At 46.2% G+C, this 55543-nt stretch overlaps 3 protein-coding genes across 3 annotated transcripts; 2 read left to right on the top strand and 1 right to left on the bottom strand.

Moving 5' to 3' along the window:
- Positions 1 to 4510: 4510 nt before the first annotated feature.
- On the top strand, positions 4511 to 11455 carry LOC140221939 (protein MAIN-LIKE 1-like). Its single transcript, XM_072291898.1, has 3 exons — positions 4511 to 4648; positions 10635 to 10801; positions 10876 to 11455. The coding sequence occupies exons 1-3, from the start codon at positions 4511 to 4513 to the stop codon at positions 11453 to 11455; spliced, it is 885 nt and encodes a 294-aa protein (XP_072147999.1).
- Positions 11456 to 14669: 3214 nt separating this feature from the next.
- LOC117843059 (signal peptidase complex subunit 3B) lies at positions 14670 to 17649 on the bottom strand. Its single transcript, XM_034723621.2, has 6 exons — positions 17381 to 17649; positions 17135 to 17182; positions 16967 to 17029; positions 16459 to 16512; positions 15597 to 15683; positions 14670 to 15026 (listed from the first exon to the last, which is right to left on the bottom strand). The coding sequence occupies exons 1-6, from the start codon at positions 17504 to 17506 to the stop codon at positions 14901 to 14903; spliced, it is 504 nt and encodes a 167-aa protein (XP_034579512.1). The 5' UTR covers positions 17507 to 17649; the 3' UTR covers positions 14670 to 14900.
- A 595-nt stretch (positions 17650 to 18244) lies between these two features.
- On the top strand, positions 18245 to 23108 carry LOC117843058 (protein PHOX1). Its single transcript, XM_034723620.2, has 3 exons — positions 18245 to 20777; positions 21298 to 21513; positions 22853 to 23108. Exons 1-2 carry the CDS (start codon positions 18845 to 18847, stop codon positions 21444 to 21446), a joined length of 2082 nt encoding a protein of 693 aa, XP_034579511.1. The 5' UTR covers positions 18245 to 18844; the 3' UTR covers positions 21447 to 21513; positions 22853 to 23108.
- The last annotated feature ends 32435 nt before the right edge of the window (positions 23109 to 55543 follow it).

A 55543-nucleotide genomic window follows, 5' to 3' on the forward strand; every position in this document is an offset into this window, starting at 1 on the left:
ATAGTTTTTTTGACATGACTAATACACTATCTGCACCATGTGAGTTGCGTTGTGATGATCCAGGTCCATAGTCTTCTCCTCCGGTGCATAAATTGCTACTGTTTCCGGTTCCGGCTGCCTCTGGGAACGATTCTTCCTCTTCTAGGCTAGAAGACAACATTGGCATGACTACTGAAGCTGATCTTGACGCCAATCCCGGGGCTGATTCGCCCGTGCAAGCAACGTCATCGATAGATTCGGTGTCGCCTCTACCTTGGTGTCACCTGTCCCTCCGCCTGCGCCTCCATTTTTGCCTCTGCCTGCGTCTGACACGCTACCGGGATCTTCTACGGTGCCTTCTTTGTCGCTGCCTGGGTCACATGGATCTGATATGCTGCCATCAGGTTTTGTTGTGCCTGATGCTTCTGCTGCCTTGTCTGGTGCTCGGCGTCTTCCCCCTCCTCCACCTGGTCCAGCGAGACCAATTCATGGCTCCATCCGGGTCTCTCCGCAAAGACCTACAACTCACTTGCAAAATAATATTCGCAAGCCCAAAATCCCTATTGATGGAACTATTCGGTATGGGTTGCTTAGTGAGGTACGTGAACCGGCCTCCCTACATGATGCTCTTCAGTCTAATGATTGGAAAACCACAATGGATATAGAATTTGATGCTCTTATGTGGAATCATACTTGGCACCTTGTTCCTTCGGATTCAGCTCACAATGTTGTTGATTGCAAATGGGTCTATAAGGTTAAACGTCGTGCTTATGGTACGATTGATCGCTACAAAGCTCGCCTGGTTGCCAAATGTTTTAAACAACGGTATGGTTTGGATTATGAGGACACATTCAGTCCCGTTGTCAAGGCTGCCACCATTCGTCTTATTTTGTCTATGGCTGTGAGTAATAACTGGAGCATACGACAAGTAGACGTTCAGAACACATTTCTACATGGTGTTCTAGAGGAGGACGTTTACATGAAGCAACCACCTAGTTATACAAATAAAAACTTTCCCACTTATGTGTGCAAACTTGACAAGTCCCTTTATGGTCTAAAATAGGCTCCGAGGGCATGGTATTCTCGATTGAGCAATAAGTTGCAGGAACTTGGCTTTCATGCATCAAAGGTTGATACGTCTCTTTTGTTTTTTCACATGGCATGGGCATTGTCTTTTTTCTTGTCTACGTTGATGCCATAATTGTGGTTAGCTCCGATGATTTGGCTATTGATCGGCTCCTGAAACATCTCCGGGATGATTTTGCTCTAAAAGATCTTGGCCCTCTGCATTATTTCTTGGGCATTGAGGTGACGGCTGTGTGGCGGAACACCTCGGATTAACTCAACTAAATCACGGTTAAGTCGCTTAACACGCGAATCTCATGCCTTAATCAAGTTAACTCAACGATCCGTCGGATTTCATCCGATTTAACCACTTAACAGGATCGAGTGAGCATGGCTCACACGAAGGTGAGTGGTTCCAGAGAATACAACGGATCCACAATTAGTTTAACAATTCATTACACACACCGGTTTGAAATCAGAGTTTTACAAGATTCAAAAACAACGGAAGGCAAAACATCGTGGAAGCTAGCGCTGGGGGTCGGATGTTCCTGGTGAGGCCGAACAGGACATCAGTGATCCCACTCCCCACCGTCCGAGGAAGGATCCCACTCGACCGTCCACCCAGGAGGAAGCTGGGGCGGCCAAGTGCCAATAGCAGCAAGCTCAGAAGTTTCAACTTCACCTGAAAAGAGATGCCACAAACAAGGCTGAGCTTCTAAGCTCAACAAGACTTAACTGATCGGTGGGAAAAACTACTCCACCACTTCTAGACATGCAAGGCTCCTTGGCTGAGGGGTTTTGTTTTCCAAAAGCGACTATGTTAGGTCCTTACTTTCAAGGTTTTAGCTCAGATTCTAAGTTCATTAACCAGTCTACATTGGCAACTTATACTAAACAAGCATAGATCCAACATTATGTGTATAAACTCAACATCAAGACCATGTCATCATCAGATTCCTTCTTTACTCAGTGTAGCATAGCGATCAAGCAGTCTCAAACTGTGAGAGGCAGACAAATCGATTCGAGTTCTTTAACCATGCATGGCGAACCTAACCTCACGATATCCGCGCACCATCAAGGGTCGCTTCCTGTGTCGGCCTTCCCCATCAATTCCCTGACCCGCGTCGGGCCTACTTCTCTTGGTGCAAGGTTCCACAGACCCAGCCTGTGCCATTCCGTGACCACACTTGCCACCACATGCGGCCGCAGGGGAACTCCGTTCCAGAGACAGTGGATCGACCGCTCACGTCCAGGTTCAATCAGGTACTAGGCTTCCCCATCCCATAATGGGTATGAGATTAGTACTTTCAAATACTTGATCACGAACACCACCACTGTCGGGCCTTAAACAGATTCAATAAATAGACGGGGCGATCAGCCGACCATCAAAAGAATTCACCAAAACCCTGCCCCGTCCATCGTCCTTATAGTTGTAACCAGAAGGAGAACAAACAACTCCTATAACTCGCGAGTGACAGGAAATCACTCGATTTTTACCGAGTCCTATTAAGCATTGCAACTACTCGGACCCAACAGACTAGTGTTCAGATCAAAGGAACTAGGTCATGCATCTATGGTTTCAAACAACTCCTATACGTAAATGCACATACATAAGAAGGAAGGCATGTGCAAGTTTAGAAAGTTGGGTTCATGCTCCGGGGCTTGCCTTTAAGAGGGGTGGAGGCGAACTGATCCTCGGTGGGTTCTGCTTCAGCTCCGTCGGTCGGCAGCTCAGCTACTGCTCCGTCTTCTGGTGTCGGATGCAGTTCGTAGGTGCCGTCGGCGAGATGTAGCTCTACACGAATGTAAATGCAGGAGTTAGCACTTAGACGATTATTTCAACAACACTTGCAAGCTTTATCCCAGGACTTGTAGCAAAACTACAGGAAAGGTGGGGGAGTCCAACTTCAGTTGGGGGAGAACAAGATAAAAGGGTTGGATGGGGATTAAATTATGATCTGACCCTTAAACTTAAGGAATAACTGTACCCGGGTTTTCAGACTTAACACAGAGAAGTCCCCGAAATTTTACACAGATACCCTCGGGTCAAAGAAAAAGATACAGTCGAGCCCTCGGGCGAGGTGGATAAGGGTCGGCGAAACAGACAGGGTCGGGCGAGACGGAAAAAGGGGTCGGGCGAACCAGACAAGGTCCGCGGTTTACCTTTAGGCCTATTGGTGAAGTCTTGGGGTCGAGAAGGAACAGACTTGGACGAAAGGTCTAAGGCGCTAAGGCTTGGGCGACGGCGATGTTCAATGGTGCTCCGGTGGCTGGTGGGTTGGGGAGAAGCGGGTTTGAGCGGAGAGGGGAACTTCTCAAGAGCTCAAGCGGTAGTGCTCAAGTGTGAGCAGAGTATGGGGCGGTGGAACAGCGATGGCGAAGGAAACTCCGGTGGGGGCTCTAGTATTCCTCTATATAGCTGCGCGGAAGAGAGAGAGAGTTGAGCAGCACGAAGATCGGGAAGAAATGGATGGAGTGCGCTGCCTTGGCGGCGATGGGCGGCGGAACAGAGCTTCAGAGACAGGGTCTTTGGTCATTGGGCACTGGAGCCAAGGCCGGCGCAGGCGCGGTTTTGCCAGGATTTAGAGTTGGCGGAGGCGAGCAGGGTCTGGTCGCGTCAAGCGGCGGATGGTGGGCGGTGACTTGACTGGCGTGACACGAAGGAAGGCACTACAAGTGAGGTCACAGCAGGCGAGGTGACAGGGCGAGCGGCGACACGAGTGAGCGCAAAACAGCGGCTTGCCGGGGCACATGGTTGGCGGGGGCGGTATCATCGTGGAGCGAGCTCGTGGGCGGCGCGATTGTGGAGAGGCGGAAAAGCCGGAAGACATCGGGGCGCGCGGCCGGGGATCCGGGCGAGGTGATGGGTGCGGGATGCGATGCGGTCTGGCGCGACAACGGCAAAACTTCTGTCACGGCGGCGACGGGGTGTCTTGGCGCGGCCGGCGAGGGTGCGAGCGAGACGAGGTGAGGCAGAAAGGGTTGCAGGGGCTTCCGCTGCGATTGGGAGGAAGGCGCGCTGATCCATCCTGTCGCGGCCGGCGACTGGGCGAGGCGGCGCGCGTCGCAGAAGTTGAGCCACACGGCAAGGAAGCTCTGAAGCGGGGCGCACGCTGCTCGGGTGCGTTTGACTCAAGAGAACCGGGGGATCTGGTTGTGGGTCCACCACTCAGTATCTGGTTCTCTCACAGCTCCAAGATTTGAAGGAACACTGTCTTTGGGACTTAGAGGAGAACCAACGGTTTGGGTTGGGTTTCAGGGGTCGGGGCTGAGAACCGGACCTTAGGCGCTCAAGCTCAGGAAAGCTGGGTCAGCTGGATTAGGGACTTGTCTTAAGATTAACTCGGCTGATTAACCAAGGGCGTTACAGGCTGGTTCTGGTGAGCTCTTGTTAACACAGTCCAAGTATGCTAAAGATTTGATTTTTAAGGCTGGTCTAAAGGATTGTAAGGTGATGCATACTCCTATGGCAGTTTTCGAGAAACTTCAGGTTGATGTTGGTGATCCTCTATATTCTGAGATTGCTACTTGCTATAGAAGCATTGTTGGTGGCTTACAGTACCTTACCTTGACACGGCCAGATATCGCTTTTGCAGTTAATAAGGTTTGCCAGTATCTCCATTGTCCAACTTTAGTTCATTACTCTGCAGTCAAGCATATTCTTCGGTATATTAGTGGGACTATCAGCTATGGTTTGAAGTTTGTTTGGTCCTCCAATGTCATCAGTGCCTTCTCGGATGCTGATTGGACTGGTTGCTCTGATGATCGCAAATCTACGGGAGGTTTTGCAGTGTTCCTTGGTGCTAATCTTATATCTTGGCAAGCGAAGAAGAGGCTACTGTTTCTAGGTCTAGTACTGAGGTTGAGTACAAAGCTTTAGCCAATGCTACGGTAGAAATTATATGGGTTCAATGTCTTCTTGATGAATTAGGAATATCATAGCACAAGGTGCCTATTCTCTGGTGTGACAACATTGGTGCAACCTATTTATCCGCTAATCCGGTCTTTCATGCTCGAACTAAGCATATTGAAGTAGATTACCATTTTGTGAGGGAACGAGTTGCTAAAAAGCAATTGGATGTCCGTATTATTTCTTCCCATGATCAGGTTGCTGACGGTTTACAAAGTCCATACCTGTACGCCATCTTGTTGAGTTTCGTCGCAATCTCAATATTTCAAGTGGCTAACTTTTGCACGTTCAGATTGAGGGGATGTAGAAATAAACATGTAATAGGTTCGGATATGTTATTGTATGCATCTAGGACTTGAGTCCTATACGGTGTAATCCTTGTACTTATCCTACCTAGACATTCTTTCCAGGATATATAAAGAACATGCCGATGCCCGTTACAATCAATCTTACAGGGACACCAGCTTCTTCGGAGCCACGAAAAGGTCTTTCATCTCGTCAACGATCCTTGTCTGACAAAAACCAGTAACTGTCCATTGGTCTCTTCCCTTCGCCTCCCAATCCTAACTCTAACATTACATTCATGCTTGTAAGTATCTCGGGGTACTTATTTTCGTGCCTTTGAAACATACTACTGCTCTATATATGGCCGGCCGGGCCATGGATGCGCTGCGTAGAAGTAGTAATGCTTTAAGCTACTAGGAACAATCAACATTGTCCTCCCACTGTGGCACTGTGATTGAACGTACATTTGCAACCAGCAAACATAATTACTTCACCCACCGAATGTATCTATACCAAACAAAGAGATGTCATGAAGGCATGTCTCAGTCACCCTTCAGGCCAGGTAGACCGGCGTTGTAACAATTCTACTCATTCTTCTTAATACAAAGGTACGCAGCTCTCCTGCGTATTCTTGAAAAAAAACCCTTCAGGCCAGGGACCTACCTGGACGCATGCCAGCCCGTGCTCGGCCTGCAAGAAGAAGCTGATATCGTCTAGTACGTACTTCACAACCAAGATTAACTGCTGGTATGTCAACGCATGGGTGGTTGCTGTGGACATGAGTAAGGAGCTACTTGGAGTGGCTGCCTTCGGCGCACAAAGAGGCATCAACATCTCCTACGTGCACGCTAGCTAGGACTAGGATATCCAAGCATCTGATGAAATCCAAGGAAGGCACGAGTATGGTCTGTGAAGATCTAGATGATACGGCCATCGACTAGGGTTCTTAGAAACGGTAGGTTGTCGGGAGTAAGGGTGATGAGTTACGACTTAATCATGTCTGACTCAACCTTTTTTTTTTCCATCTCAATTCCAAACCGCTCCCTTTGTTGTTCCGGTGCAGGACTTTGTTTTTTTTTTTCCATCTCAATTCAATCGCTCCCTTTGTTGTTCCGGCCGGTGCAGGAAAAAAATAAAGGTGACAATTGCTTTCTTACATGGCTCAGTCACGTAACGAAGCTCTTTTGGTCCTGCGCGGCCGCGCACGGATATGTCGTTTCCAGGCACCGTCCGCTGCGTGACTGTGAGGTCACGGGCTCACCGACCTTTTTGTATTTTAGCCCTTTTCGTGAAAAAATCTCACAAATAGGTTCTTGGCGAAACCAATTCCGAAAATGGACCCTTAGCTTGGCGCCAGGAAAGCTATAACGTGCATCCTGGCGCCAAGGTCCCCCCACCGCGCCTCCGACGTGGCGCCGACCCCCTGACGTGGCGCCGAGGTTTGGCGCCAAGATCTACGGCGCCAAGCCTTGGCGCCAAGGCTTGGCGCCAGCCTCCCTGGCGCCAAGCCTTTTACCATAACGTTGCTCCTTCCTTTTACCAAGCATTTTGATTTCCCATCTTGAACACCCCGCGCCGGCTGCCTAGTCCGCCGCCGTAGGCGCCCTCGCCACCCGCCCCCGCCCGGCTCACCCCGCCCGGCGCCCCGCCGCGCCGTGCCCCTCCCGGCCGACGCCCCGCCGCGCCCCGCTCGGCGCCCCGCGCGCCGCCCCGCCGCGCGTCGCCCCGACCCGTCCCGCCGCGCGCCCACCCGGCCCCAGGAGGCGGCCCGCCGTGCGCCGCTCCGGCCGCCCCGGGCCGCCTCGGGCCGCCCCGCCGCGCGCCGCCCAGCCCGAGCCGCGCCTCCACACCCCGCCGGTGGCCCCCGGCGGGGCCCCAACGCCCGCCGTGGCCTGAGGCCGGCCGTCCCCCGCCCTGTGCCCGCTCCCGGCCGGGCAGGCCGCATCACCACGATCGAAGGTAGTATAATTTAGATAGATAGGTTTAGATAAAATAGTTTTATTGATAAATTAGAATAATTAGGTAAAATGTAGATAGATAGGTAGAATTGTTAGATAAAATAGGTAGATAGATAAATTGACAGATAGATAGAATTGTTAGATATCAAAACTAATATAATTTGGTAGCATATTATTACGATATTTAGTTAAGTAGTTGTATAGTTAAGTACATAGGTGACATAGTTAATATTAGGTGATATAGTTAGTTAGTATATGTGACATAGTTAGTTAGTTGTATTTAGTAGTTAGTAGTCAATTGATACTATCTGATTTCATACTAGACTTAGAATGTTTGATTTATTATGGACTAAATGAATTGTGCGTCGTTATATTGATATACTAGATGGAGAACGTAGTGAGCATATATCACGGAGGCACCGTGGAAAGGGATGAATATGGATGTGTTAAGTTTGTTGCCATGCAATGCGAGGTTGTCATATTCGATGAGAAACCATCATTTAGTGAGTTGCTTGCAAGGGCTCGGGAGGAGTTACATTGTCATGAAGATGATGAAATCACAGTCGAGGGCATACTTCACCTAGGTTCCCCTCTCAACATTCAAAGGAAGATGGTCCCAATTCGGTGTGCAGGCCAGTGGGAAAAATATGTGAGGACGGTTATGAATGGTCATTCCCCAAGTGTTGAAGTGGTTGTTCGTCGGGTGGGAGTTGATCCAAATCCTCGTCGGTTTTCCCGACCAATGGGTCAACGGGCACACTTCGATCCTCCCGTCCCAGAACCTGTTATGGACATGGATGTTGCACCTACTATTCCCGATGCTGAATCTGCCCCTAATGAAGTAGTTGGACATGGTTGTCGGATTGTTGATGATGTGGCAGACTCTCCTAATGAGTTCCTTTTCACTCAGAATGATCCGAGTAAGTGTCTTACCGGTTTCTATTGTTGAGAGATAATCCATTCGTTCCATCCACTTATTCTTTACTCATATTTGTACTTGATGGCGCAGGAGATATTCCAGAAAATGTGGATGTACCTCTAGTTGATGTGCAAGTGCAATGTGGAGATGGATTGCGTGGCTCTAATAGTGTTGAAATTTTGAATGATGAAGATGCATACGAGATGGGAGTGGATCTTGATTCTGATGATGATCGTCCTGTTGGAGAGATGATAGAGAGTGATATTGAGTTGTTCAGACGTATCTTCCCTGGACGTCGTGATCCGATAGTTCACGAGTTTAGCGACCTGACTCTTTCCGATCAGGTGTTTGCAGAAGGACGTGATGATGAGCTCCTAGAAGCTCCTGAAGCTGGTCCTAGTATGGTTATTGAGGAGGGTAGGGTATTTAGGGACCTTCCCGCATTGAAGAGATGGTTGCAAGCTTTTGCGGTGATACGGAAGAGACCGTACAAAGTGTTGCATTCATATGCGGAGCGCCGTTACACAGTTGTGTGTGACAAGGAACGGTGCCCATGAAGGATTTGTGCAAGAAAGCAAAATATCACCGGGAAGTGGAAGATCACAAAAGTTGTCGGTCCACACAATTGTGCTGACCATGAGCTTACAGTGAGACATCCGCAGCTAACATCTACCCTCATTGTGAAGTGGTTGATGGGAATATTGAAGGAACAACCCAACATGAAAGTGAGAACAATTATCAGAACTGTTGAGGAGATTTATGGAGGTTATGTGATAACTTATGGTAAAGCTTGGAGGGCTAAGCAGCGAGCGTGGAGGATGATTTATGGGGATTGGGAGTTTGGGTACGAGCAGCTGCCGGTGCTTTTTAATGCAATTAAAGCGGTGAATCCAGGCATGCATTATGAGTACATCCCAAAGCCAAATGCTTGGAAGGATGGGAGGCTGATATTCGGGCGTGCGTTCTGGTGCTTCCCTCAGTCTGTGGAAGCCTTTAGGCACTGTCGTCCTGTTTTCCCTGTTGATGGTACGTTTTTGATTGGCAAATATAGGGGCACACTTCTTATAGCCATATCTTGTGACGCGAACAATATGTTGGTTCCTTTGGCATTTGCATTGGTTGAGATGGAGAACAATGACAGTTAGGGATGGTTCTTAAGACTAGTCCGGATACATGTGGTTGGTCCTGGTAGGGAGGTTGGCGTCATATCCGATAGGCATCAGGGCATACTTCATGCTGTGTAAGAGCAGATAGAGGGTTATGCACCTTTGCATCATCGTTCGTGCACTCGGCACCTTGCGGAGAACCTTCTTCGGAAGGATGGTGTGAAGGATAATTTTGATTTGTTTCAAGTTGCAGCACGTCAGCTTGAGGACTATTATTTTCAGCGCAAATTGGAGTAGGTAAGGACCACAACAAATGCAGAAGATAGACAATGGCTCGTTGGTTTGATGAGAGATTTATATAAGTGGACTAGATCTCACGACGCCGGTGGTTGGAGGTACGAGTTTCAGTGCAGTAACATGGCCGAGTCATTCAATAAGTTATTGTTGGGGATACGTGGTATGCCTGTGAACGCAATCATTGAATTCACCTTCTACAGGCTTGTTGCGTGGTTCAATGAAAGACACGCAAAAGGAGAAGCGTTGCAGATTGCTGGGGAGAGATGGGCTGAAAAACCAAAGAGACATCTCATCATTGCAAATGAAAGGGCTTCCACACATGAGGTGCAATGTTTCGATCTCGGCTCAGGGACTTATCAGGTCGAGCATAGGGGCGGTACAACGTCCGACGGCGAGATCCGAGAGTCGAGGATACATGTGGTAGTCCTCCGAGATTTCAAGTGCACTTGTGGTAGGCCAAGGCAGTACCACTTCGTATGTTCTCATTTGGTGGCAGCAGCTAGGCATCGCAATTTTGATATTGAGAGCATGATACCTCATGAGTTCAGCGTAGACACCCTTGTGCGGACATGGAGCCCCCGCTTCATGCCTTTCCGGGATCCTAGAGAGTGGCCTCCGTATGATGGGCCAAAATATGTTGCGGATCCTGCATACCGTTGGAACAAACGTGGAACAAGGAAGCGGACGAGGCATAACATGACTATGGATCAGGTATCCGGAAGAACGAGGCGTGGTAGAGCAACACCATTTCTTGCTGATCCAGAACAGAATGAGTGCGGCAAGTGCGGTAGATTGGGTCATAATTCACGCACTTGCCATTGGCAGATTAGTGAGGTGCGACTAGTAGCTCTTTTCATTACTTGATATGCGTTTTATTCATACAGGTTGTGTTTCTACATCTCTAATTTCATGATTTATTGTTTACTAATCTTATTTATTTTTGCCTTTTTGTAGGATGGCGCACTTCCACCTTCTAGACCCGGCGTACGACCAGACCCACCGAGGTCGTCTCATAGCGGCAGGGCAGGTAATAATCTACAATTCATGATTAAAGCTTTGCAAGTGTCCACGTCTTGTGTCCTAAGAAATGTCTGACTCGGTTTATTTGCATGCAGGTCCTTCCGCTCCTTCGTTCTAGAGCCCATGATGGGGTTTTGGCGCTGCAGTACGACGACCGCTACACTCCTTTGCTAGAGATGGCTGGCCTAGATGTCATGTCGTATCAGGTTCGTCGTGGGATGCCCAAGTTCAACTCAGCGGCTATAACTGCGTTGGTTGACAGGTACTATTACCTTCGTTCATATTCATTTTATTATGTCTTTACATGTTAACAAATAATAATCCGGCAAAATGTAGGTGGCGGCCCGAGACTCACAGCTTTCACCTGTCGTTCGGAGAGATGACAGTGACCCTACAGGACTGTCAGAAGATGCTGGGTCTGTCAATTCGGGGCCAGGCAGTCACTGGACCGTGCGTCTCAGAGGGTTGGAGAGCACGAGTCGCAGCCTTCCTTGGGCGAGAGGTTGAGGAGCAGGGGACTCGCACATCTGGAGTGCTAATCTCATGGCTGCGGGAACACTTCGGCCAGTGCCCCCAGGACGCGGATGCTGAGATAGTTGGGCACTACTGCAGGGCGTGGATACTACACCTCTTTGCCTGCGTTCTTTTCCCAGACGCTACAGGTGACACTGCGTCTTGGATGTGGATCCACTGCCTCACTGACTGGCACCAGGCTGGTCTTTACAGCTGGGGATCAGCTGTGCTGTGCTTTCTATACCGGCAGCTGTGCAAGGCGTGCCATCGGACTTCGAGCTCCCTGTCAGTTGGTGGGTGTGTCTACCTATTGCAATTATGGATGTGGGCCCGTCTTCCTGTTGGTCGGCCCGAGATTATGCCGCGTCGACCGTGGTTCCCAGGTGAGCTGCCGAGACGATAGTCGACATGGGCATATATTTGGGATCAGGTTAAGGTTAGCCATACGAGGTTGGACCGCGCGTACCTGGATTACATCAACGAGATAGACACGCTCACGGCTCATAGTGTAAGTGAAATTTTTTTTAACATGCTTTGTAATCTTTTAGTATAACAACTAACGTTTTTGATTCACATTTTGCAGGTAAATTGGCAGCCTTACGACGGAGACGACCCACTTCCTTTTCCCCTTAGCTTCATGTGTGCGCCGGACGATGATCTTTATAGGATGGTGTGCCCTCTAATTTGCTTCTATGCTGTCGAGTACCACCTGCCACATCGAGTAGCACGTCAATTTGGGATGAGGCAGATTTGGCCACCACAGGCGACCTCGACTAGTATGGAGTTACACAAGTAAGTCTTTTCCTATTTCATATATTTCAATACTATTAACTAAATTTTGGCTAACAGTAACATGTAACGTGACGTGCAGCATGGATCGAAAGAAGAAACGGAAGGTCTCTGAGTAGGCCGCGTTCCACCACGCGTACATTCAGGAATGGGACCAGTTCGGGGACAACGTGGACGAGAACTACGAGCTGCACACAAACAGTGCGTACAGGCAATACCAGAGTTGGTACTAAGGTGCGACGCGTCACAGGCTGAGGGCAGCGTGGACAGAAGATGACTACGCCGATATCCACTCATCCGACGATGAAGACACGGTGTACGATCAGAGTACTCGTGCTGGAAGGCAGATGGAGGCAGGACCAATCCTGGATAGGATGGTAAGACAATTGCTTCACTTTTCTATGTTCTATGTTAAGTTACTTAGAGATTTAGTTAGTTAGATAAGGACTTAGTGATCATCTGACTTAATCATTTAGTCATTTAGTGACTTAGTGTGTAAGTAAGTTAATGACTACATCATTTATTGCTTTAGTGACTCAGTCATTTGTTGCAGGGGCGTACCCTCCAAAGCTCGGTTAGAGATATAGAGCATTTCCGTCCTAGAGTTAGGGACCCCGAGACGCGGAGCTTCCTAGAGGTAAGTCTCAAATTATTCTTTCTAATACTTTATTAATACGTTACATTCTTCTTTCGTGTAACTTGTTTTTACTATTGCAGCGACTATCAAATCGGCTTCGCCGTGCCGCTGCTCATTGTGGTTGCAGGACTGCCACGACGCGAGACGTGCACGTTCCAGCCCTACACGAAGGAGGCGTCGGTACATCTAGCCAAGGCCCCTCAGGTTCGAAATCAATTGCATCCGAGGAAGACGACGACGATGACGACGATGAGCAGAGGGCCGAGGAGCTTGGCCCGTCTCAGCTTCAGGAGGCTCCCTTGACTCAGCCTACACAGGTTGTAGGGGGCACTAGACTACGTCGTCCACGTTCTCCTTACACTCCAGGCACCGACGCCCTTGGTCACAAGGGTAAGGGTAAGACTAGGAGGCAGTGACGATTCTGATTGCGAACTTTGTATCATATGGACTATTTGTATATATATGGACTTTCATTCTCAACTATTGTGGATTCTATTATGAATGTGTCATATGCTTGTGTCATATGCTTCTATGCTTGTATGTTTGTATTTATATTCACTATTCATCTCGTAATTTTGTATGGATTGCATCAAAAAGTAGGGGAAATTCTGCCGAAATTTCGCTAACAAGTACCATTTTTATTTTCTACGGATATTTCAGTAGACTACAACTTCGAAATGCATTACATCGCAAAATGAACATATGTCGTCTACAAATTGCGTGTCCATACTTAAAGTGCATTATTACATGACAACATAATAAAAGTTTCACAGTAGAAAATATTGTTCATAAATAAAGCATAGAACTAGAACCTAAATATGGCTACTGAGTGCAACGAGGCCACTTTCCCTTCCTTAAGACATCGGGATTCTCCTCAACCGCTGCTTTCGCTCGACGTGCCCGCTCAAGCTTCTTCTCTCTCTCCTCCCTGTTCGCAGCAACCCGCCTCCTTTCCTCCTCTTCCTTGTGCTCCTTTTCTGCAGCCTCCTCTATGAGCCTCTTCTCGTACACCTCCTTCCTCTCTGCATCCCAGCGCATCATATACTTCAAAAACTCCTTGTCTTCAGGATTGATCTTAGTGTCGATCCACTGTTCAAAATCACATAGCGGTGGAGGGGTCTACAACAAATGCAATTATTATAAAATAAAAAAATTATGGACAATAATTATAAGACAACAACATTTCCTTACCAACATGTTAATGCGGCGCTGACGAAGTGTAGGTTCAAACGCAAAGTTGGAACACATCCAATACCTCTGCCTATACGTGGCATGTTCTTCGGACTTGGCTACCTTGCAAGGATCGCCGCAAAAGCACATCGGCACTGGAACACCACTAGACAGAGGCAATGGATCGAACGCATTTCCGGTCTTCTTTGCGCCATAACTACAATTTAGTTTATTTCGTTCTATGAATCAAACGCACTTAACAATAAACCTACAATTAAGGTTTTTTCAGTTGATCCACAACAAGGAGTATATAACATAACTACGTGCGTTGAGGTTACCTTAGTTTCTTAGCTTTTCCACGCCTCGGCATCCTACATTTGCATGAAACCCTAAGTTCAAAAATGCAAGAAATATATAGCGAATCGATGTGAAAAAAAGGTACGAGGGAGAGAGGATACCTTGCTCTTCAGGATCCACGGATCAAATGAAAGTTTCCTAAGCTACAATATCGATTCGTAGTCTAGGGCGAAGTGGGGAGAGTAAAAACCCGAGAGAGTGGAGAATAATGAGGAGGAACTCTCGGGTAGGAAGAAGGGGCGGTATATATGGTGTAAAGGCTTGGTGCCAGGGAGGCTGGCGCCAAGCCATACTGGCGCCAAGCCTTGGCGCCATAGATCTTGGCGCCAAGCCTTGGCGCCATAGATCTTAGCGCCAAGCCTCGGCACCACGTCAGCGGGCTAGCGCCACGTCGGAGGCGCGGTGGGAGGACCTTGGCGCCAGGCATCCCTAACGCCAAGCTAAGGGTCCATTTTCGGAATTGGTTTCGCCAGGGACCTATTTGTGAGATTTTTTCACGAAAAGGACCAAAATACAAAAAAAAAGTCGGGCACGCTCACTGCCACTGGCTTCCGGTTGCTGGTCTGCTACCAGCAACAACCCTTTCTCATCATCTTACTACTGACGGGCCATAATGGTGTGCATCAGTTCTGCAGATCGCAACCCACGGATTCAGATCAACGCGTAGCCATCAACAGGTTCAGAATCAACTTTGATAGACGAAGCAAAGTTGGAAAATACATATCTCCCCAAAGTACAACTTTGTTTCGCCTGGTTTCAGCTGAAGTAAAAGCTCATAAGATTACATGTTCAGCTTAGATTAGAATTAAAAAGGCTCAGTATCAGCTATGCCACTGCCACTAAAACTTCTTGCAGGTCTCTGCTCCCACGTCTTTGCTATTCAGCATCTATCAGACTATCTGTACTGCTCCGGGAGCCGATAACCTGTCATAACAATCTTGTCTGCAAACATCTTGCCCGTCTTTGGCATAATGTGCCAGTGCATTGTCAAGTTGAATTCCTTGCCCTTTAGATTGCTTCCCTGTATAATGAGAGAAAGAGAGGCATTAATCAATCATTCAATGCAATCTCTAAAGAATCGTGTGTAGCAGTACAAAATAGATGGGCTCATAGTTGCAATGTACAGTACGTACACATTGAAGTAATGAAGGAGACATGGAACATACTACGGCTATCCAAAAAATTAAATAAAGCAGATTGATATCAACCAAAAGATAGGATGTACAGTACACAATCAAGGGTCAATCTGTACTGATAGCTATCCATGATTAATGTCAAGACCGAAAGATGATCAGATAGAAATGGGAGTGGGTCCAGGACCAATTACTTTCTACTAGAATTTACATAGATTCAGAATTTCTATTGAATAAAGACTCAGCCATGTAAATGCATAGTTCATGCATCAGACACAGTAATAAAGACCGATGTGCAAGTGTATTATATCAATTGTCAAATAACGTATGCAGCAAAGGTAAAAGATCTTCATTCATTCAAATTTCAGAATAATCATCCCAAAATGAATGACACAGACACAGTGATAAAATTTCACACATTACATTAAATAAGCATTCAATCTATGTAACGTGCTTGCCTGGTCAATAAATCTGTACTTGTTTGTGGTATGGATCAAAAACTTGGCATGCTCCTTTGCAGGTATAATTCCATCCCAAAGGGAAACCTGTCACATAAACCAAATACAATCACTCACAGTACAGTTATAAGAGGAAAATCTGAAATATAATAGAACAGCAGGCAATAAAAATGAATCAAATCAATTGGGTAGGAATGAACATCATACTGGTACAGGTCTCTATGAAGTCATAAGATTGTATCACAGACACAGAAACATAGAGTATAGGTGCTCATCCAAAGTTCGGAAAAACAGCAGTAATCACATTTAACATCAGTGCACTGTCTATCTGGAACTAAAACGCTGACTTGGGCCAACTGTCATCAAGCTAGAACTCTTTACCAATTACTGCTGTTTGTTTTGAACATGTTTAGCTCAGCTGGCTTTAGATGGGCATGCATTAATTAGCATAACAGACTTGGGTTTCCTACTAACATAAGCTTCAACTATAGTTCATCTAGGTTTACATATACTGGTGGAAAAGTCCCATCAACATGGAAAAGTCACACAACAGGATAGGTTAAATTGTGTATAAAGATTTAGCACAACCCCACAGCAAAGTAAATCCAGTTTCCAAAACCACTCTATGCATCTGCCACAACTCCCAACATATGTTGAAGAATCGATTATTAAGTTACATATAACATCATTCCTGCAAGCCACAAGCAAATGCCAACAGCATGAGATTGCAATACTGTCCCCAGCAGAAAACTCATGCCATTGTGGGCAGTTGTTGCAGGCTAATTGTAATTGATGATAAAATGAGCACCCATAATGGCCCACAGGGAAATGAGTCACTCAGAACAACCATCGAAGGACTTACTTGATTCAAAGCATTTTGTGAAGTCTCATACTCAGCCGCCACAAAAACAAACACCTACAATCATCCAACAAAAGTACAGTTAAGCAGACAGAAGCAGGAGTACTTTCTTAAGTTTTGCTTGGACAGGATTAATAGATCAAGTGAATTAGAACTCCAGCAGCACATAGTATAATACAATGAAATTTTATTATGGCAAATTTCCATTATATTTTTCACAGGATCATTCCACGACAACCGACAACTATTATAAACTACAGTTACCCCAAAATTCAGAGGCACAAATTCTCATTACGTCACAGACACTAAAGAAATAAGTAACACTCCTATGCTTCAGAGGCACAAATTCTCAATACATCTTGGACACTAACATCATCTTCCATCTACTTTTCAGTTTTCCAGTAAATCCTATGTTTCACTACATCGGGAAATGGATAGACCTTGTACTCAAGATGATACCATACAGTGAACACTGATGGAAAGGGGATAAAGTACCAGAAATACACATTACCTGTTTTGTGTTCCATGTGAACAGAGACGAAAGGTCCGCTGAGATGTTCAGCGTCATGCTAACCTGAAAAACAACAAACAAACTAGTTGTAACAAATTCGTGGAATAAGCAATCTCTTGCTTGTTTTGGTCAATTTGCACAACACAAAAGGGCACGGAGATCGGTTACCTCGTCGTTGCCGTTGGCCTCCTTCTGGAACCAGTTTATGTTCAAGATCTGCGCAGTTCAAACGACAGGGGTCGCGTCAGCACAACAGGCGAATTCACACGAGGGCGGACGAGCTAATCGGCTAGAGCATACAGGCAGATCGAGCAGGCCACGCCCGTAGTTAACAAATCAAGCCTCGATACGGCAGGCAGGGACCGCGGGCGCACAAGGGGGCTGAAACGAAATCAAGGGAGGCGGAGTTGGTACCTTGACGGAGGCGGTCGGGGTCGGGGTGTTGAAGTTGTCGGAGAAGGAGGCGGCGAAGCACATCGCGGCCAGTATGGTGACCGCGAAGGTCGCCACCGCGTTCGCGCGGTGCCCGAACGAGTGCATCCTGCCGCGCCCCTTCGCTTCCTGTGCCTCCCTTACTGCTCCGCCGCCGAGATCGCCGGGCCCCGCTGCCTCTGCTGCTCCTGTGTCCTGTCGCGGCGGCGCCGGCGACTTCACTGCGGTTTCCTATCTCTCTCCTCTATTCTTTTCGCGTACTGTTATGGAAGAGAGAGATGGGTTCTCGTGACGAGATGGGACCCGCACGTCGGTGAGAGCGGCGAGTCCGACATGGCACGCGCCGATTGGTCGAGGCACGTCACGGAGAGCACTACTCGGAGTCGCGGTACAAGTGGGCCTATTGCAGCCCATTTGTTACACGAATCAGCCCAGAAAAGCGACGAGACGTGTGTAAATGGGGGTGCCCGGGCCTGGCCCATTCGTTACTTGGCCCGGTGGGAAAGGGGAGAGCGAACGCGACGCGACGCAACCGAGGCGGGAAACCCTAACCTAATCCGCGGGGGCGGCGGCGGCGGCGGCTTAGCGCGCGCTTAACTTTTAACCTTCATCACCAAATCAGGTGATGACGCGGGAAGACCCCGTTCGGGCGATGTCACCATCGGCGGTCCGGCGCCAACCACCGCCACCGTTGTTGCTTCCCCACCACACGCACCCGCAACCGCGAACACCCAGCGCATCGGCCGGCTGGCGGCGCCCGCGTCCTCGCTGTCACCACACGCGCCCGCCGACGCCGACCGACCAGGTCCCGTATACCCGCAGCCGTTCGCCCAAACCAACCACACACGCTAATCAAAAAAGATTAGCGGCAGTGCAGCACGGCCCGACCGTTCTTTTTCCCTTGCTTTAGCGTGAGCACCTGCTCCTCCGCGCGACCACGCCACTGAGAGGAAGAGGATTAGACCAGAAGCTTAAGCCCGGCGACGGGATAGTGCCTTCTTGTGGCTTTGCTTAAGCGCGTACTCGCAGTTTGTTCGTTTATTCCGTTCCACGCATCCCAACAATCCGTCAATTCCCCACCGCGACATAGGGAGAGATTCCCTTGCCCCGACCGCGTCTTCGTTGGCTTCCGGTTTGTCCTTCGCCAGCTTTGACTTGGGTAGTTGGGTTTCCTCTTCTTCGGTTCTTCCCCACCTCCACCCTTGTTGGGATTTCGTTGGCTCTTCTTGGGTTTTGAGGCGAGCGGCGGCGGCGGCGGCCTCGAGTTCTTGCTTTGAGTTGGTCCGTTTGGGAGGGTTTGCCGGGGGAGGGGTGGGATTTCTGTCGAATTCCGCCTTGGTTCCGTCGAATTTGGGAGTTTTCCTGAGGAATCGAGGCGGCGTGCGGTGATTGCAAGGGGGGAAAGGGAAAGGAGGAAGCTTTTTGGTTGTAGTTTTATTGCCGGAGATGGGCAAGCCGTCGCTGAAGAAGAAGAAGAGGGCCTCCAGCGGCGGCGGCGGCAAGTCCGGCGAGCACGGGGGCAAGCCGGCGCTGGAGCGCTCCGGCTCCAAGGTCCTCGACGGCGACGAGACGATCTTCACGGACATGGCGCAGGAGCACAAGGAGGAGGGCAACAAGCTCTTCCAGCGCCGGGACTACGACCGCGCGCTGCTCAACTACGACAAGGCCATCAAGCTGCTCCCCCGGGCGCACCCCGACATCGCCTACCTCCACAGCAACATCGCCGCCTGCTACATGCAGATGAGCCCGCCCGACTACTACCGCGCCATCAACGAGTGCAACATCGCGCTCGAGGCCTCGCCCAAGTACGCCAAGGCGCTGCTCAAGCGGGCGCGCTGCTTCGAGGCGCTGGGCAGGCTCGACCTCGCCTGCAGGGACGTCAACAAGGTGCTCGCCCTGGAGCCCAACAACCTCACCGCGCTGGATGTGGCCGACAGGGTCAAGAAGGCCATGGAGGAGAAGGGGATTGTCTTGGACGAGAAGGAGGTCATGCCCACGCCGGAGGAGGTGGTGGCCGCTGCGCCCAAGCAGAAGCCCCGCAAGAAGAGGGGAGGACGGAAGTTCGCCGCCAAGGCTGCGGCGGCGGCTGTGGAGGAGGCCGAGGAGCAGAAAATGGCAGAATCTGTCAAGGAGGAAGAGGTTGAGGAGCTGCCGAGGCAGGTGAAACTTGTGTTTGGGGAGGACATAAGGTGGGCTCAGGTGCCGGCGAGCTGCAGCATGGCACAGCTGCGCGAGGCCGTCCGGAGCAAGTTTCCCGGGCTGAAGGCTGTTCTTGTCAAGTACAAGGACAAGGAGGGTGATCTTGTGACAATCACCAACCAGGATGAGCTGAAATGGGCTCAGGAGTTGGCTGAGCCTGGGAGCTCACTTCGGCTGTATGTCACTGAGGCCAACCCGGAGCATGAACCTTATGTTGATGATGCAAATAGTGGGCCATTGGAGAAAAATGTGAACAGCGCGTCGGATAATGGAAGTATCAGAAGCAATAGGCAGGATGAGGATAGGAGCACGGTGACTTGTATTGATGATTGGATTGTGCAATTCGCTCGGCTTTTCAAGAACCATGTCGGGGTTAGCTCTGATGAGTATCTGGATCTCCATGAAGTTAGTATGAAGCTCTACACTGAGGCAATTGAGGACACTATTACTACTGAGGAAGCTCAAGAGGTGTTTCAACTTGCAGAGCGAAACTTCCAGGAGATGGCAGCTCTTGCATTTTTCCACTGGGGTAATGTTCATATGTCCCGGGCCAGGAAGAGGTTGTTATTGTCAGGAGATTCTCCAAGAGAATTGGTGCTTGAGCAAGTGAAGGAAGCATATGAGTGGGCAAGGGAAGAGTACAATAAGGCTGGAAAGACATATGAAGAAGCCGTGAAGGCCAAGCCGGACTTTTTCGAGGGTTTCCTTGCACTCGCGCATCAGCAGTTTGAGCAAGCAAAACTGTCATGGTACTATGCAATTGGTAGTAACATGGATCTGGAAACATGCTCAACTGAAATCTTGGAGCTCTTCAATAAAGCTGAGGATAACATTGAGAAGGGTATAGAAATGTGGGAGGAAACGGAAGAACAGCGTCTGAAGAATCGATCTAAACCTAGCCAGGAGAATGTTGTGCTAGAAAAGATGGGCCTGGAGGAGTATATCAAGGATGTATCCACTGATGACGCGGCTGAACAGGCTTCCAATTTGAGGTCTCAGATAAACATTTTATGGGGTATGCTCCTTTATGAGCGTTCAGTTGTGGAATTTAAATTAAGTCTTCCAATGTGGGAAGATTGCCTGATGGCAGCTATTGAAAAGTTTAAACTTGGGGGAGCTACAGCTACAGATATTGCTGTGCTGGTGAAAAACCACTGCGCCAATGAAACCGCCCAAGATGGTAAGGGAAATTTTCTTTTTTGGTTTATTTTCGCCATAAGAATTACACTTTTTTAAGAATTATGCAGGGATTCTGTAAAGTGTTCATTAAATTGTTCTGATTGCTATTTGCTCTGTGAAGCCATTATATTAGTCACACTGAGTTTGTTAAATTGATAATAGGAACTTGACTTTTGGGACTGCACCTATTATAATTGTTTAAAAGATTATTATCTAGCACATGCATTATGTTTTAGATCGCTTTGAACTTCTTTTCTGTACCTTTAGATGATTTTTTTAAAACATTTTTTAAAAGATTATCATCTAGTGAATCATTAACTGTTAGTGGTTGAGCGTGAGCCCAAAATTTGCATTTGTGACTCTACAACTGTGAGGCTGTTATCATCAAGTGCTGAAATTTTCATTGTATGCTATGCTGAATGCTTTCAAACCCTACCCTTATTATTCGAAGTCATTCTTAAACAATGAACAATAAAAAAAAGTGGAGAACTTGTTCTAAGATTGTGAGATTTGCTTTGTAGGTTTGGGGTTCAAGATTGATGAAATTGTTCAAGCCTGGAATGAAATGTATGACATTAAGAGGTGGCTGCGTGGTGTTCCATCCTTCCGCCTTGAGCCATTATTTAGGAGGAGAGTTCCACATTTGCATACTGCGCTGGAACATATATAGTAGAACAATATGCTCTACGGCATATTGAATTTCAAGGCTTTTTTATCAGTGCCAATTTTCTCTTTTGGTGAGTACAATAACTGTATGTTTATCTGCTAATAGATTGGATTTAAATTTCATATGCACTCATGATATTCATTGTTCTTTTCCTTTACCTGCATCCATGCACTTACTGGCGTTAAATGTTTTAGACTACGGATCCTTTCTGTGCAATGTGGTTTGGCGGACAAGTTGATGTACTTTTCTTTGAAGATAGTTGTAGTAGTGATCTGAGTGTGGTAGCACAAGTACTTACTGATTAAATCCACATGTTTTGATATATGAACTTCATTGCTTTCTGACACTGCATGATTGGTGTCCTGGGGTTTGAGCATCCCCTTTAGCCAAAATATAGTTAACCCAACATGCTGTAATGTTTTGAAAAGGTTATCAGAAAAATCATGTGTGTGGTACACACAAAGTCAAATTAAACCTGCAAAATTCAATCCTAAATTCACCTTTGATGTTGAGATTAAAAAACTCAAGTTTTACTGTCAGCAAATGGTGAACAGTGCCAGATTGATTCTTGTTTATTTTGTTTCTTGACACAATGACATCTAGGACGAATTTGAACCTGAATTGTAGCAGCATTTTTTTGTGTGTGCTAAATACAATATTTTTGACAATTTTTTAAACGGTGCAGCATGATAAATTTACTAATGGGATGCCCACACCCTAGGATATGAAAAATTGTTGGTGTCCCCTGGGGTTTGGGTGCCCCCTTTACCTAAAATATAGTTAGCCAACATGCTGCGATACTACATCGTCAACCCATAAACTGCTCAGATGGATAGGGTTGCTGTTTTGTAGAATAATTTGGTGGGGCGACTATACCAGTAGTATAGTTTTTAATGATCTGTTTGAGGGACTTCAACCTAGGCAGTAGGCAGTAGTAATTTTACCACTGGTGTAAGCTCTGGCGATAAAATTCTTTTTAAGGTGGCCTTCAAAGAAAATAAAATTCAAGCACTGTTTATTTGAAGCAGCTCAGATTGCCTTGAAAGGTTGTGGTTTTATAGAGCTTTACGCCAGTTTGATGTTCCTTCGTCTAGAACTTTGTACTGTTTTAGTACCAGACTACAAGTCATTGTTTGTGCCATGACATGAGCCCATGATCTTTGCAATTCAAGACATATGATATATATGTCCTTATGAAATGTTTTAAATTTGCATTTCCATCAAATCATGATGATATTTCAATATTGCTTTCATTTACTTCTCTGCATCCAAAGTAGCCAGCTTTCATGACTGCATTTAAATTTATGTTCATTAAAGTTACTGTATTTAATCGTTTGACCAAACCTGTGCAACTTTTATCCTCCTATGTGTTGCTCTTACTAAATTTTCTTCTTGATGTCACTCTGCAGGTCAATTGCTGCATTGGATACATTACATGGATTTGTTTGGTTTCATTTTTTTTTTTATACTTGAAAGAGTCTGCTTCCTGGTTGTGAAGCTATTCATACAAGCCTATTATTTTCACAAGGCTGGTAGCCCTTTGCGTCTTGCATACTCTAGTTCTTTGTATTGGTCAGGTTTGCTTTGTAGTGCGCAGGAAGCTGTGCCTTTGTTATGAATTATTGGTAATGCATATCTATGACATGGTAGTCCATTGTTGGAGTATGGGATTGGTGCCATCCTCCTTCTGTTTCCTTGTATTTTGTCTGTTTTGCAATTGTCAAACTCAGTTAGGCTTGTACTGTGGTTACATTTAGGATGTGCCGTCATTGAAGTATGAAAGAAAGAAAAGCATAAAAAAGAAGCATTGTAAGTGTGCCATAGCATGTTCCCCTGAGCCTGCTTTTGCTTCGAACTTTTGAATTGTTCCATCAGATATGTGCGCGCGCGCACTTCTCTGTCCCCTTGCTCTGCTCGGCATGACTACATACAAGCCGGTAAAGAGCTGTCTCTATCGGCCAGGTGGACCCGCTTTGTCAGTTACAGGACTTTGCGAAAAGCGAGTATTGACAGATTTGTGAAATTGGTACAAGAAGTCCGTGGTTTTTGCGACTGTTATAATAAGAATGTAGTGGGTTTGTGAAAATTTATTTGTATATATTTGGGTTGGTGCTCATTCCTCATTGTTGCTTTTGGTTCACACGGCATAGCAAGGAGGGTGTTGTATAAGTATGGTGAGATATGTCATGGTGCCTCCCCTCTAACTCAAAGATACTTACGAACTGGTGATCTTGATAACTACATTTGCTTTCATGAGGGGAGACAACGGCACATGTACACCGCTCAGATAAGACTCATCACATGATCTCCAGGCCAAGAAGCAGATTGTTAGGAGTGGGAGTTGGAGATGGAGTCATAGCTTTGGGTTGGGACTAGGAGGTATCAGCAAATTGCAGCGGTCACGGAAGTATGCTACACAGAGAGTATGGAGGTCATGTTCTTCGAGCTTGTGAGGGCCAAGCAGCTCCACCCGCATGACAAAGTCTTTGACCAGTCAATAAGGATCTCCAGCCGCGATGCAGCACGCTGGCCGCGAGGGGTCCAACGACGTCGAACAAGCCTGCGTTCTCAGCTCGCCTCCGTTCGGCTGTCAACTCGAAGGGAGCATTTTGATTTCTTTATTTAGTTTTGGTAACGCTGGTTGTTCGATCATTCGTTTTAAAGTTCAACTTTTTCGATCAACCATACAAAACCTTGTTCTGGCATTCCAACTAAATACTGTTCCGCCAAACCCAATTTCCATAGAACTTAAAGCACATGTTTTGATAAAATCGGCTGCGAGGTCATTTCCAGGAGAACTGGGTTTTTCTCCTCTAGATCAAGCATCCAATTTCAGGATGCATTCATCTCTCAAATTCATCTGTGATGTTGAGATTAAAAAAAAACACAAGTTTTCCTCGCAGGGTATTCACTGAAGGGTCAACACTAAATCATCAATCCATTAACTATGTTGAATGTTTTTTTTTTGGGAAAATGCTTTGAATTTCTATTTTTGTCAATTATGATGATATTTCAATATTGCTTTGAGTTACTTCTTCTCTGCGTCCAAAATAGCCAGGGTGTCCTGACTGCAAATTTTGTTCATAAAGTTATTTGCATTTAATAGTTTGACCAAACTTGTTTAGCTTTTATTCCTTTTCACAAGGCTGATTGCTCTATGTGATCCGCATACACTAGTTTTTGTATTGGTATGATTTGATTTGAAACGTGCAGGAAGCTGTGCTTTGTTATTGAACTAGGTTCTGCGTATGTTTGTGACATGGTTATTGAAGTTTTGCGAGAAGGGAGTCACACTCACAATTATTAGTAGATTTGTAAAATGCGCACTACTGATAGTTGTGTCACTATTGGAACAAGAATGTAGTGGGGTTTATGAAATTTTCTCAGGTATATATATACAGCTGACGGGTACAATATAATGGGTTGTTGCTAGTCCTCTGTTACTTTGATTCACATGGCGTAGCAAGGAGGACGGTATTGCACAAGATTAAGATATGTTACGGTGCTTGTGTTGTACCTTGGCCAGAGGTGGCTAATGAGCTAGCTTAGCTTGTAAGCCTAACAAGCTGAAAAGAGAGTTTGCTCTGTTCGTTTAAAATCCTCGAGCCGACTTGTTTCGCTCGCAAGCCAGGCATAGTTCAACATGGCCATTAAGAGCAGAGATGATAGCAATATGACATAATTTAAGTAGTTCTATATTATGTAAAATGACAATTCACAATGACACTATGTAAATCATCAAAATGAGTCAATAAATTCGAAAAATATATATTCTTGAGAATTAGAACATATTTTATCAGTATACTTTGATTGACTTGTGGGTTGAGTGACTAAATTTATTTTGACCAAATTGTAATAATACCACAATGCTAGTAAACAAAGAGTTTGAAATTGTTACATTTCGATCCCCGATGGGCCAATTTCAAACAATGCTAGTATATCCCTAACACATGATGTCATGTCCTTTATCATCTCACAAAACTGAACTTAAGACTAAACTTGCACTTTTTGGAGAAACAAAAAAAAGATGAATCTCAATATGGTATTGATTGGACCAATTGAAATATTTTGGAATAAATTGAGCCAAATTTTTGTTTAGAGAGTCAAACAACAATGTGAACTGTTCGGGTAGTGAAATGGACGTTTTTCCCATGATGGGGTATTTTCTAGCATGAGGGGAGACCAAGCAAAACCAATGGCCACATATATAGGAGAGGCAAAATACCGATAACACACATCGGCACCGCTCATATAAGGGCAAGGTACAATGGTAATTAATGGGCCATCTATAGACCTGTTTTGCTGAGTTGGATGAGAGAGAAGAGAGAGAGAGCAAGGTCGTCGTCTCGCGAGAGGACGACCCGCGGCTGGTGCTCCGACACTCGCCGACGGCTTCCGTCCCCGTTGTACGAGCCACAATTATTCTGCTTAGATTCAGCGAGAAAACCTCAAAATCGATCTCCGACAGGGCATCTTACCTCCCAAGCTAGCCTGCCGGCCTCTTCGTGCCTCGCCGGTCGCCGCACTTCACCTCGCCAGCCTCATCGCGCATATCCGTGCCTTGCGTCCTAGGCCTGCCGCACCGCACCTCGCCGCGGCTGCTCGCCTCGATACGTGGCTCTGGCCATGCTGGACCGTGCTGCACACATGCGTACGCCTTGCTTCACCGGCTGCACATCCCCTTGCTTTGCCGGCGGGGCGCAGCGCGGCATCTGATGGAAGACAGGAAGAGAGAGACGGTAGAGAGAGGGGAGAGATTTTGCGGTCAAAAGAAGCTCACGCGAAACAGAGGAGAGGTAGAATAAGGGGTACTATGGTCTTTTCATCATGTTTTTTTACTTCACCACTATTGGCCCGTTTGGCTCCCACGTGCTAAAGTTTAGCATTTGTCATATCGTATGTTTGATACTAATTAAGAGTATTAAATATAGATTAATTACAAAACTAATTGCACAGATGGAGTCTGTCGGTGTTTTAGACCGGCAACCCGCCTAGTGGGTACCCTAGGTGGTCTTTTATGCGGTAAGGATCGTCGAGAATCAAGGAATCAATGGTGACGCAAGGAACACGATTTAGACAGGTTCGGGCTGCTAGATCGCGTAATACCCTACGTCCTGTGTGTTGGTTTGTATTTGGTGAACTGGAGTTGTTCTTGTGTGACCTGGGCTTGGGTGTTGAGGTATGACCTGCCGAGCTAGGTACCCCTGCCCTCCTTTGTATACTCAGGGGGCAGAGTACTAGTCGAATTACAAGGAGGAGTCCTAGTAGGAGTACACGGGACTAGTCCTAGTCGGATTACAGGGGAATCCTAGTAGGAGTCTGACTTCTTCCTTCCTTGCGGGTATTGGGGATGTATCCCCGACAAGCCCCCGAGCGCTTCATAGTCGAATGCAGCAGTCTTCAAGTAGTCTTGAGATATTCGCCGAGTAGTCTTGGTGCTCTTCGAGTACTTTGTCAGGCTGAATCTTTCAATGCTTCTCAAAGCTGCCATGAGGCTATGGTGTGCTCAAAGTCTTGAAAAACATGATATTGTAGTCTTCATGTATGGAGGGCGGCGAAAGTCGCACTCCATATGGAGTAGCCCCCGAGCCTTAGGTTGAAACGTAGAATCAGGCTGAGGGTCAAAATCTTGAATCTTCCTCTTTCAACTTGAAAAAATCGATTGTTGGGTGTAGCTTATCAGCCCCCGAGCCTTGGATTGATTGAATAATCAACCCAAGGGTCTTGAATCTTCACTTAGGTCATCATTCGAGTAGTCTTGCTGCGTCCAGCCCCCGAGCTTGTGCGCCAGGTAAGTCGTTGGAGCCACGTCGAGTGATTTTGCAGCATCCAGCCCCCAAGCCTAGGAGCTAGCTGAGCCACTGGAGATATTCCGAGTACTGATTGGTGATTAGCCCCGAGTTCGGGAACTAGCCTGTGCCGTTGGAGGCATGCTTAGTGGGCGTTGCGACGAGCGTCGTCGCCAAAGCTTGACCTGAAAGAAAAGATGCGTACATTATGTAGCATATTTGTAGGATTTTGAAACTGCTGAAATTTATTCAGTGATCAATATGAAGTTGTGTCATGCTCTTATTTCGGTCATACTCTTCCCGAGTAGTTAGCCTATTACGATTAGGCTCTCAGTCTCCGGGTAGCCGTTGCCACTGCGTGTGTGAGATCGTTGTCTCGTATACGCGTATGGACTTAGGCGTGACAGATGCGCCTGAGGCTTTCACGAGTTAAGGCGTGTTCTGCTCGAGAAGAGTAGTGACCTTAAGAGAAGACAAAAGTGAGAGTAGTCGCTGCTGCGACAAGAAAGAGACTGCACGATTGCAAGTCAAGCTCTTGTTTCAGTCATACTCTTCCCGAGTAGTTAGCCTGTTACGCTTAGACTCTCAGTCTCTGGGTAGCCCTTGCTGCTGTGTGTGTGAGATCGTTGTCTTGTATACGCGTATGGGCTTAGGCGTGACAGATGCGCCTGAGGCTGTCACGAGTTAAGGTGTGTTCTGCTCGAGAAGAGTAGTGACCTTAAGAGAAGACAAAAGTGAATAGTCGCTATTGCGATAAAAAGAGAGCGCGGTAGCGTGAAAGAGTTTGCTGCCCTCCGGCGAATAGAGCGCGCGTTGCGCGCAAGAGTTTTTGGCGAGTAGAGCGCGTGCTACGCGCAAACGGAAAATAAGCCAGAAAATAATTTAGAAAAGTGACGAAGCCGGTGACTTAGAAAATAATTTAGAAAATAATTTCCGGCGAGTAGAGCCGTGACGGTCGTTGATGAAGCCGTAACGGTTGTTGACGAAGTCGACTAGTCGGAGGCGATTCTGACTAGTTGTCGACGACGCGAAGTTTGCCCCAACTAATTTTTTAGTCGAGACGAAGAGTTGGGGTAGTCCGCCCTCGACTATCCTTGTAGTCGAGACGAGTAGTAGTCATCAGGGGGCGTCGCGATGTGGTCGGAGTAGTCGGCGGCGAGCCGCCCGTAGTAGTCGGCAGGCGCCGCGACGTACTCGGAGAAATCGTTGGCGAGCGTCATGATGTAGTAGTCATCAGCGTGTTGCCGAGCGAAGTAGTCGAGGGGAGTAGTCGAAGTTGTTGCTGAGCCGCCCGTAGTCGCCGGCGAGCTCGCAACGTAGTTAAAGTTGTCGACGAGCTGCTCGTAGTTGACGGAGTGGTCGGCAAGCTGATTGTGGTTGTCTTGACGCGGGCGAGGAGTAGTTCATTCCGTCTCGCCCGACCCAAAGTCCCGGGGTCAGACATGCCCGACCTTTGAGGACGGAACTCCGCCTCGCCCGACCCTGAGTCCTGGGGTCCGCCTCGTTCGACCCCGAGGGGGGAAACTCTGCCTCGCCCGACCCCGAGTCCTGGGGTCGGGTGCGCCCGACCCCTGAGCAGAGGGTCGGAGTAGTCCGAGGCAAAGTCGAATCTGACGCGTAGTCGAACTCGAACTCATCGATTTTGAAATCTTGGTTTTTTCCGATCAGATCTTCTGGTTTCTTCTCCTGGTCGTTGACGATCTGGTGCCGGAACGAATCCGGGCCGTCGGCGATGCAAAGCCAGGATCCGAAAACGAAGGTGGTGCCGGCTTCGATGAAGAAAACGGGCTTGATGATGATCTTTGCCATTGAGTTCGCGCTGAGAAAACTCGACGAGTTCCCCTACCTGGCGCGCCAGCTGTCGGTGTTTTAGATCGGCAACCCGCCTAGGGGGTACCCTAGGTGGTCTTTTATGCGGTAAGGATCGTCGAGAATCAAGGAATCAATGGTGACGCAAGGAACACGATTTAGACAGGTTCGGGCTGCTAGATCGCGTAATACCCTACGTCCTGTGTGTTGGTTTGTATTTGGTGAACTGGAGTTGTTCTTGTGTGACCTGGGCTTGGGTGTTGAGGTATGACCTGCCGAGCTAGGTACCCCTGCCCTCCTTTGTATACTCCAGGGGGCAGAGTACTAGTCGGATTACAAGGAGGAATCCTAGTAGGAGTACACGGGACTAGTCCTAGTCGGATTACAGGGGAATCCTAGTAGGAGTCTGACTTCTTCCTTCCTTGCGGGTATTGGGGATGTATCCCCGACAGAGTCTAATTCACGAGACGAATCTATTAAGCCTAATTAGTACATAATTTGACAATGTGGTGCTACAGTAACCATTTGCTAATGATAGATTAATTAGCCTTAATAGATTCATCTCCCAAATTAGCCTAGGGGTTCTGCAATTAGTTTTATAATTAGCTCACGTTTAGTCCTCATGATTAGCATCCGAACATCCAATGTGACACGGCTAAAGTTTAGCACTTGGTATCCAAGCACCCCCTTATTTGATTTGGGTAAACTAGTATTTTATCAATTAATAGGTAAAAAATTACATATTATCTATTCTAGAAGACAAGTAACAAAATGATACATAAATATCGAATATACAGTTGATCACCATGATTCATCTACCTATACATCAATTTAATAGCACATAGATAACTTAATACCACTGTATAAGTTGTCTGTTTTGCCATCTGCATGTGATATTCAAAGTACTTGCAGGCAACAACCGTCTACACTGTTGAACATACCTTAAGACTCATCACGTGGTCAGCAAACCAAGAAGCACACTGACCTTGGAAGTCCAGAGTTAGAGCTTAGGTTGTCTGGTTGGAGGTTGGAACTAGGAGGCGTGTTGCATCCAGCTCACAGGCACAGCTTTCTTTATTGCGAATCTTCGGTTGAAGCACCATTTGGTTTGATGGGTGTATCTTGGGTTGTTGCGGTGCGTGACATAACTACTGTCGCTCGTGTGTAACTGCAACACATGTGCTTCTTCTATTGCACTGAAGAATCGCATGCATGGGAAGGCCGGATATATAGAGAGGTCGCAGTGGCTGGATATATATGCATCATGGTCGTCTAAGATGCTACGATCAGGTTAAACAAACAAAGCAAGGATCGGATTCACTATAAAGAAGCAAACCCTTGAATAATGGCCAGTTGGAGCTTGGCCGCATGGGTGAGTAGACTTAGAAGTGTGTTAGATCGTGATACTAATACAGTAGAAACCCTGCACGTTGAGACCCTCGATCCATGATAAGAGTTAGGATTGGGAGGAAAAAAGGGAATAGCTCGCCGAGGATGTGCGCAGCTTGAGGTGTCTCGACTGATGTTGATGCTACTTGCTGCTCGTGAAGTGGAAACGGTTGGGACTAAAAAGCCCCGCTTGACTCCTCTCCTGGGCAGCGACTTGCTAGAAAAAAGCAAGACAAAAGCGGAGGAGGCACAAAGCATGCGCTCTACTCTGATTGGAGGTAACCGGAATAGCTTACGGTGATGCTCAGTTTAATTTGGCATGTCAGGTTTTGGCAGGGGATTGATTAGGATCTAATCCAATCCATTGTGATTTCCATTCAATCAAGGGCACCAAAAGCTAACGATCAGCCCACTTGTGATTGGTCGAGGTTTGAGCGAACTTCATGGCAAATAGAGGCCTCTACCTAGTTGATCTGTACCTTGTCATGAACGCCTGTAGGGGTTGTTTGATACGTAGCCTGTGCACGAGGAATTGAGCAATCGAAAATAAAATTTATCAACTATTCTACTTTACATGGGACGGTGGCTTAGCCATTCCTGAAGCAAGACAAAGGAAAACAAAAGAAATAAAAGAAAAATAATAATAAGAAGGGAGCATCGATCCCAACGATTCAAATATTTTGGGATTTGGGATCAGAATTAAAAGGCAAAATCAAATGGAAGCGCACTCCTTATTTCAATGAAGCTAACAACGAAAAGCTTTTGCAGAGCATCCATAAGTGCCTGGCAAGTCTAAATCCTTATTTCAGCCGCCCACAAATGAATGCAACAATAATATATACCACAAACCAGCAGATCTCGATAGACGATTTGAATTTCCTGCCACTTTTCGCGTAGTGGCCTATGCCCTATGGTCACCAAGCTTGGGATTGACGTTCTTTCTGGGGATATTGACGGTTGGGGTTGGGAGGTATCAGCAAATGGTAGCGATGCTCAAAGAAGCCAAACCGGTTTATGGGCACCATCCAAATATGTGGCTGTTGAAGAAAGGGAGGACTCAGTTCTCCCTCATGCTGCGGTGAGACAAGGAGCTCTGACCAGCAGGCAGTAGCGAGGTTGTGCGTGTGCCTCTGCCTGTCCTTGATGGCGCATTGGCAGTGAAGGGCCCTAAGGATCACGCCTAATCCTCAGCCTCTCTTTGGAAATAAACACCGGGCAGAATTTTTTTACCAAATCCTTTTAGAATATCACAAAGTTTAAGTCACATATTCCACAACTACCTCTCCTAAATTCGATTTTTCACAATGGAGAACCGGTCTTTAGTACTCTTCTTGATCAAGCATCCAATGGAACACACTATTTTTACCAATGCGTTCATCTCTCAAATTCATTTTCGATGCTGAGATTCAAAAACACAAGTTTTTCTCGCATGATAATTATTTCAATGTTGCTTTGAGTTACTTCTTCTCTGAGCCCAAAATAGCCAGGGTATGTTGACTGCAAATTTTGCTCATAAAGTTATTTGTATTTATTAGTTTGACATAACTTAATTAGCTTTTACTAGTCCACCAACCCGTGCTCCCGCATAGGCTAATGTTTTTAGAAGTTATTGTATTTAAAAATTATTTAGAAATTAAACTCCTAGCTAATAATCAAAATTGTTTAGAAATTATTTAGCTAATGATCTAAATGGTGGGATTCATCATGTGTATTTACTTTAACTTAGTATTTTTATATTAACAATGACATAAATAGGTAATTTAGAATCATATATTAATTTACTTTTGGACGTATGATGCACATGTTTACTTTATTAGGTTATTTTTAATAACAACGTACGTGGTTAACATAGATAAAATTTTAGAATGACATTTTAAGTTATGTTTTATAATGATTTATAATGATAAGTATTAGTAAATTGGATGAAGATTATGGGGTTACTTTAGATTATTTTTTATAATAGCTGAGCTCGGTAATTTAGATATAGGTTTAGAGCTCATTTTTTAATATTTTCACAATGATAGTGGTGGGTAATTTTTTAGAAAATATAATAGGTCAATGGTTATGATTATTAGAGTTTACAGGATTGGTGTTTGATGTTTTTAATTTTTATGAGAATTTGTATTTTTTTTTAGCTTGTCTCATGGGAACTAATGGGGAGCCTCCAATGGAAAAAAAAATGAGACTACATTGCTACAAAACTATTACCATGAACTACCTCTCGTTTGTTAAATATTTGAACACAATACTTATATAGATATATACTTAATATCTTCATCCAATTGTGATAGATTTTAGTTAGTAATTACTCTATAATATTTTCATCCACATTTATAATCTTTAACTTTTCACTTTGCATCGTAGGTATGCGCTTGAATTTGTTTAATGAACCCTAAGTTTGAGATACAATTTTAACATAGAAATCTATATTCACATCACTTTAGATCTTTATAAATGGTGACACACATCATGCGTATAGACCTTAATTATTATATTGTATACCAATAGTGCAAGATATAGATGATTTAGAATCATATATTGATGTATATTTTTAATTAAGGTTATTTGATTCAAACGTAGGGTTACCTTATGTTATTTTTAATAATAGCATGCGTGGGTAATATAGATGCAAATTTAAGGGGTTACTTTAAGTTTTTAAAGTAATAGTGGTGGGCAATTCAGTTCCAAATTAGGGGATTATTTTAAATATTATTTATAATGGTATAAGTGGGTAATTTTGATGAAGATTAGGGGTTGCTTTAGTTTATTTTATATAATGGCATAGGTGGGTAATTTATATATAGATTTAGGAGGTTACTTTAGGCTATTTTCATAATGGCATAGGTGGGTAATTTTTTAGAAAATATAATAGATCCAATGGCTATGATGATTTGAATCTATCGATCGATGGTTGGATGTTTTGCTTTTTTGTGAGAATTTCTAGGATTTTTCTCTTTTTCTAGAGTGTCCACCTAGGAATCCTAGATGGCTTCACCTGGAGGCTTCAAAAGGAGCCTCCAATTATTAATAGTAAGATTCTTTATCACAAGATCAGTAGCCCTCTGCGATCTTCATACACTAGTTCTTGTATTGGTCTGATTTGATTTGTATTAGCAGGAAGCTGTGCTTTGTTATTGAACTAGGTTCTGGCGTATGTTTGTGACATGGTTGTAGTCCATTGTTTCAGGGATGGGATTGGTGGACCTTTTGCTTCCTGGTATTTTATCTGTCCTGCAATGTGCCAACTCAGTTAATTAGGCTTGTACTGCAGTTACATTAGAATTCATTATCATTTAGTTTGAAAGAAACAAAAAGTAAAAAACATTGCAAGTGTTCTGTTGAGCTGCTTTTGCTTGAAACTTTTGGATCGTCCCATCAGCAGGGATCTCATGAACAGAGTATCCAAGAGGATACATGTACGTACAGCCACTATGGTCCGGACGAGATTTACTTCAATGGGTGTGGTTAGTTTGGTTGTTGCTGGTGTTACTGCAACACTGAGTTTGAGTTCACAACTTCACATGACAGCAGGGAGGACGGTATTGCATAAATATTTGCTAGATGAAGGGGAGGCAGCCAAGGCCACTTAGCATGCGTTTGGATTTGGGAAGATGTGGGTTGGGTTGGAGCCGACCTACTTTTGTGGGTTGGAACCTACCCATCCCGTGTTTGGATGGGTGGGTTGGAGCCGACCCAGTCTTTTGTTTGGTTGGAGAAATTGAGAGGGTCGGATGGATGTCCTTTTAACACCGTTAGTTGTGGGATCCACCTGTCAGTCATGGGGCCCACCTGTCAGCCTCTTATTTTCCCCCTCCCTTCCATCTTCTTCCTCCTCTCCTCCCGCAACCCATCCTCCTCCAGTCCCCGGCCACCGGCGCCCCCCCTGCCCTGCTCCCTGCGCCGCCGCCCCTGCCTCCCTAGACCCTCACGAGCCACCGCCCCTGCCTCCCCAGACCCCGCGCCATCGCCCCATGCCTGAGCCCCCTCTCCGCGCCGGCCCGAGCGGCCCCACCGCTAGCCAGAACCCGCCCCCGCCGCCGGCCTCAGCTCCCTCCCCGCGCCGGCCTGAGGGGCCGCGGCCATGGGGCGCCGCGGAGGAGCTGCGCCGGCGGCTGCGGGAGGGCACCGGGCGGGCGAAAGGTGGGTCGGTGGTGGGCAAGCGGCGGCGGGGTCGAGCGGACAGCAGCGGCATCGGGCAAGCGGCGGGCGAGCGTGAGAAACGGACGACCACGCCGTCCAACTGGGTCGAGACGGTCCCTTCGTTTTGGAAGAACCGGATGAACACAGGTATTGAGGGAATATTCCCCATATGGGATGACCTCAACCCACTTCTTCTCCAACCAAATATGGGTCGAAGTGGGTCGGCTCCAATCCAACCCACTTCGACCCACTAACCAAACACACGGTTATATGGGAACTGGGGCGAACACTCATTCACACACGCACAGCACAAATGCGATGCATCCCGAAGCTTGGGATTGACTGTTGGGGTTAGCAGGTATCAGAAAAAGGTAGCGACGGCACAAGTTCCCTCAACTTTTTGTGGGCGCGATCCAAATATGCAGGCGGCTGGGCGATCGTGCTTGTGCCCGTCCTCTCGATAGATAGCACTTGCAGCAAAGGGTTCAACGCTGAAGGCAGACGTCCTCAGGCTCTCTTTGGAAATAAACCCTGGGCATGAATGGTCGTTGGTGTTGTCCTTGTATATTGTGGCGTCTCATAGTGCACTCTTTGATCGGATAACATGATAGTTGGAGTGGGCTATCCTCACGGAAACGTTGCTCCATTAATCACTGCGATGCACGATGACAGAGCTCGGGTCGGTGGATCGGAGTCTGCATCTGCACCGAAGCCTACAATGTTGTCCAGGTGTTTAAATGTGATGGTTCTCGGCTAACTGGCTGGCTCTGAAGGAGTATATGTATGTGCACTGCTCTGTCCCTTTCCATTGCTCTTCTCAGCACGCATGACCGCACGCAGCCCGTTTACGAGCTGTCTCTAGCTGCCAGGTGGGCCCGCATTGTCAGTTTTGGAGTTGAGGTTTTGCAAGAACGGAGTCACAAGTATGTTAGTACCTTTGTAAAATGGGTACAAGTGATAGTTGTGTGATAATTGGAACAAGAATGTAATTGGTTTATGATTTTTTTCATGTGTATATACAGTTAATGGGTGTGCAGTACAATGAATTGTTGCTCGTTGTTACTTTGATTCACATGGCACATCAAGGAGCACGGTGTTGCATAAATTTAAGATATGTTACAATGCTTGTGGAGTACCTTGGCTAAGGGTGTTTAATGAGCTAGCTTGGCTTTTTAAGCTTTTACAAGCTGAAAAGAGAGTTTGGCGATGTTCATTTGAAAACTCAATCAAGCTTAGCTGTTTCAGTCGCAAGCCAAGCATAGTTCAACATTATTATCTAGAGCTGACATGATAGCAATATATCATAATTTAAGAAGGTTAATAATATGTAAAATAATAACTGTTGACAGCAGTTAGCGCGTCAATTCGTGAACTGCAAGCACACAGATAAGTTGTATCTTTTCCCTTAGAGTATTTCCCCAAGGTTTATCAATCCGTGGGACAGGTGGATTGCTGGCTCTCACTATATACCAATCTTGCTAATGAAACTGGGACAGGTGGATTGCTGGCTCTCACTATATACCAATCTTGCTAATGAAACTGAGCGTACGTATTACGTAGAGAGACAAACTAAACTAATAATAGAGATTGAGACAATATAGTAAAGGTTAACACAAGATAGGAGATAGAGATAGATATAAGTGTTACCTCCCTAGGATCTAGGTTCACAACAATATGCATCTACTACACAGATGGTGCTACCCTCACTAGCTATCATAGCGGTTACGTGCTCGCTCGGCCTTTTCCCCACTGCATACTATCACTACGCAGGAATACTCAACGCCTCGCTCACACACACTATATCGAAGCATCCGCAGAGTTAAGCTAATCACCACGATTACCAGAAACTCTACTAAGAACATATGTTATACAGAACAAAGAGCTCACATATGTAAATGAAGCATTGCAATGACATAGACCATGATGCATTAATAGGCATAAAGAACATGTAGCAGTTCCATATCAAGGATCATAACAACCCTAGGAATGAACAGAGGCTTTACCCATAATCCTACACATGTTGAGGAATAAACGGGGTATGGAGCACCTGGAGAACACCCTGACCGAAGACAAAGACGAGGGGAGGCACGAGGGACTTAGGCCGATCGGCCTGAGCCACCCTAGGCCGATCGGCCAAGAGGTTTCCTCCTTCCTCTGGAGGTCCCCTTCGACGACGAAGCTCCTGATCAGATCTAAATCCCTATTTCTTCTCTTGTGGTAGCAGCAGCTAGGTCTAAACTCATCAGGATCCTCCTCCTTGTTGGATATCTTAGGTATTTATAGTTGGCGGCGTCAATTGGGGTGCCTTCAAGGTCAAGTATCTGGAAAATAACCCTAGGATCGTCGAGGGCTTCCTCCTTGTGAAAGGGCGCAGCGATCGGGTCCAGAAACAGGCTAGGCCGATCGGTCTGGACCCCTCTTGGCCGATCGGCCTTGCCTGTTTTGGGCTCCAATACCCGAGTGCTTCATAGGAAAGTTGTAGATCTCGTCGAGCTATGCAATTTTCTATGTAAATTCTCCCCAATCGGAGTTTGGATGAGGAAGATATGGCCCGTGCAAGTTTCAGCTCCTCCTACGGGCCTGCTGTTCAATTTTCGTGGTTGGTCCTTCCAATACCAAAGTCCGGGCCTAATTCCAACTTGTAGAAAAACCCTTCAATTATGTCGTATTTCCTGTAATTTTGCAATATGCTCCTAAATAAAACACATATGCAATAATGGGGTTATTTCATGTGCCAAGTGGCGGGTTAGTATAAGAATATGTATGAAAACACTCCTTAAATGGTACTAGAAGTGTGTCAATAATGAGCGTCAACAATAACCCACGGTAGCACTACGTACATCATCAACAAACGTCAATACATTAGAAAAACATATATGTTTTGAGACTTAGAAAATATTTTATCAATATACTGGGATTGACATATAGTCTAAGGCCTAAGTTTATTTTGACCAAACTGTAATGATACCGCAGTACTAGTAAACAAAGAGTGAATGCCTGAATCAAACCATCCACAAGATGCTTATTAGAGCTAGCTTAATTATTAAGAAAACAAGCTGAAATGGGGACTCGGCTCAATTTGTTTATTTGAAAGACCGAGCTGACCAGAACTAAGACGAACCTACGAACAAGCCAAGCCAGCTCACAAGAGCATGAAGCTTTTTTTCTAGCTCTAACCTTGGGTACCTCCTTTCTATTATCTTGAAAAATTTGGGGAAAAGGTCTATTTTACTACCTGAACAATCTACTTTGTCCGCTTAGCCTTGTGAACAAAAGTTTGGCTCGATTTACTCATCCATCTACCCCCTAACAAGATTTACCTTTATTATTTATCCACATACCAATTGAGTTTTATGTTGAACCTTTTTTTGACAGGACATCAGACGATCTTATGTTAGACAGATACATTATTGAAATAGTTTGGGGAGGAACATGGCCAAAATTTTGGCCAGGAAGTCAAAAGGACAACATGAGTATTTGGGATGGTTATATGGACCTTTTCCTACTATTTGCTAGCATGAGGGGAGACCAAGAAGGCCACTAGCCAAATATACATAAAAGAGGAAGAATAATGCTAGTACACATCCGCACCGCTCGGATAAGAGTAGCTCATCACGTGGTCATCAAACCAAGAAGCACACTCTTAGGAGTGGAGCCGTGGAGGTATAGAGTTGGAGCTTGGGGTTGGCCGTTGGGACTTGGGACAAGGAGGTATCAGCAAATTGTTGCGGTGATGGAAGTATGCCACGCCTTTCATGGGCGTCATCTGAATATGTCTATCCCGAGGGGATGGCGCTCCTCATCTTCAAACATCTGAGGGACAAGGAGGTCCACCCGCCAACTTTGTTGCGCGCCATGACTTTGTGATGCAAGGCGCGCACGCTGGCTGCAAGGGTCCAACAGTGAAGGTGGGACACCTGTCTCTTGTGCCTCTTCGCCCATCTTCGGCTGTAAACTTGAAAGGATAATGTTGTTTTCATTGCTTTGGGGGCAACACTGGTTGCTTGTATCATGCGTTTGATAAGAACTGTTTGGCGTAAAACTCAGGTTTCGGTTCAAGTACTTGAGCCAACTCAAAACCTTGTTTGCATGAGATCAGAACAGCTCTACTCGAGAAATCAAAACTGTCATGGAGAACACACACAGCTACAGCAGTTGTCCATCCCTAAGTCTAGACAAAGTTCAATGAAATTTTCATATAAAGCTTAGCTTGATGGCCGGCATGTCTTCGGTTGTTGAATTGCATTAGTGACAGTATTTGTTGCTCGAGTTACTGCATTGGATGTACTTCAGTCATTGCGACATGGCAACAGAGAGCTAGGGGAGAACAGCATATATATGCAGGTCAAAATTTCGACGTGTTATGGCATAGTTGGCATGCACAGGAGGCCATGCATATCTAGAGTGATAGCACTGCACTGGCACATCATCACACATGCTATCCTCTCGATCGGCCGTACGCTTACATGAGTAGAGATCGGGCTGAAGAAACATGTAGTGACTCGCTAGCTTTGTTGAGTTGTTTAGCTTTGTGCGGGTGAGATTGGGAGGCATCTGGAAATTTAGCAGCGCTATATTGATCAAGCGACCATGCTCCATGTTACTCCACTGGTCGTCAGGCGCGTTCCAAAGAAGTTGAATTGGTGAGGCAAGAGCTCCCGCTTGTCGAGCTATTGAGCGACAACGGAGGAGCAGCGGCGGCATCATGACTTCGAGGGAGCGCGGCCGCGGTCGCCATGAAACTGATTCGCTCAACCATTGAAGGAGGCATATGACTTCCAGCTCGCAGTTTCTTGGTTGCTGATCTTCCATTGAAGCTAGATTTTATGGGTAGGGGCGCATCCAATGTAGAAGCACTGCTGTCACAAGACAGCAGTCGTATTTTGTCCGGCCAAGTACCCTCCAATATTGTACAGTGAGTGACAGCACTACTGGGCAGCATTAACAGCAGCAGATTACGGAAGCAGCCTTAATTGACCCAATATTTGCATCATAAGTGACTTGCTTTGGGACTCCAGAGTCCATACAAATCTGCTAGCACAAGTAGTAGCCAGGTACAGGTCGGTAAGCCAAACTGTTGCAGCCTACTCTTTGCCTGGACATACGGGTGACCCCCCGCCGTGACAGTTTATCTCCCTCCCGCACCGTTTCCTTGTGACGAGTTCGACTATGCCTTGCGAACCGACGAACGCTGCAACAACAACAACCAATCGAGGATCCTGCTGCCCTATCTCTAAACCCCTAATTTCCCTTCCGTTTTGTAAGCTTGATTTCGATCTCGCCTTGCTTGGTGCAGAACACTCCATTAAGTTGCTTACTCTCCAAAGATCTTGTAGGTCTGGGGCTTCATTTCTGGATATTTTGTCCGTTTGAGAGGTTTTCGTCTGTTTCTCTGGCTGCTAGGACTTCTAATCTTCTTGCAAAATGTCAAGTTCAACCAAGAAAATTAGTAGTGCTGCTATATACTTGTGTGCAATTTTTTTCAACAGAAGCCGGCAGGTTTACTATCGGTCTATATATTTGTAGAGGATGAAATAGAAAAAACAACAATTACAACACACAACAACCAAACGTATCCAATCACATGACGAAAGCGAGACCACGATGAACACCGCCGAAACAGAAACCACTAGCCACAAAACTAGCACCAAGAGCTGCCCACCACCACAGTAACAACATCAACCATTGGGGGTTACCAACAATGTTACTTTATATACATACGTGTGTGCATGTAAGTAACATTGTTTAGTGTTTTACAATTTGATTTTTTTTACAAGATATGAAAATAATGGAATAGTTATTGTAAAGAAAATTTGCTGGTGATGGAAGGACTTCACGTAGAGATCAAAGTGCATCAAATTAACATCAATGTTATGGCTCGAGCTTCTTTGATATTGCCATAAAAAATTAAATATAGATGAACTTCCTATTTTTTTAGAATATATAGATGAACGAACTTAAGCATAGCTCAGCTGGTAAGATTTGTTGTGTTGGAGCACTCGGGTTCGAGTTTTCAACTCGGCACAAGTGCTCGCATTTTATTGGATTTATTTAAGGATTTAACTTCGTCAGTCTCAAGGATATGCCAGCTCAGTTTTTCGGATACGCTTACAGGGGTAGGGTTGCCTACGTGTATTCATAGGGTTGAGTGTGCGTGCGTAGGTACTGTGTTTCGTAAAAAAAAAGAATGAACTTCCTTATGGCCGGGCTGGAAGATTGAGAATAGCCTTAGGCTTTGAACAATAGTTATCTTTATCTTTCTTAATGCTAACTAAGATGTCTAGATTAATATGGGAGTTCATCCAACTTTGTCACTTCAATTTATCAATAAAACTCTTAGCATTAAATTACTCTACCTTTCAATGTGTGATGTTTAGGACAAAGCTAATTAGCTCACTTTTGAACTGACTAGTTTGTCATAGACGCCATATATTTATGGACGGAGGTAGTATATTACTCCCTCCATTCCAAATCGTAGGTCGTTTTGGATTTTTTAGGTGCATATATATTATTATGCATCTAGATACAATGTATGTCTATATGCATAATAATATCTATGAACCTAGAAAGTCAAAACGATCTGCAATTTGGAACGAAGGGAGTATAACATAGAGGCACGATTAGTTTATCACAATTTGTAATTTTTTATACTAGAAGTAATGATCATAGATTTTAAGGCGACACAGTGACATCATTGACCTAAAATCCTGGATCCGGCCTTTGTTGATGGGTGTACGTATCTTAGGTTGTTGTGTAGTGCGTGACATAACCTCTGCTCGTGCCACTGCAACATTGATGTTGAGTGTATTTGGGACAGACGGGGAGGATAGGCAGTATAATTGCATAGAAAATTCGCATGCACGGGGAGGCCATATATATAGAGAGAGGGTCGCGGTGGCTGTCCATACATCATCATCAAAGATAGGATTCAGCTAGACAAATTAAAGAAGCAAGCCCTTGGAATGCCCAATTGGAGCTTGGGTGCGTGGACGCAGCGGAGTTGATCCTGATATATATGGTAGAAACCCTGCACGTTGAGATCGTAATGCGAGTAAGGATTGGGAGGCGAAGGGAAGAGCTTGCCGAGGCCGTGTTCAGGCGCCGGTGTCGAGATTAAAGTCGATGCCGCTGGTAATCTTTCTTGCAGACGCGGTTAGGGCTAAGGCCCCGCTGGTCTCTGCTTTTCTTTTGGGTGGTGTCGTGCATGGAAAGATCGGGCCGGAGCCAGCGTGCCACGAAAGCGCTCACCAATTCACTACGTGCAGGGAAGACAACAGCGTAGGGGACACGAAGCACGTAGCCACGCACACTACGCTCGTTGGAAGTCTTGCAATCGGAAGGTAACGGGATTACGGGTATACTCCGTAGCTTTGTGGCGCCTAGTGGTTGTTGTTTCTGTTTTCTTTATTATTTAAATAAATAAAGAAAGAAATAATACTACTACAAGAGACTTGCCATTTCATTCATTCATCGGCATGCATGTCAGGTACTGGCAGCTAAGTCAGGAATTGTTTCTGCGTTTCATTGTGCGTGCCGATTACTTCAAACTAGTTGGGTGAAGTAATTATGATTGCTGGTTGCAAATGTAGAGTAACTTCAATCACCCAGTGCCAACTGCCAAAGTAGGAGGACAATAATGTTGATTGTTCCTTGCAGTGCATCTCCATATGGGAAATGCTACAACTCTTACATCCAGACGCGTCGGACGCTCCACCAAAAGTATCTGGCGTGGATCCCACAAATACTTTCTTTACTCCCACATTATCCTCTCTCCCACGAGCCACGATCCATCCTTATCCTTCCAGGAGACACCAACGCCCGCACCTGTTGCCGCCGGGGCCCCCAAGCTTGACCCGCCGGCCATGGAGGCTGCCACGCCAGTTGCTCACCCCGTCCCCGTCGGCCATGAAGGCTGCCACACTTGGAGCTCACCACGCTGGCCATGGCGGGCGCCGCACTCGGACCTCGCTCTCGTCTCATCGGCCATGGAGGCCCCCGTGCCTGGAGCTCGTCATTCGCATCATCTCGGGCATGGCCCCAACCTCCTCTGCATCGCCATCTTGGAGCTCGCCGTCCGCCGCCTCTCGGCATGGCGCATGGCATGGCGGGGCTGTTAGTGAGCAAGGCTGGCAGCCATGGGCGCGTGCGGCGGGAAGCGATCTCCATGGCCGATAAGATGTTTCTGCATGTTGCAAGCGTATGTTTCACGTGTTTCGGATGTTTCAGAAGAATGTTGCAAGTATTTCATGTTGATGTTGCAAAGTAGATCTAAATATTATGATGTTGCATATGCTTCGCACACGTGTTGCAAGTGTTTAACCTATCATATGATGATTTTTTTTGTTTGGAAATGTTGCATGAAACATGTGCTTGATGTTACGGTGGGAAATTTTTTATTCAGAAATGATGTTTACATTGAACGATTTTTCGCATATTTTTTAATGTTGCAACCTCATACTTTTGATGTTGCAGATGTTATTTTTGAATGTTGTAACAGAGCGTCCGATGGAAAAGTTCCCATTGGACGTCCAGGCACTAGCAACGTCGATTCATCATTGCGTCCACAGGCCGAGCTGGCCTTATATATAGAAGGTGGAATAATGCGTGAGTCTATGGCCTCCACTCGTTCGGTAGTCGTCTCAGAGCAGCATTATTCATCTTCAGCACCACCTCCTTCACTGATGTTGCGATGTTGCAAGAGGGAGAAACCCCACCATTGAAGGTACGGGATTGAAGGTACGGGGTGTACCTATCATCCCACTCTAGAGGCTTGTGAGTGCGGGGTCGTAAAGGCTTCAACACCTACAAAAAATAATCATTGTAGGAGGTTATCAACACATCCTTAATACCCGTCATTCATGGTAAGATAAATTTAGAACTTCACGAACCTCTATACGCTCTTCAAACATCCTCTCATGGTGGTACTCGTCATAGAACATCTCAAGGAGGGGTAGCACGGGTGATGCACCATTTTACTAAATTAAACATTAAATACCATTTTAGCAATGTAATGCAAATCTTCAAGCGCTAAGTGTGTGAGAGTGTGAAAGCGTAAGAATGTAAGAACGTAAGAGTGCGTAAGTCATAGTGGTGGAGGGTCCATCTCCTTTTATAGTACAAGGGAACAGCCTTACAGGTCGGAAAGGATAAGAGAGTGAGTGTACGAGTGCTACCTAGTCTTGTCGAAGTCCACGTCATCTGGTGCAGTATGGCCTCCGTCCTTGGTCCCTGTTCTCCTCGTAAGGCCACTCCGTCGTAGCGAGTAGGTTTACGGTGGTACTGTACAGACGTGCGCTGCGTACGGCCGGCTAACCTAGGTGCTTCCTCGTTATCCGTCCCAGCTACTCCTTGGGCCCACACTGAGTGGGTGTCCCCGGTCGGTTGTCCTAGTTAGCCCCGACCGAGTCAGTCAGGACGAGCGATATGGGTGGTACGACGTATCCCCAGTCGGGAGGACTCGGTCAGGAGTACCCGGTCGGGAGAGCTCAGTCGGGAGAACTCAGTTGGGGTCGGACTGTGGTCCCACCCCTGACTGGTTCTTTCCGACCAGGCTTCCTGGTTGGAGGAGTCGGCTGGTGGCCGGATCGTGATCTCGGCCTGGCTACATGTAGCTGGGTCGACCCATATGTGTGTTGTTGCTGTGCCCTTTGTTGGGCCAAATGTCGCGGGAAGACAGTCCCGTTGGGGACCCTAGGCCTATGGACCCGTCAGGAGCCCCCGAGCCCATTTGGGGCTTTGTTGAAGCTGTGAAGGGGCTTCCGGTCAGCAGCTCACCGTTTCGTCAGGGGGAACACACAATGGTGTTGTCTGTTTTTATCTTGTTCATGAAGCGGACGAGCCGCATTATGGGTCCAGCCCCGTTTCCAAGATGATAAGGATGAACTTCCGTAGGGGGTCGTACAGGCATTCTAGCCCCCAAGTAGATATGGGCACCCAGCCCTCAAGGGGACGACTAGCAGAGGCCACAGGGGCGCGTCAGATAGATGCTGATGTCCAGCTCCCAAGGGAAGGACTGGCGTGGGCCGCAGGGGCACGCCGAGTGGCGGAGAGTGCTCGGCTCCCGAGGAAGGGACTTGTTTGTAGTCCGTCTTCTGCCGGGTTCGTGCGAGCAGACCCGTTGGGTCTAGCCCCTGAGCCTGCGACCAACTAAGGAGTCGGTCGGAGGATGAGCACTTCGGTACCCCTTTGACCAGAAGTGAGTCGAGTGGATACTAGCACCCTTCTCCCAAGGAGGGGATCTGTTGCTAGTCCGGCCTCCGCCGAGTGTGCGCAAGCGCACCCGGTGGGTGTAGCCCCCGAGCCTGCGGGCGACTGGAGAGTCGATCGGAGGCTGAGCACTTAGGTACTCTTTTATGAGGCCATGGACTTTGGTGTCCCTATCGGTCAGGATGAGGTGGTCCTTAGTGCGAATTGGGGCGCTTTCTCGTGTGTGTTTCGACCGCGACCTGTGTCGTCGGTCATGTTCCCGAGTCGGGAACTGACGGCCTAAGCCCCCGAGCCCCGTCGAGCTCGGTCGACATCGATCGAGTTTTCATGCGTCACCCTGTCCACGGTCTCTGCGAACGGAGGGGCTGAGCTAACGCCGCTTGCCTCGATGGCTCGAGTGACGCGCTCGGTGAGCTCGCTAATGGGCATGTTCGAGTGGAATCTGGGAATGTCGTTCGTAACGGGGTCGGCATAGCCCTCATGTGGCATTCCACTGCTCTTAACCCGCCTCTTGGCAGATGCCCGAGCCGTTCCGAAGATCGAATCAGGTGGCCCGCTAGCCTCCCCTCAATAGAGATTCTGTGGGCATGGCTCGAGGTCAAGATCGAACGAGAAGGTCGATGATCCTGTTTGCTTTTGAGTGGGTTGGGCAAAGGCCGCTGAGGCTCCATCTGTGTTTTCCCCTAGCTCTATTTGATGCGAGGTGGCCTCAAGCCCTTCGCGTGCCTATCTTCAAACCCTAGTCGGTTGCAGCTCATATTGAATGAACCGCTATTGCTTTGTGATGCAAAGCAATTAAGATGCAATGGTTGCACGTATGAGATGAATGTATGATGCATGAATGGATGCATGCATGCATGAGATGGGTCAATGAATGCGTGTTCATTCGCAAAGTAAGTGGGGGGCGGTAAAGTTACCTCGGTTAGGCATTCAGGCATCGCCCCATCTACGGTTTTTGCAATCGGAGGGGTTAAGATGTCGTTGCTTATCTCGACGGTTTGAGCGACAGGCTCGAGGCACCCTTAGCGGGTACGCCCGAGTGGAATCCGTATCCGTCGTTCGTGATAGGGTCAGTCGTGGTGGTGCTCGTCATAGAACATCTCAAGGAGGGGTACCACGGATGATGCGCCATTTTACTAAATTAAACATTAAACACCATTTTAGCAATGTAATGCAAATCTTCAAGCATATGGGATGTGCTATAACATAATATCAATGTTGCAAATTGAATATTTCCTCCAATTCCACTACCATTGTAATAAGAATTTCTTTAATATAAAAATATAAATAATAAGGAATAATAATCAATTCTAATTGTTGGTGTGAAATCTGGCTAACAAGTAAATATTTGTAGTTTTGCCGTGTGTTAGATCGGATATGGCCTAGCACATAATGACACAGGATGTATACTGGTTCGGGCAACGCGTCCTACGTCCAGTCGGGGTCGGTTGTTCAACTTTTTTCCTGAGCCCAGATGCTCAAAGTTTGCAATGGGGGTACAAACGAGAGGAGGATTAGAGGGGGTGCCTAAGTCCTGGCCTTGTTCTTGTCTTAGTGGAAGAGAGTGGCAGGAGCTCTGACGTGCGCTAAGTGTGTGAGAGTGTGAAAGCGTAAGAGTGTAAGACGTAAGAGTGCGTAAGTCGTAGAGGTGGAGGGTCCGTCCCCTTTTATAGTACAAGGGAAGGCCTTACAAGTCGAAAAGGATAAGAGAGTGAGCGTACGGGCATTGCCTAGTCTTGCCGAAGTCCACGTCATCTGGTGCGGTATGGCCTCCGTCCTCGGTCCCTGTTCTCCTGTCCAACCACTCCGTCGTAGCGAGTAGGTTTACGACGGTACTGTACAGGCGTGTGCAGGGCATGGTACGGTACGGTTCTGCGTACAACCAGCTGACCTAGGTGCTTCCTCGTTATCCGTCCCACATGCTCCCTGGGCCCACACTAAGCGGGCGTCCTCGGTCGGTTGTCCCAGTCAGCCCCGACCGAGTCGGTCGGGGGGAGCGGTATGGGTGGTAGGGCATATCCCCAGTCGGGAGGACTCGGTCCGTAGTACCCGGTAGGGAGAGCTCAGTCGGGAGAACTCAGTCGGGGTCGGACTGTGGTCCCACCCCTAACTGGCTCTTTCCGACCAGGAAGCCTAGTCGGAGGAGTTGGACGGTGGTCGGATCATGGTCTCAGCCTGGCTACGTGTAGCTAGGCCGGCCCATATGTGTGTTGTTGTTGTGCCCTTTGTTGGGCCAAGTGTCGTTGGAAGACAGTCCCATTGCAGGTCCAGGTCTATGGACCCATCACTAATACTCTATATCTTTATCGACAAATAAACACTTATTTATATAACTTCTACATTTCCATTAACAAGCACCAAGCATTTCTTATACTTCAACACATCCCCAATTCTACATTTAAATTATTTGTGCTAAAATTTAACACCAACATCTACACTACCAAATGTTGTCGAAATCCGAACATGCGATACAAATTAACTACATAATAGACATGTGTTATAATCGACCAATTGAACGATACAACGCATCTAGCGTGGCTTGATTCGTACTGAATCTCCCATTCTAACCCAAACCTTAGCCACTTCAAATCCTAAAAAACCACCAAATCAAGAAAAAAAATACTTGGTTATAGTGGAAGAGGTGCCTTCAAGGAGCAATTTACCCCTATTTTCCCTTGAATCCGGTGGGGGATGAAGTGGATCTAGAGGGGGAGGAGGAGAGGTGGCACCATGGGAGGAAGGGAGGAGCTCGAGAGCACCTGCCTGTATATGGCTGAGTCGTGCCACGCACTCAGTCATGCCAACACATGTGGCTTGACTTAGCTTGGCCACATCAAAATCAAGGTCGCCCTCCCCGCGCATGCTACACCAGTGTGGAGGACCGGTTGCGCCACATGCATTGGCGCTGCCGCTGTATTAGTCGCGCCACAGCTTTTGTCGCGACAAAAAGGATACTTTTTGACATTTTAGTTTGGCATGTGCTTTTTCTAAAAAATAAATTAAAAATATTAAAATAAAAAAAATCCGTAAGCTTAGTACTATCTCATTTAGGAGGTTCAAACAAGAAGACCTCTTGATTGGTCGATAAGTCCTGGGGCTCGGAGAACTGTTGCCACATTCACGCGCGCAGCTGGCGCACGCGTCCTCCTGCGCGTTCGGTTCGTCCGCCGTGCCGCGACGGGGGAGGCGGGCGGCTGGTATCATCGGCATGACAGCGCTCTGCGCCGCACGCACCAGTGGCACCACCGCTAGGGCCTCGGCTCTCCCTTCTGCCATTACTCCTGCTACACGTGGCTTTCACACTAGGCCGAGGCGAGGGCGAAACAAACACATCGACGATGAAGCAGTGCACGCTGCAACGCGCGAATCGGGCGCGAGTCGACACGCGGTGCCACAACAAGCAGTCGAATAGGGCTTTGTCCGATGCCAGCACATAACGTCGGACGTCACTCTGGTGGCCCATTTCGCTTTTGGATCGTACAATCTGGGATGTCATGAGAAGAGAGTATTCGAGAGGATGTATGTAATATATAGCCACCATGGTGGACGAGGTTTAATTCAATAGGTGTACGTAGTTCCTTGGGTTGATGGTATGCTTAAGTGAGCGGGAGAGAACACATGTGGTGTTACTCCAACATTTGAGGGTGTGTTTGGTTGCATGCACCACATGATGCATGCATGGATGATCTTGGATGGGATGGTTCAACTAATTTACTTGTACCATATGGTTCACTCTAATTAGTAGAATAATGTATTAAGTGGGATGGCCTCATCCTGGATGAGTTGGTCCAATTCACCCAACCAAATAAAATGATCATTATTATTTTGAATCATTTCATAAATCAAATGATACAACCAACCAAACACATTCTGAGTTTAGATTCACATCACAGGTCATAGCAGGGATGACGGTATTGTATAAATATTTGTTACAAACGAAGAGGAGCCTAAGGCCACATATATGCTTGAGTGAGAGGGAGAGAACACTGATACTGTGATACACATCCACATCCTCACTGCTCAGATGAGATGCGTCGTCCAGCCCAATGATCACCAAGATTTGGGTTGAGGGTTGGGGGCAGGAGGTATCAGCAAATTGCGGCGGTGACGCAACTAGCCTTTACGTTTCGTCCGCTGAGGCCGGAGCAGAGGCATCGCGACTGCAAGGGATCGGAGCGCGCCAACGGTCGCCTCGTGCTTGATTCCCACAACCGATGCGAGTTTTGCGCCCACGACAAATACATTCCATTCGGTGGTCTACTTGGGTGTTGTTGTTTCATCTGTGCCAAAAATCCTTTTTTTGATTTTTAATTTTTGGAGACCATAAAGCTTGATGCGTCGTGTGAGATGAATGCTACGTACTCGACCCATTCAGCCAGGCACATGCAGTGGTTCACTGGCAGAAAATCTTGGGATTTGCTCGGGCTTCAACTGATGGGTGGTCCTATTTCAATCCAAATTATTAAAGCATTACAATCATGTTTTAAAGCTGTCGACGCATAGGTCGGAATACCTTTAAAAATAAAATCAGAAGAAAGCTCTCACCTACCTATGTGGCCCAACACATGTGACACATGTGTCACCTCATTTGTGCTGCGATAGCAAAAAGAAACTCTTGAATCCTGGAACATACTCACGATTCTTTTAACTTCTTCAATGACAAAATAACTGGAAGAAAAATTTGGAGAAGTGAGTGCATTGACTGTTCCTACAATCTGATTCCAACCACACAGGATCTTGGAAGACAAAAAGAGTATGATGTATTCCTATCGAGGTAGCTAAACATAATCGGGGGAACATATGTTGTTTAGGAGTGCACTTGCATGTAACAAAACTTCGTCTCGTTTCATGGTCATATTATAGCAGTCATCCATGTTTACATGACTAGTCCATCAACCCGTGCTCCCGCACGGGCTAATATTTTTTAGAAGCTATTGTATTTAAAATTATTTAGAAATTAAACTCCTAGCTAATAATCAAAATTGTTTACCTACTACTCTCTTATTTTTCAATACTTCAACATAGTACTTAGATAGATATGTATCTATCTTTGTCTAGTTGTGATTGATTTTTAATTAATAATTACTCAATGCACTTTTTCATCCATATTCATATTTTTTTCCATTTTGTATCACACCTCCAATCCTCCATACAATATGTTTAGCATACAAATCAATATTTTTCATCAATTCCTCACATACATGTATAAATGGTCTAAACGGTGGCACTCATCATGTGTATATACTTTAACTTAGTATTTTTATATTAACAATGACATAAATACGTAATTTAAAATCATATATTAATTTACTTTTTAACATTTTTGTATGATGCCAATGAAGATAAATATATTAAGATTTAGGTGTTTACTTTAGGTTATTTTTAATAATGACATACGTGGATAACATAGATAAAATTTTAGAATGATATTTTAAGTTATGCTTTATAATGATGTGTATTAGTAAATTGGATGAAGGTTATGGGGTTACTTTAGATTATTTTTTATAATAGCTGAGCTCGGTAATTGAAATATAGGTTTAGAGCTCATTTTTGAATATTTTTTACAATAATAATGGTGGGTAACTTTTTAGAAAATATAATAGATCAATGGCTATGATTATTAGAGTTTATAGGATTTGTGTTTGACGTTTTTAATTTTTATGAGAATTTGTCTCTTTTTTTGGCTTGTCTCGTGGGAACTAACGCGAAGCCTCCGATGGAAAAAAAAATGAGACTACATTGCTAAAAAGCTATTACCATAAGCTAGCTCTCATTGGTTAAATATTCGAACACACAATGCTTATGTAGATATATATTTAATATCTTCATCCAATTGTGATAGATTTTAGTTAGCAATTACTCTATAATATTTTCATCCACATTTATAATCTTTAACTTTTCACTTTGCATCGCAGATATGCGCTTGAATTTGTTTAATGAACCTTAAGTTTGAGATACAATTTTAGCATAGAAATCTATATTCTCATCTCTTTATATCCTTATAAATGGTGACACACATTATACGTATAGACCTTAATTATTATATCGTATACCAATAGTGCAAGATATAGATGATTTAGAATCATATGTTGCTGTATATTTTTAATTAAGGTTATTTGATTCAAACATAGAGTTACCTCATGTTATTTTTAATAATGCCATGTGTGGGTAATATAGATGCAAATTTAAGGGGTTTAATTTTTTTAAGTAATAGTGGTAGGCAATTCAGTTGCAAAATAGGGGGTTATTTTAAATATTGTTTATAATGGCATAAGTGGGTAATTTTGATGAAGATTAGGGGTTACTTTAGTTTGTTTTATATAATGGCAGAGGTGGGTAATTTATATGTAGATTTAGGGGGTTACTTTAGGCTATTTTCATAATGGCATAAGTGGGTAATTTTTTAGAAACCTATGGCTATGATGATTTGAATCTATCGATTGATGGTCGGATGTTTTGCTTTTTTGTGAGAATTTCTAGAATTTTTCTCTTTTTTTAGAGTGTCCACCTAGGAATCCTAGGTGGTTTCACTTGGAGACTTCAAAAGGAGCCTCCAATTAGTAATTGTAAGATTGTTCTTGATCTCTTGTTCCATTAGGAACCTCATAGGAATAGTGCAGCTAAGGTTAGGGAAGTTGAGCTTGTTTCAGAGGATACATGTATGTGCATATGGAGCAATCTGGACCATGTTTAATGCGAGATAAAGCTTGGCGTACCTTGGGTTGTTGTAGTGAGTGAAGCTGCAAGAGAAGTATGTCATGTAGTCATTGCTGTTCGATGTTTTGCGGTGTGGCGCTGGATATTTGCATCATGAAGACCACATATAGATACGAGTTTGCAATGCTCCAAATAAAGGGCAGTGGTACTGGTACAGTGCATCACCTCCCACAAACGCTGCGCACTGGAATGGTCAGGTCGAGATTCGGTGGGATTAGGAGGTATTGGGAAGTGTAGCTGCACAGCTTCCCATGGATCAACCGTGATGCCGACATTTTGCTGGGTATCATGCAAAAGGAGGCGAAGCATCTCTGTTCGAAGATGGTGGCGTGGGCGGACTTGTGTGGACGCCGAACTCGATCGTGGACGTCTCGTCCAGGAAGGTGGCTGGTCGTGTCGCCTCCCACGCAAGAACAGCTGGTGGCGTGGGGCATCGTGGAGAGGGTGTACGAGCCTGGCGTCGAGGTGGGTTCGCCGGTGTTGTGCTTGGTCGACAAGGCGCGGGCATGTGCCGTCGTTGCCGGAGGAAATCATCAAGGGCGGCGCGGGCAACGGCGACTGGTGTTCGTCGAAGACAACATGTACCGTGAGGAGATGTGGAAGCATCGATTGGCCCGGTGGTCCGACAGGTACACGACGGCATCGATCGTGAATATGCACAGAATGTTATAGTCTAGGGAGGCGCCAAACAAAAATCAGGAGTTTTGCCGGTGACGTAGTATGGGCACTGGTTGAGGACTTGGGTGGAAGGTGGTGGCGTGGAGAGCGCTTCAGCCCAAAATATATCGTTCCAGATGCAATATGAATCAGTATGGTATCTGCGTGTGCATGGAGTCGTTGAGAGAGCAAGTAGATTGCGTGGTGTTCGCTCGGAGTTTCCATTCTGTCACAGCGTGTAGGGGGTAGGAGAGCCGTAGATTGCCATGAGCAGAGAAAAAGAGATGGAGAGCAAACAGCAAAGAGTCGAACTCGTTGCTGCCACTCCTCTGGCACAAGCGGCGTCTCACGAGGCTGAGCCGAAGGCAAAAACGCATCGGTTGAGCAGTGCACGCTGCAACATGGATTGTCAGACACGTTTAGGGAGCCAGTGACGCTTTGATGTCGTAGGTAGGCATGAAAGAGGTAATTGTCAGTGATGTGGTGTACATTTTCGAGATCACATCAACACAATAGTCACTAGTAGTAATTCTGGCGTAAGCTCCGGCCGATGATAAAATTGTTTACAATGTGATCTTTGAGTAAATTCAAGCACCATTTAAATCAAGCACGCAGTCCTTATTATCATGCATGAAAGGTTATTCATATAAAGCATAGCTTGATGGACGGCGTATCTTGGGTTGTTGACTTGTACTGATAAACATAAATGTTGCTGAGTTACTGCATCGACGTTGGATGTACATTGTGACATGACAATAGAGAGAGAGGGGACAGTATATATATGCAGCTCAGAATTTCGACGTGTTATTCCATACCATGCATATCTATAGTGGTTTAGCTACATTGACACATCATCCTAAACCCATGCTATCCTCCGGTAGACTGTAGGGACTCACTAGACAAATTAGAATTAAAGAAGTAAACCCATGATATATAGAGATAGAGATATATAGAGAGAAGTAAGCAGTGCTTCAGATAGCAGCATTACTATTACTGATGGATATATAAGCACTTTTAGTTTTAATTTAATCCAGAAATAAATCATGAATACGATAAACAAACAGTAGATTAAACTAGACATGTCTACGCAAGATCTAGACAAGTCTATCATTGCAAATAGAATCAGACATTCTACCATACTATCCAGTGCTATCAGACTGCAACAAATCATAATAGCTAGTATGGAAGACATAATGTGAGTTAAGAGAACGTACGTTTCTTTCTTGATGAAAACCGGCTCCTGGACGACTACCGGATACAGCAGGCGACGACGATCAGCAGCCTGATGTTGTTCGCGACGACGAGTGAGGCCCGAGCGACGAAGAGGTAGACGAGCCGTGGTGAAGGAGTTGACGAAGAACTTGACGAAGCGGAGGAAGCGATCGAGCAATCGCGCAGAGCGCTTCCCAAAAACCTTATTCGCCCTCTCCCGGTGCAGGATCGCTGAAGACGACGGTTCCGGAGACCTGCTCTCCCAATCGCCGGTGCACGCCGACAATCGGGATGGAGTAGACTACGGTGGCGGCGCAACAGCGAGAGGAGGCAAAAACCCTAGCTCGAATAGATCTTTCTTTGGTAGAGGCCGGTAGGTCGCATATATAGGAGAGCCCACGATTCTCACGTCGCGATCGTGATCTAAACCGGTTAGGATTCCATATATCTCGCTGACTTAACGACCAAGTAACCAAAAAATAAAACGGCAAAAGGAAGCCGCGCCCCCGCAAGGCGAGGGGCCGGATTTCGGCGGACCATTCACGCAGGTGCCGCGTGCCCGCGCCCTTCGCCCCAGCGAGGCGTGGCGTGGCGAGGCGAGCAAGCGCGCGCGTGTGGAGCTCTCCTTCCCTCCCCACACACATATCTTGGAGGAGTGGAGACAACTTCCATATTTAAGTTGGTCATCCCTCCCCTCCACTAGCAATGTGGGACTAAAGACTTGCACCACTCCACCTCTTGCCCACATGGGCCTTTGAGATTTATTTGAAATTCTGAAATTACTTATGGGCTAGGCCCATTATTTCAACAATCCCCCACCAGATCTCAAATGCCCATCAGAGATTTTGCCTGTTTCTCACTGCTGTTTATATACTAGTGTTTCGGCGAGAACTGTTAAGTTGAACTCTCACCTAGAGCTTCAAGCTACATTCATCCACAACTTGAACAATGGACAAAGCCTTGAATTGCAAGTTTTGTGCGGACAAGTTTCACTCAAAGTCGGGACTAGTACCTGGCTGCCTGTAGCCTACCCCGCGGGTGGGGCATATAGGTCGTACCCCCCTGGTCTCTTCATGAGCTTAATAGAGATCACCCAAGTCTCACAGACTGCGACCTTACAACAGTCGGGCTCATATAGGTATATTTTTCCAAGATGTTCTGCAGGGCAACATCTTTGCTAATTAAAGCCAACAAAATATATTAAGGCAGTAGCCAGCCTGCCATGCAGTGGTTTGAGAGTGTTGCATCATTTCTCAAGTGGGTTAGTAGGATACTCTCATGCTATCCCATGGCTTGTTCTTCCTAGATCCTACTTCACGGGATCTCCGATCACATAGGTTGGGTTACCACCATGGTGTAGCTCATATGGGTCTCATACCCATCTCCTTTGATGCATTGTCTATCACATTACGTGACAGCCCCTTAGTGAACTGATCTGCCAAGTTCTTATCAGTTGAGATGTAATCCACTGATATTACTCCGGAGTTTCTCATTTTCCTGACAGATTTCAGACGTCTCTTAACGTGTCTTGATAACTTCATATTGTCCTTAGAATTGTTCACTTTGACAATCACCGTTTGATTGTCACAATTCATAAGTATTGCCGGCATAGGTTTCTCGATAATAGGCAAGTCCATCAAGAGTTCACGTAGCCAATCAGCCTCAACTGTGGCTGTATCTAATGCTGCAAGTTCTGCTTCCATGGTAGACCTCGTTAAGATAGTCTGTTTGGATGACCTCCATGAAACAGCACCGCCACCAAGAGTGAAAACGTATCCACTTGTGGCATACAGTTCATCAGCATCAGATATCCAATTTGAATCACTATAGCCTTCCAGCATCGCAGGATACCCGGAGTAGTGAATTCCGTAATCCATAGTACCAACTAAACAGCGCATGACTCACTCAAGCGCACGCCAATGATCATCTCCCGGATTAGAGGTAAACCGGCTCAGTTTGCAAACAGCATATGAGATGTCAGGCCTAGTAGCACTGGCTAAATACATAAGTGATCCAATAATCTGAGAGTATCTTAATTGGTCTCTACCAATTCTCTTGTTTTTCCGAAGTATCAAGCTCGGATCATAAGGTGTGGGAGAAGGCTTACTGTCCTTAAAGCCAAATCGGCTCAAGACCTTTTCCACATAATGAGATTGCATGAGAGTAATCCCATTCTCTCCT

The sequence above is a fragment of the Setaria viridis genome, chromosome 2 (genome assembly GCF_005286985.2).
Source record: "Setaria viridis chromosome 2, Setaria_viridis_v4.0, whole genome shotgun sequence".
Classification (NCBI taxonomy): Eukaryota; Viridiplantae; Streptophyta; class Magnoliopsida; order Poales; family Poaceae; genus Setaria; species Setaria viridis.

Excerpts from the sequence above, each read along its gene's own strand:
- LOC140221939 (XM_072291898.1), top strand. The coding sequence starts at position 4,511 with ATGGCAGTTTTCGAGAAACTTCAGGTTGATGTTGGTGATCCTCTATAT. Across the intron at positions 4,649-10,634 it reads TCGCTTTTGCAGTTAATAAG|GTCCTTCCGCTCCTTCGTTC; the intron begins GTTTGCCAGTAT and ends ATTTGCATGCAG. Across the intron at positions 10,802-10,875 it reads ATAACTGCGTTGGTTGACAG|GTGGCGGCCCGAGACTCACA; the intron begins GTACTATTACCT and ends GGCAAAATGTAG.
- LOC117843059 (XM_034723621.2), bottom strand. The coding sequence starts at position 17,506 with ATGCACTCGTTCGGGCACCGCGCGAACGCGGTGGCGACCTTCGCGGTC. Across the intron at positions 17,183-17,380 it reads CCCCGACCGCCTCCGTCAAG|ATCTTGAACATAAACTGGTT; the intron begins GTACCAACTCCG and ends TGAACTGCGCAG. Across the intron at positions 15,684-16,458 it reads CACAAAATGCTTTGAATCAA|GTTTCCCTTTGGGATGGAAT; the intron begins GTAAGTCCTTCG and ends TTTATGTGACAG.
- LOC117843058 (XM_034723620.2), top strand. The coding sequence starts at position 18,845 with ATGGGCAAGCCGTCGCTGAAGAAGAAGAAGAGGGCCTCCAGCGGCGGC. Across the intron at positions 20,778-21,297 it reads CAATGAAACCGCCCAAGATG|GTTTGGGGTTCAAGATTGAT; the intron begins GTAAGGGAAATT and ends TTTGCTTTGTAG.